Source organism: Tachysurus vachellii, chromosome 2 (assembly GCF_030014155.1).
Source record: "Tachysurus vachellii isolate PV-2020 chromosome 2, HZAU_Pvac_v1, whole genome shotgun sequence".
In the NCBI taxonomy this organism is placed as follows: domain Eukaryota; kingdom Metazoa; phylum Chordata; class Actinopteri; order Siluriformes; family Bagridae; genus Tachysurus; species Tachysurus vachellii.
Window position 1 is genome coordinate 23,375,628 of NC_083461.1, and position 71,227 is coordinate 23,446,854.

At 39.5% G+C, this 71,227-nt stretch overlaps 5 protein-coding genes across 6 annotated transcripts in view; 4 read left to right on the forward strand and 1 right to left on the reverse strand.

The window, feature by feature from the left end:
- The window catches only part of lsm12b (LSM12 homolog b), a 9,599-nt gene extending 3,226 nt beyond the window's left edge, over positions 1–6,373 (forward strand). Inside the window, exons 2-5 of the mRNA XM_060863878.1 lie at positions 2,325–2,458; positions 3,124–3,233; positions 4,581–4,707; positions 5,623–6,373. Coding sequence (XP_060719861.1) covers positions 2,325–2,458; positions 3,124–3,233; positions 4,581–4,707; positions 5,623–5,715 — 464 coding nt within the window. The 3' untranslated portion in view covers positions 5,716–6,373. The remainder of the gene's footprint in view (positions 1–2,324; positions 2,459–3,123; positions 3,234–4,580; positions 4,708–5,622) is intronic.
- Positions 6,374–9,287: 2,914 nt separating this feature from the next.
- On the reverse strand, positions 9,288–14,133 carry tmem101 (transmembrane protein 101). Its single transcript, XM_060863877.1, has 4 exons — positions 13,985–14,133; positions 10,875–11,055; positions 10,629–10,775; positions 9,288–10,282 (listed from the first exon to the last, which is right to left on the reverse strand). The coding sequence occupies exons 1-4, from the start codon at positions 14,113–14,115 to the stop codon at positions 9,974–9,976; spliced, it is 768 nt and encodes a 255-aa protein (XP_060719860.1). The 5' UTR covers positions 14,116–14,133; the 3' UTR covers positions 9,288–9,973.
- A 3,450-nt stretch (positions 14,134–17,583) lies between these two features.
- On the forward strand, positions 17,584–19,095 carry gngt2b (guanine nucleotide binding protein (G protein), gamma transducing activity polypeptide 2b). 2 transcript variants are annotated; one of them, XM_060891354.1, is made up of 3 exons: positions 17,584–17,764; positions 18,255–18,359; positions 18,699–19,095. In XM_060891354.1, the coding sequence occupies exons 2-3, from the start codon at positions 18,276–18,278 to the stop codon at positions 18,822–18,824; spliced, it is 210 nt and encodes a 69-aa protein (XP_060747337.1). In that variant the 5' UTR covers positions 17,584–17,764; positions 18,255–18,275; the 3' UTR covers positions 18,825–19,095. The 2 variants fall into 2 exon arrangements, with proteins under 2 accessions (XP_060747337.1, XP_060747329.1); XM_060891346.1 differs by having other exon boundaries at positions 17,600–17,764; positions 18,271–18,359.
- A 4,106-nt stretch (positions 19,096–23,201) lies between these two features.
- On the forward strand, positions 23,202–39,039 carry LOC132841528 (inactive all-trans-retinol 13,14-reductase-like). Its single transcript, XM_060863880.1, has 6 exons — positions 23,202–23,463; positions 23,955–24,137; positions 34,090–34,331; positions 34,429–34,624; positions 34,783–34,982; positions 38,904–39,039. The coding sequence occupies exons 1-5, from the start codon at positions 23,307–23,309 to the stop codon at positions 34,944–34,946; spliced, it is 942 nt and encodes a 313-aa protein (XP_060719863.1). The 5' UTR covers positions 23,202–23,306; the 3' UTR covers positions 34,947–34,982; positions 38,904–39,039.
- Positions 38,803–51,682, forward strand: LOC132841527 (inactive all-trans-retinol 13,14-reductase-like). The gene is made up of 11 exons (XM_060863879.1): positions 38,803–39,055; positions 39,919–40,101; positions 45,178–45,419; positions 45,518–45,713; positions 46,325–46,522; positions 46,797–46,916; positions 47,029–47,167; positions 48,165–48,274; positions 48,489–48,655; positions 50,567–50,726; positions 51,183–51,682. Exons 1-11 carry the CDS (start codon positions 38,905–38,907, stop codon positions 51,347–51,349), a joined length of 1,833 nt encoding a protein of 610 aa, XP_060719862.1. The 5' UTR covers positions 38,803–38,904; the 3' UTR covers positions 51,350–51,682.
- Positions 51,683–71,227: the final 19,545 nt, after the last annotated feature.

Here is a 71,227-nt window from a genome sequence, read left to right on the forward strand (position 1 = left end):
TTTGTGTTTGCTGCTGCTGCGCTAACGTTGCTGAGAAAGATGACAAATATACAGTGACGTCAGACTCTGCTCTGTGACGGCTCTCTAGCCGATGGAAAGGCAAACCGGTTCTTAGAAGGTTCGCCAGTGGAACCAACTTTGAACCAGCACCAGTGCTAGCTCTGAACCAGCATCCGGTACTTTTTGGTGGAAAAGGGGTATTACAAATGTCTTTTAAATCAGATGAGACAATATGACCCTTCTAACATTCTAACATTACAGCAGGTGTCCAGTTTCATCCGGAAAGTTTTGGAGTTGGTGCAGGTTTTAATTCCAACCAAGCAGAAGCCACACCTTTGTCATAAAACCACAAGATCAGCTGATTAACCTGGTGGATTCAGGTGTGGCTCCTGATGGAATTGTCTTGAATCGTGTACTGTTCTGGACTGATATTGAGTACCAAATACAACCGTGTTTCACTTTGTTACTCAAAACTGTCTCTTCTGGTTTTTAATGATCAGTAAATACTCGTTTTACAGTTTCACCAGAAACCTGATGGACCCGGGATCCGGCGACGTAGCCTCTATTTTTATTCTGTACAAACACAATGTTTGTTAGTATATAGTTTTAAATGGGTTTTCACATCTGTCAGCCTGAGTTTAGGCGATTTCTGCGGATGGCTGGGTATTACAGGCGTTTTTGTAGGAACTTCTCAGATGTTCTCAGTGTGATGCCTCTTACAACACATCATCACACTCACTCTTTTCTGTGTGGTCTTCTAGCTGTAAAGCCACACTCAAGTCTGTATAATTGCTCTTATGTAGTGCTCCTGTTCTCACTGCATCTGATTTCAAGACACCCTCTAAACCCGAAGTAGACGCTAGTGGTGCTGGTGCTGTCCTAATTCAGGAGGACGTTCACGGTGTAGCTCATCCTGTTAGCTTCTCAAGTAAGTTTAACTGTTCTCAGCTTAACTATAGCACTATTGAGAAGGAAGCCCTTGTTCTTTTGCTTGCTCGTCAACACTGAAGTTCATATCGGTTCACGCTCTGATTCAATTACTGTTTTTACAGACCACAATCCGCAACTGTTTTTACATCGTACGTCAAACAACAACCAACGTCTTAATCGGTGGTTATTAGTTCCGCAGAAATTTAGATATTTGGCATTAGAAAGGTTCTGAGAACGTGGTGAAGGTGAAAGAACCTAACGTTCAGTTTTAAGGGAGGATCGTAGCACATTAGCGTGCTTGGATTTATGCCATGTTTTGTCTGTTGCTGGTGGCTTGGGTGGCTTTTGTGTCTGTTTCCATATTGTTTCCAGCACCACCTCCGCGACTATGTCACGTTCCCGCTTTCACTGCATTGGATGATCCTCATATTACATGCGATGCCCAACACCCTCCCCCGTGCTATTGGCTATATATCTGACGGGCATTTAAACCTCATCACCTTAACTTCCTTGGTGCCGTGCCTCTATGTATAAATCCACTGCTTGTTAGAGATTGTGTTGATCTAGCCCTTTGTGTTTTTCCCTGCTCTGTTGTAGATTCTTCCCTGTAAATATTAACACACCCTGTTCGCCGTCAGCTTTGTTTATTCTGTTTGTTGTTGTTTTTGGTTAGACAGGGAGCGAGGGAAGGACGTGTATTTTTGCTTTGTGTCTTGTTGTATTATGTTGCGTCAGAGGGATTTTTATTTATTATTTTCGCTTTGCCGTCTTCTGAAACGGTCCCGAACCTTAAAACAGAATAAAACCAAGCAAGTGATACTGGGTTGTGCCACGCTTAAAGATCAGGAATACTGATGTCCTTCTCTAGGACTGGGATATGAGTTGCTTGAGTCTCTGTGCGAGAGCCTTGATCAAACCCCTTAAGTTACCCAGCTGTACGCAGGGGTTCGGTTCCGCCTCCCGTTCTAAATGTTAGAAGATATCCCAAGAAGATCCTCTCAGCTTACAGTGTATATATACAGTTGCTCTGCAGATATGTGCCTCTGAGCACATTTATCATGCAGACAGACAGCTTTCCCCGTCATGTCCAATTTAGAGTTGGACTAAATGGATTTGTCGGCGGTGGAGTCTCTTAGGGTTATGTTCAAATCCGGTATAATATTCATCTCCATGTCCCCTCAGTAATGCTCAATATTCCAGATGTCTGTGTGCCTTTCTTAATTGTCTGTTTTTTCCTTGCTTACAGTTTTCTCAGTTTGTCTGAAAGCATTAGCCCTCGCCACAAAAATCACCACATTAACCATATGTCGCCTACAGTTTTCCTAACCGAAGCGTTAGGACTTTTGGATGTTCTCTGAGTTGCTTGTACTTGTTTTCCTTAACCCTCCTGACAGAATGCGCTGCCTCCAGCGGCAAGCCCAACCTCAGCGACATCATCCTGATCAACTTAGCCTACGTCTCAGAAGTAGAAACCATTAACGACCGCACAGAGACCCCGCCTCCTCTAGCGTCTTTGAATGTCAGCAAGGTAAGTGCTGTGACCTCCATGAAGTTTTATTTTTATTTATTTATTTTCAGTTTCAATATAGGAGAGTTCAAAACATATCCATATTTCTACTCTATGAAATGTAGATTTCACAGCACTTGACAGATGTGTTGGTGATAATTGCGTAAGTGTGATCAGACAGATAGAGGCAGACTGTCACAGGCGTGACGGCACACTGACACGTCGACGATGGCTAAAATTGTGAGAGATTGCAGTTAGCATGGATTAAGCTAAACGACTTTACTGACTTCACTTCGTTGTAAATGAACGGATTTTCTGATGCATCTTAATTATTGTTAACTATTGTTAGACTGTTTAACTCTGCTTTTGTACAGGTTTGCTGTAAATCTCCGAAATGTAACAATTTTTGCAGCTTTAACCTGTTGTAAATATAATTTTTTTCATAAATAATGACATGATTACATAACTATTGAATTACTTCATATTTGTTTTGATATTTAAAAATATGCTTGTGCAATAGAAGAGCACACTGTGGACAAGTATAAACACACACACACACAACATCTTTACTGATGACAGTTTTTGAACTGCTTGTCTTTTGTGAATCATACTGGAGCTCATTTACGTGAGGTTCGTGTCTGGTGTGTGTTTCGTGACTGATGTCTGTTGATTTCTCTCTCCCACAGCTTGCCAATCGAGCAAGGACGGAAAAGGAAGACAAGTTGTCCCAAGCCTATGCAATCAGCGCTGGGGTTTCAGTCGAGGGCCAGCAACTATTCCAGACTATACACAAAACGTAAGACAACTCAGCCTTCTCATCAGCCTTACCTGCAGCTTTGGGTGTGTGAGTGACACAACGCTGTAGTGGGTGTGTGTTTTCAGCTTGGTTTTAGTGTCCAGTTCAATGATTGTTTCGTTTGCATGTTTATACATTTAGGGTATGTTGTGTAGACACAGCCAAAGCAACTGTTAACACTACAGTACTGACTACGTCCCCCGTCTTCCCCCAGACTGTTTTGTTTCTTTTCTACCACAGCAATTGGCCAAACAATTTTATTAATTAAACAAACATCAGTTTTTATCCACTTGGCTTCCTCCTGTAGTATCTGTCTGGAAAACGGACAGACCCGACTATGGACAGCTTGTGACCCATTATGATTTCTGTAGACAGAACCACTTGGAGACCATCACGCCATCTGTGAACTACTGTTGTCTTGGTCAACTTTGTGCTCAGGTCTTAATCAGTGAACATCTGAAGACTTCAGCAGGAATTAATTAGTGTTAAGTCTGTAACGATCTCAGAATTGACTCTGACCTGTTAATTCCTCAGAAGCTCTTGGTTCCACATTTCCACTGGACAATACTGTTGTAGAAAGGACCTTATTTACATTTACTTATCACTATTTCCTGTACAGTGCCACCTAAATAAGGATGAGGTTCCCTTCTGAGTCTGGTTCCTCTCAAGGTTTCTTCCTCATCATCTGAGGGAGTTTGTCCTCACCACAGTCACCACATTGGGGATAAATGTTCGAGATAAATAGTAACTTCATTTTAAACTTTACAATTTTTATATTCTGTTTCTATGCTCCTGTAAAGCTGCCTTGCGAAAATGTCCATTGTTAAAAGCTCTAAACAACTAAATTGAATAGATTTTGACAACAGACTTGTTTGTCCTGAGGACTTTCCTGTAGCAGAAAACGTACTGACTTTTAGAAAGCCCAGACACTCGAGACTCCTCCTATATATTACATCTCCTCCTATATTTATTTCTTACTTTGATAACACTATCGAATTATTGTCTTGGTTTAGGATTGGTATAAATGGTTTATAAAGAAGGACGCGTATTAAAAAATGCATATAGTTATAATTTATTCACTTTAAGCCGCACTCGGCTTGGATTGTTTGTCACTCGAAAGGTGTGTTGAATAAATGAGCTTAAAATGCAGGTTTTATAGATGTTTGTTGGGGTTTGTAGCGTTTATAATGTAAAGCTCAACAATAAGCGACCAGTAGTAAGATCACGGACTGCTTTTCTTATTTTCTTATCTTAGAGTTGTCTAGTTATTTACACAATGGCCGTTTAATTCTCTGTGGGTTATTTACAAATAGTAACTCTTTGTCTAAACCTCTTTCCCTCTTCCAGCATTAAAGACTGCAAATGGCAGGAGAAGAACATTATTGTGATGGACGACGTCGTCATCTCGCCACCGTATCAGGTGGAAAACTGCAAAGGCAAAGAGGGAAGTGCTTTAAGTCATATACGCAAAATTGTAAGTTTCTCTTTCTTCCTATCTAACAGTATAATTCTATATGAAGCTATTTATTGTATCTTTGTGTTTGCATCAAGTCTTTTGCATGTGATCCACTACATTGGTCCATACACATGTGGAAGTGATAAAAAGATTTAAAAAGATTTACAGTTCCACTCGGAAACCTGACGGACAGAAGACCATTTAGCAAAGCGTCTGAATATACGCAAGATACGCATGAGCATGAGAGCAGTATTACATGCCTTACAGCCAGTATAAACCAGCCCGCATCGCTTAGGGCTACATTATAGAATAATTTCCTATAAAAACAAAACATTTTCCCCTAGGAAGGTAACTCGGGGCATGGAAAAATTGTGGATTTTAGTCAAACACTCTGTGTACATAAAATAACGACGACCAAAACTGTAGCATGCACCTAGTCCACAATGACACACGGACACATCTCTCCACATTCTACTACAGTGTAGGTATTTTCAGGTCATGTTTTTCAGCTCTACAATATTCGTCATGCAAAAATGATTCCAACCATTTAAGGTTGTAGGCCAGAAATCCAGCATGCCCTTTTCTATCAACATGTGACAAGAAGTGACACAAAAAAAACACAGTGTGGCAAACATTAAACTGGTGTCAGACTCCGTATGTAGTCAGGAAAGGCACAAAAATAGTTTTCAGATAAGGTTTTCTTGTCTAGTGGCTTGACACATGTCTTATCCAATTCGTTTTTTAGAACGTATGCTATCCATTTTTGCTATTAAAATCTGTTATTCCTTAATCAGCTTTTTAAAATGTGTTTCTTTTTTTTTCTCTCCTTCACTCCTGTCATTTTCTTGCATAAAGAAATAAAGTGGCTCTTGCTTTTGATCATCTGACCGGTGCAGATTTTGGTTTTGACATCGTCATCTCTGTCTGCCGCAGGTCGAGAAACATTTTAGAGACGTGGAAACGCAGAAGTCGATGCAACGTACACAAGCACAGCAAACACAGAAGGAGTCGTCGTTATCATCCTGAGGTGATGGGATGTGCACGGATTGGCCAGAGAGGGCACGGTGGGCATCAGCACCCCGAAAGCTGAGCGAGAACGGCACTTCTCTCTCTCTCTCTCTCTCTCTCTCTCTCTCTCTCTCTCTCTGTCTCTGTCTCTGTCTCTCTCTGTGTGTCTCTCATCTCCTCCTCCCCCCATTCAGTGTCAGTCAGAGGGTGGGGGGGCGGTCACCATGGGCCCCCCGGGTCTACCAGATCAAATAAAATTAAAAAAAATCTTGGAGAAAAAAAAATCAGATGAAAAAGTGAGGATGGAAAGACTTGATTCTAAATTAATCTTTATAAAGATAATTTAAAATATCAACTATTAAGCACCCCATAGTTTTCCTAACTAACTCTCAGCATCTCTGTCCCTCTATCTCTGTGCCCTCCTCTTCCTCCTTCCCTCCTTTCATTTTCATCCCCCTTTATCTTCAATTCCATTTTCGCAAAAAAAAAGAAAGAAAAAAACCCAAGCAGTCAGAGAAGCGTTAGCTTTCATTCCCTGTCCCAGTTTTCCCTTTTTCTGTCTTCATGTTCTACACGTGTCTGTTTTTTCTGCATTTTAAAACAAGATGTGACTTGAAATGCCACAGTTTAAAAAGGACATTTTCTAAAATAAAAGTAACAAAAATTCTGACTGTAACGCTGTACTTTTTAACTTCTGAAATTTTTTTATTATCATTAAACAAATCACCTCAAAGAACAGAAATGAAGCCTGAGAAGGTTCTAGAGATTCATATCCTCACTCTGTTGTGTGCTGAGCAACCAACATGAAACACACAGGCTTTACACCACTCCTACTGCTGAGATCTACTGACTGCATAAACCATTGAAAAAATGTTTTATGGTAATTAATGTTTACTAAACACCTGAAGCTATCATAGGATATTAGTGTAGCTAAACAGAATATATGCATTATATGTGATGGTATAATTTACAATTAAAGGTGGGGTGCATGATGTTTGAAAGCCAATGTTGACATTTGAAATCACCAAAACAAACACGCCCCTAATCCAAATGGGTGTCACCCCTGTTTTGATAGCTCCACCCCACACATACATACGTAACCCAGACAACTATTATGGCGGAACATGCTGGGGCAGCTGGCCGAGGGGATATTTTTATCAATAAATAATCTCAATGAGTAATACTATGGTAATACAAATGTGTTTTTGTAGTACTGTGTGTTGTACATTGAAAGGTTTAGCTCTGTTTCACGCGTAAGATGTTCAGTTCTCTCCAGCGCTGGAAAGCTGATCCTATACACGGGTCCTAATTCTTGCATTATTGTAAGCCTTTTTCCGCTTTTCGTTTTTATCCGCCATGTCAATGTTTCAATCGCTTTCTGCTAATGTCAGACATGCGCACTGAACACACTCTCTGCCGCATATTGACAAGACGCCCCTTTCTGCTCATTGGCTACACGTTTGTTTTGTTTGTCGGCCCGACTCAGTTTTCTGAAGCAGTTCTCAAACTTTGTGCACCCCACCTTTAATGTTACAGTTAAATGAATGCAGACATTGATTAGGATTCCTTACGAGTGCCTCAGTGGTCTGCTGTTTCACGCACTGGGATTGTAATTAACATGCTAACATCATTTGTTTTATTTCATATTTTTACACTAGATTAGATTGTTGTCTGACCAGAACGATCCTACATGAACATAATTCTGTTATAAGATCAAGTCTCTCGAGCGACTTAAAAATTAGTTCCCTGGCTTGTTCAGTTACCTGTCACATCAATGTGCACTTTGTACGGTTTGATTAACATTTATGAGAATACCGGTTTGTTTAATGGCAGCTAAGGATCTTTATGCTCACACCACTCCTGCCTGGGGTTGATTCCCAGAGCAGGGAACCAATCCAGCCAATGAGGGGTTAACTTTCAGTGCCAGTCCCAAGCCAGGATAAATTAGGAGGGTTGTGGTATCCGGCATAAAACCTGTGCCAAATCAAAATGTGTCGATAGGATGAGTCACTGTGGTGACCTTGAACGCCTTTCTTATTGCCACATATACAGCACAGTGGAATTCCTTTCTTCACACACAACAACTGAGGACTTCAGGGGCAGCTATGATGCAGCACCCCTGGAGTAGGGAGGGTGAAGAACCTCTCTTAATTGCCCAACATTGGCAACTTGGAAGTGCTGGGGATTAAACCAAGACCCTGTGATCAACAACCCAGCACCTTAACCACTTGATTCACCACTGCCCTGAACTGCACTCTCACACTTTCCAGATGAGAAATCCACGGCAGGGACTTGAGTTCCCAGTTCATGTCATCAATGATCAAGTCTGATGTTCAGAGAAGTATTTGGAGAAGTCCTCAACAGGATCATTTTAATAGGACGTTGTTTTATAAGACGCCTTTACACTCCAAGGTACCTTGGAAACCTTACAGTTGTAAGTCAGACGTAAAAGTATACCATGTGAAAGATGTCTTTAGGGCGATATGCAAGGGTTTGAGTATAACACATAATAATAACAGGTGTTGGAATAACATGTAAGGAATGAGTCGCTCACTGAAGTGCTAATCTGACAGGTGGGGGTTGTGTTGTGACCCAATGTGACTGAGAGTACTGTTGGGTATTCAGAGTAGACAGAAGGTCTATTATTGGGGCTTTAAACAGCCATTCCTTCACTCTCTTTTCATAATACCAAGAAACCTCAATGTATCTTTCTTCCTGAAGACTTTCCTGTGGCGGAGAAAGAAAAGGCTTTATCTCTGTAATTAAGCACTGACATTAACGACTCATTCTGTAAATGTCTAGTAAACCTCTTCTTACAGAAAGCCTCACACCATCATGTAAGATTGTATATTGTTTAATAACTTAATAAGGTTACTGGGGTATCAATGTCTTCAAAGTGCTCTAGTGGGGCATATTGGAGAGGAATTTAATCTCATCAGCCAAGAATCTAAATCTGTAGATATTTACAGCATTTGACAGACACCCTTATCCAGTTACTTATATTTTTGTCTTATTTCATAGAGCTGAGGAAGGAGGTGTTAACTCAATGACCACATCAACTCTATAACCGCTGTGAGCAGAAAAGCATTTCATATAAGTTATAACGGCCGAAGAAGCTATATCATTCTACTGCCAAAATGCAAGCCAAAAATATTTCTTTATTCTGGACAGGTGATTGGAATGATGATATCTGCTCTGAGGTCAGTGAATATACAACGATCAGGCATAACGTTATGACCACTGACCGGTGAAGTGATTAACACTGATCTCATCATCACGGCACCTGTTATTGGATGGAATATATTAGGCAGCAAGTAGACATTTTGTCTTCAAAGTTGATGTTAGAAACAGGAAAAATGAGCAAGTTTGATAGATGACTGGTTCAGAGCATCTCCAGAACTGCAGCAATTGTATGCATCAATCATACAGTATCCATCAAAAGTTGTCCAAAAAAAAAGTTGAACCGTGGTGAACTGGTGACAGGGTCATGGGCTCCAGATCCACTGTGACCATGACCAAGGTAGGTAGAGGTAGGACCGGGGAGAATGGTTGGGGTAAGTAGGATGGCAACAATAAAAGCACAAGAAACATTTCAAATAGAAAACTTTAATTTAATTAAGGATGACATCAATATTTCATTTTGAAAGAATGTAGTGCTATGAGCTGCCAGGAATGGAGCAGTGTTGGGATTGCTTCAGAAAGCTGACAAAAAAACATACTATACAGCATTAGAAAGGGCAAAACAGCCTTTTAAACAGACTGGACTTAAACAAACATTTAAGACTTCTTGAAGACCGTATGTTGCAATATTTCTAAAAAAAAAAAAAAAGCTGAAATGAAATGTAAACAGACTCTTAAGGTTCAATCGCCGGTTTCAAACCAGACTTTTCTCTAAAATTAGGTGGCAAAAAATGTAGCAAAGTGAATCTGTATTGTTTAACTTGATTCATAAATCAATTACCTGCCAGTAACTATAATAAGGACAAGACTTTCTATTCAACCCTGAGATACAGGTGACAAATATGATTTGAATACAGTATTTGAAAACAGGATGTCCGTATCCAAGTTCAAACTGAATAATGGCAGATGCAAAGCCATCTCTGTGGTTCAGCCTCATAAGTTATCTCATTGGTTTGGATGCTGTAGAACTCAAGAGCTGCCCCACTAATTTGACATTTAGCACATCATTTGGAGCAACTGTTCAGTGCAGTTTTATGTAGTTGGGTGTAGCTATAGTCCACTGTTTGTGCTAAGCTAATGTTCTCTCCTCGTGTGTTTAGCCATCTGTACCGAGTATAAGCACAGCTCCGAAGATGGCCACGTTGTGTCCGATCAGCTTCATTTGGTTCCAGAACTCCACGCGGCGTGTGTTGTGCCAGTAGCCGATATTTCCGTCAACAAACAGAATGATCAATGGGAGGAGCACGGCTAATATCTGAGAGGCTAAACTCACGTAGTACCCTGAGAGGAAGGAGAGAGCGAGCACACCAAAAAGAATGATCAGGAGCTGAACGGTGATCTCACCACCGGGGATGTGGTCCAAGTACGCCAATCTGTCCTCCTGACTGTGCTGGAGGGAGTAAACCTAGTGAATGATGATAAGAGTGATTGATAAATAAATAAAAACCTGACATCAGGTGGCACATGGAAACTTTTTGATGGACTACACGTCATCATACCAAAAAACTTGAGTTTTCATATTTAATACAAACTGATTGATTGTTAATTTAATGCCATTAGAACTTTTTGATGATTTGTCATCCCTGCTACAACGTTTGTCTATAAAAACTATTTATAGATCTCCAAAACCCTTTTCTGTGAGCTGAGAACCCCAAAAGAACCCTTTTTTGTAAGCATACAAGATGCTGTCGATGCTATTAAGAGAACATTATACAGAAATGGGTGGATTTCGTAGAAGGAAAAAAGCTTACCATGCAGATTAAGTAGATTCCTAAGAAGACTTGGCCGGTGGACTGTAGCGAGCGTGTACGTGGTTTCTGCCTGTACACTTCCCCTGCGCCACTGGCCAGCACTAGGAAAGCTCCAATAACAGCCATGATCCTCGAGTACATCCTCACCTGAGGAACGTGAAATTAAACAACCAGTTTTAACATCTGATAAAACTTTAATTAGTTGATGCCCCATGTGTTGATATTGTCCCCTGACTTCATACATACTTTTAACCAGTCTCCATAAAGGACGTGCCCACCGATGTAGGATGCGTACGTGCTGAATGCCAACTGTAATGCAGCACAGAGCGCAAACCATCTCCTCTTCACCCCGAAAGACATGAAACTGGAACACAACACTGCTGCTGCCATGTCAAAGTACAAGTACGGCACCTGGATATCCGGCTTCCTGAAAAACATTTACACCACAGCTCTATTTTCTGTTAACATCAGCACTGACGGAAGATATGCAACGTTATACAAAGTTTCTGAAACTTTCCGACACGGGAATGTCTCAGGATGAACGTGTTTACGCTTTCTGGTTTCTCAATAACATGCTGCGTCTGCGTGAAGAAGAGAAGTTGCCGAGCAAACGGCCATTTATAGCTACTATAACGGAAGCGATAACGGAAACTAAGCTGTACTGCAGATGTTCCCCAAACATTAAATATGACAGATACCAGTAAACATTTAATTTATCAATAAAGCAATCAATGGTATACATTCTCGATATACATGCTTCCATTAGGGAACATCATTAGAAGACATGGGGTTAGTTTCCATTGCTATGCTGACGACACAGTTATATATCTCATCAAAACCAGATGAAATAACTAAATTGTCCAAATTAACTCAGTGCCTTAGAGAGATAAAAGACTGGATGAGCTGTAATTTTCTGTAAACCAGTACACAGAAACTCTCACAATTTAACTTCCAATTAGAGAGATGCACTGTTTCTAGTAGTTTCTAGGTTGTTTCTAGTGAAAGACCTGGGTGTTATATTAGACAGCAACTTGTCCTTTGAAAATCATGTCGCTCATACCACAAAAACAGCCTTCTTTCACCTTAGAAATATTGCCAAGCTGAGAAACATCCTGTCTGTATCTGATGCTGAGAAGCTAGTTCATGCTTTCATGACCTCTAGACTGGACTATTGTAATGCAATACTAGGTGGCTGTCCTGCATCTTTAATAATTAGGCTACAGTTAGTCCAAAATGCAGCTGCCAGAGTTCTCACTAGGACAAGAAAGTATGACCATATAACCCCAATTTTATCATCTCTACACTGGCTACCTGTTAAGTTTAGAATTGACTACAAACTGCTGCTACTAACATACAAGGCTCTTAACGGTTTAGCGCCCACGTATCTAACTAGTCTTCTAACACGTTACAATCCTTCACGCTCTCTGAGATCACAAAACTCAGGACTCCTGGTAGTTCCCAGAATATCTAAGTCTACTAAAGGCGGTAGAGCGTTTTCTTATTTAGCTCCCAAACTCTGGAATAGTCTTCCTGATAGTGTTCGGAGCTCAGACACACTTTCCCAGTTTAAATGCAGATTAAAAACTCATCTCTTTAGTCAGGCGTACACATAATACATCCCATTATATTTTGCACTATTACACTAGACTTGCACATTTTTATGAACAGCAGATATGTTAATCCCTCTGCACTGCTCTTCTCTTTTTCTACCCATGCCGAGACACCCAGACATTGTACCAGCTCCGATCGTCTTCCGTGCCATGAAGATTTTGGACCTCCGCTGAGATGAGGCCGACTCTGTGAGAATCCTGAGACATCTACAGATCTACTAGCTCCAGTTGGACTCTGTGATACTAAGAGGAGATCTGAACTCCATGTGATCCTTACACCAATACAGCACTTGTCTGACTGTATATTTGTAATCACACCCTCCAGTGTCACTCACATGAGGATGGGTTCCCCTTTGAGTCTGGTTCCTCTCAAGGTTTCTTCCTTTACCAATTAAGGGAGTTTTTCCTTGCCACTGCTGCCTGAGTCACCTCAGACTTGCTCATTGGGAATAAATACATATACATACATACATACATACTGTGAACTATATATATTTTGAATTTTTATTATATTAATTCTTTATATTACTCCTTATGTTTATCGTCTGTTCTATGTTTATGTTCTGTAAAGCTGCTTTGAGACAAAGTCCATTGTAAAAAGCGCTATACAAATAAACTTGAATTGAATTGAATTGAATTGAATTGAATTGAATTGAGGGGGGGGCACGGTGGCTTAGTGGTTAGCACGTTCTCCTCACACCTCCAGGGTCGGGGTTCGATTCCCGCCTCCACCTTGTATGTGTGGAGTTTGTATGTTCTCCCCGTGCCTTGGGGGTTTCCTCCGTGTACTCCGGTTTCCTCCCCCGGTCCAAAGACATGCATGGTAGGTTGATTGGCATCTCTGGAAAATTGTCCGTAGTGTGTGATTGCGTGAGTGAATGAGAGTGTGTGTGTGCCCTGCGATGAGTTGGCACTCTGTCCAGGGTGTATCCTGCCTTGATGCCCAATGACGCCTGAGATAGGCACAGGCTCCCCGTGACCCGAGGTAGTTCGGATAAGCGGTATAAGATGAATGAATGAATGAATTGAATGGCAATCGTCAGCAAATCCAAGAAAGGTCCTTTTTTTCGGTAAACCTAACAAGCTGCAATCCTTATTTGTAATTATCTTTCCTTTGATCTTATAGCCATGTAAAGCTTAAGATTGTCCACAATGATCATTTCCATAACGTGTTAAGGTTAAGGTGTTCGACTACTGATCGGAAGGTCATGAGTTCGAATCCCAAGTCCACCAAGTTGCCACTGCTAGGCCCCTGAGCAAGGCCCCTAACCCTCAATTGCCCTCAGGTGTATAAACTAAAATAAAAATGTAAGTCACTCTGGATAAAGGTGTCTGCTAAATGCTGTAAATGTAAATGAATGAAAGGTTTGAGGATTAAATAGGTTTGAGGATTTGATGATTAAAGACTAACGCATGGCATTGGGTTAGCCTGTATCCAGATGTGGAAGCAGATCCCGGAAGTGACGTGCCATTTATTTGGTTCTACACCAATCCGCTCCTTTACTGTCTACACAGGCGGCTGCACCCTACTTAGTGCGCCAAAGTGTTGACCAGAGCGCCGTTTGAGACCGAGCCAATAAATATATATAACCGCTGAAAACATTCGGGTTTGTACAGCTTTTAAGTCAAACTGAAACCCCAGCACGCTGTATATACTCATGCTAACAGGCTAGCGTTAGCTTCCCTTACCTTAATCTGTTCTGAGATTTCTGTAACTTATGAACAAATATATAAATATGTTTATACCTTTGTACATCGGCCCGCTCGGCAAAAAGCATAAGCATGCTGAAGCAGTTCCAGAAACCGAACCGAGTCAAAATAAATGCTCCGGACTGAGAGATAAACCTCAGCACTTGTTTTCTACTCGGAGCCGCCATGATTACTGAGGGCGGAAGTGATCTCGTCTTCTCCTGACCGACGCATGCGCAGTGAGGCGATTGAGGCTCTTTGCTGCCAACTAGTGTGACTTCATGTTTTGTTTAAGTGAATTAAACTCACGAATATTGTCGCATTTTGCATTTACAAAATCAAACAAACAAACAAACAAACAAAAAGACAGAAATAATCTTTAGGACTTTAGGACTTGAATCGCCCTAGATTTGTGAAGTGAACTACTGTTTACAGTTTACAGAATATTTAATAAAGTCCAAGTCTGTGCCTGTTTAAAGCAGATTTCTTATTAATTTAATGCAAAATATTTACCAGTGTTTAAGAAAAAAATAAAGAAATGTATTTTTTTATGTTATTAATTTTTTTTGTTTTGTTTTTTTTCCTAGAAATTCTGATTTGTAAAAATATTCAAATTTCTGAATTTTAATGACTAGGTGAATGACTGGGTCATTAAAACAACCCTTGGCCTAATCGGGATAATTTATTTTCTGATCTCGTCACTTTTGTTGATCAATAAACCCTAATCTTTTTCAGACAAATATTAATATTAATTACTTTATATAGTCAGTTGTATGTAGGCACTTGATTATCACACGAGGTTTCCTTCCCGAAACTGTTGCCCCAAAAAGATACAAGCACACAACTGTATAGTGTGTCATTGCAATTTTTCTTCACGTGAGCTAAGCGGCACAAACTTATTCCAGCATGTCCATGTCCTGTGCACACAGCAAAGTCCATAGAAACATGCTTGGCAATGATTGAGAGGAAAAACAAAAAAATGTCCTGCACACTTCTCTAATCAGATCAAAGCTTTCTGACAGTCCGTGACGCCCCTGTGCTACAGATTAACCATTGGTGGTTAGGACTACTCGACTACTTGCCCTTCAGCAAGGCCCATAATCCCCATTGGCTTAGTTGCAAGTTGCTTTGGATAAAAGTAAGCTCCAAATTCATCAGCTCTAATTGCCTTGCATTTCAATACTGTTTGTTTGAGCAGGAATTCCCATAATCATTCTCATCAACCAGAAGATTTTATCCAGAGAAAATGTCCTAGATAACGGCACAAAAATGTTAAGTGGCATTGCACATGACCGCTTGCAGGTAGTGAGTGTATAAAATGGTGCCATGTCCTCCTTTACAGGAAGTTGGCCAGGTCACCACATACTCACCCATAAGCCTGGATGCACAATTGTGATCTTGTAACCCTAATCCAGGTAGCGTGCACTTACTCATCTATGTACCTTTCTTCGAAATGTCTCTTTCCCTGACTTCTCCTATATAGATCTGTTCTCAAAGCATTAAACTCCCAGTAACATGCCACTCAGTGAAGTCCACAAAACCCTTTAACATGACAGTGCACATAAATAATTTTCTATGGTTGATTTTTACTGATTTTGATTCAGATTTTTTTATTTTTCTACCCAGTTCAAGTGAGTTAGTTCCACCACTCTGAGGTCATTGTTGCCGGATATCCATCATTAATCCTCCTACAAATGAGCCTAACCTAGATCCGAAGAAAACGGCTTAAAGGTAAGTCGAATATCACCACCTGGCTTAGCCATGGCTCAAAAAAGGAGCTAAACACAAACAAAGGGAAGTTTCAGGGGAATGTTTCAAGGGTTCAGGTTCATAGGGAAATGTATTTGGTGACTATCTTCAGTTATGGAGTGACTTGAAATGCTTTTACCATATTAAATACATCCTGAGTGTTACAAAAGAGAGGAGGCTGGTTTTCAAGCATAAAATGAAAGCATGTTAGCTGGGTTGCTATGTGTGACAGTATATTTCTAAGAATTGGGCCCATTCTGCTTAGTTAATTAAAAAAATTATTCTAAAAAGATGGCTAATTTCCTTATTGGATCTGTTTGTTAGTCTGCAGGTGGTAACCAGAGGTTAACCCCATTTCTGGTCACTCCTAGTTTGCTCATAAAGCTAGACCAAACTCGAGAGTTTAACTCAGTGTCCTGGTCATGCACAATGTCCTCTGGAATCCTGAAATATTTGAACACATATAGAATTTTTTGATGACCTGGATAATTGTGTGGCCCTGATATTTCAGAAGTCATTGCGATGTGGGACAAGGGTCTTTGTGGCTTGGGCAGGGGAAGTAGCTTCCCAAATGGAAAGTTTTATGGAAGCTTTGGCACATCGCTGTACATTTGCAAGCATATTGGGCCACCAATAATTCCCATCGCAGTCTATTCCCAGTGCATTAGCTTAATGTTCTTGGAACCGGGAAGGTAACTGGAACTGAGCAAAAAACAATGACCATCGGACCTTGACAAGGATTCAGACGTATTGACATCTGAGATTCTCAAGATTCTTGTGGTCCGTGAGTATAATGAAAGGGTGAGTAGACCCCACCAGCCAGTGCCACCACTTTTCAAAAAACAGTTTTACTGGAGGTAGCTACCAGTTCTCGATATTATAGTTTCGGTCTGCTGAATTTCTGAAGAAATAAGGCACTGGGGTGCAGGTTGTAGGTTTTTATCGTGCCAGTTTCTGGTGCTTCCACTTCTGTCACAAATGGTCACAATGGGTTGGGATGTCTGAGGATGGGTGCCATGATTAAATTAATAATAAATTATATTTAGCTGCAGGCAAATCACCTAATTTCCTTCTTGAGAAGAGTAGTCAGGGTGAGCAATCAAAATGAATCTCCGAGTGAACCCAAGGTACCTCTGCATGTCTTTGAAAGTCTGGGGCTTTAGCTGTCAGTGATTACAGATACCTTGACATACAGATACGTTGTGTTGGTTCAGAATTGGTATCATACTCCATTTCCCAGAATGCACCTCCACCTACAAACATGCCTGCCATGGACTACAATTCCCACTTTGTATGGCTGACTACCACCACCACCACCACACACATTTAAGCACTCTCAAAATACTAGGAATTTGTAAAGTAGCATTCATTCATTCCTGCTTACACATCTGACATTCCAGGCCTTTGGATTTGGATTTGGATTTGTTTGTGCTTGCCACTGTCTTTTCCTTGTGACACTTAGACTTTGGTTTTAGTAGATCACTTTCTTTTCCTGCTCAGAGAGAAGAATAGCACTTTTTATCAGATGTATTTTATCATTCAATACGCATTGCGATACATTGTGATATCACACATTGTGATATTGACTTTAAATCTTAGGGCTCAAATCCCAGAAATCCACTGATGGCCTTTTTGACATATATCCATCAACTTATCAGGTCTACGCTTTGATTATAAGTTATTTATAAAAACAAAAACAAAAAAAAAAAAAAACATATATTACCAGTCTTAACCTAGTTGAAATGCATTGTTAAATGACTGCAGAAATAATGTTTTGAGATTTCTTGATGTATTTGTCAGCTTTTTTGTGGTTGCAACAATCAGTTCCACCTTCAGACTTCCCTGCTTGCCTCACTGAGCTTTAGAGGCCATCTGACTTCCTCTGATTTGTGATAATGAGATCAACGGGGATTGATGACATCAATGGCCACCAGGCTCAAGCTAAAAACTAAAAAAAAAAAACACCAGGTGTGTGTCTTAAGAAAACAAGGGGACAGGAAAAAAGAGCTCAGTCCACCGAGTGAGATGTGGAGAAGTGCAGATGTTCTCCTAAAAGACAGTTAGAGATTTCTTTTCACCATTTAAAAGGTAAGAGGAAGTGCAGTGACTTGGATGAATGGATGCAAGCATGAGGATGTAGAAGACTATGTAGTGTTTTGACTATAAACTGATTGCTTTCACTGAGGAAAAAATACGAGTAGGATATTTAGAATTGTTAACCTCTTGAGACCCGAATGTCCTCATATGAGGACATAACATTTTCTCAAAACTTCAATGTCTGTATATATTTAATGTACCAACCTTATATGAGGATATGTTAGGTATAATTTTTTTGCCAAACTGCTTCCTTGAAAACATTGATTAAATTTATAGTTATCAACTATGACTTAAGAGAAACAGTCAGTAGAAATTGTAATGTACACAACAGTAACATACGGGTCTCAGGAGAGTAATATTCCTGCTTACAAACTGATCAATGTCAATTTTTTTTATCCATTATAGATTTATATCCATGTTTTTTCTACATACTACATTATTATTTGTATTTGCTTGAGCAAGTCTTCCATTGAGTCTGTAGTCATTTGTTTTAATAGCCGAGATGGCTCGGGACATGTCCGATAAGGACATCATGAAAATGGAGCTGGAGCAGCTGCAGAAAGAAGTAAACAACACTCGGATTGCAGTGAGTTATCTCAGCGTATTAGCCAGGCATCACAGGGGTCGTCTTGATCTGTATAAGAGCTAGTCTCTGGACCATAGTTTCAGCTACTGACAAAATGTGTAATTCTTTAATAGCAAGCTAAAAGTTAAAAGTAGTTATTATCGGATGTGTTATTGGTCACTAAACAAATTGTAAATGTGATGTAAATGTAATGACTAAATGTAATGAGTCAAGATGCCCCTGTTTTATAATATACTCGCTGTTAGATGTCTTCATTTTCACAGAAAAATAATTACTCACACATTATATTAGAGTACAAGTGAGTACAAAATCACCTATTTATTCAATTCTTCGTTACAGATTTCAACAACTGCCCCTGAGATTATCTCCTTTATTGAGTCCCAGTCTGCAGACGACCCTTTAATCAAAGGGGTTCCTGAAGACAAGAACCCATTTAAGGAAAAAGGAGGTTGTGTTATTACATAGTGATGTCTTCCTATTAAAGGCAGAAGGCTTTCTGAAGGGCTTTTCACAGGTTTTACTCATCACCTACATTCTACAGGTTTATCATTCTTTGAAATAAACAGTAGAAGCACAAGACACTCCTTCATATCCCAGTAATTTTCATGGATCTTTTTCTTTCATGTGGTGTTTTTAGAGTGGACAAATGATGGTGTAAATTTAAAATGTAGAAATCTGCTTTGACACAATACTCGTTGTTAAAATCGCTACATAAATAAAATTTTATTTAACTGATTGTCTCTTCTCGTTTAATGTAATATATTCTGTAATATCTTATTCATCTAGTTATGAGTAGAAAAAGCCATAGCTCCTCTTTGCTAGCTATAGATATAGCTATTGATTAATAATTCTATGCTTTTGGATTCCTTGCTCATTTATTGCATATATGTTTGAGCCATTCGTCTGCAATAGATTAAAAAAACATGCTATTCTGTATGTATGGAGACTCATGGATGTACCATTAGTTAATGCTAATGAAATCTGTATGTCCAGCCTTGTCTAATCCACTAAGGCACTTTTCCTCCCTGTCTGTCAAAATGGTTAATCTTATTCTCCAGCTCAGGATTAAGTTCTAAGCATTTTATCCTATTACATTACCATCCCTTCAACTCATTGCATATTCTATCTGTTGTCCTTCAGCTCTATAGGACCAAAGCAGACCAGTGTGGCAATCCTTTATATGATACGATAAGTGTGTTAGAGCACAAGATTTGAGCATTCACAGTTTAATTTAATGTTAATAATTCACAAAAAATAAATTCAAGCGATAATTAAATCTTCATTTATTCATTCAGTCATCTTCAGTCGCTGGTCATTATTTCAAATACACTGAGTGGGAATACACTCCGTCCAGGGTGTATCCTGCCTTGATGCCCGATGACGCCTGAGATAGGCACAGGCTCCCCGTGACCCGAGGTAGTTCGGATAAGCGGTAGAAGATGAATGAATGAATGAATGAATGAGTGGGAATACATGGTAATGCAGCCTATATAGGATGGCAACGCATTCATCAACTGGGATTAGTCAGTGGGGAAAAACAGGACAAACATGAGTGGAACCTGGTGTGGTTTTCTGCACTTGTAGCCCATCTGCCTCAAGGTTTGGTGTGTTGTGCATTCTGAGATCTTTTCAGCTCATTATGGTAGATAAGCGTGCTTTTTTTAAGCTACCATACCAGACACTGGTAGATATGGATATGTTATAGGTCATGTGTAGATATGTTAGGGTCACTGCAAATATACAATTTTTTTTGGATATTGTCCCCGTGTATTTCCTCTGTTTTCCATAAGTGTGTTTGCTGCCACCTGTATGTACCCCACATTCCCTTGGATTAATTTGCCCTGGTTCTTAGGTTCTTGGCTCTGTGTTTAGTTGTGCCAATTTGCCTTGAGGATCATTTGTATTTTGAGATTTTCTTTCCAATTTTTGACCACATCTTGTTTTTGCCTGGGTTCACAACCTCTCCTATGGCTCAGTGATTGGGTGACTGACTTTCCAGCTGCCAAAGCATGTTTCCCTCCTGGCCCTGACAGAAACAGACACCCAGTACTCAAGAGTTCTTCATTATTGTAGCTCAGCATGAGTTCTCGGTACTGGGTGACTTGTCTTACTGGATCAGCAGGAGACCTTGTTTCTTAGAGGGGAGAATATATTGTTCCTTCTAAATTTAAGAAGGAAAAATACACTACACTAAATTGTCATGCAAGTGTAAAAATACACTTGCATGACACTATGTCTCCATTGAACTCCCAACCCCAGCTGTAGACAAGAGCCATGCTTATAAAGCAAAGGCTCCGCTTAAACACAGCATTCGTCTACAAAAAATACATTTACAGCATCATATCAATATACACTTCAGAAATGGTCATATAATTTACATCACAAGGACATTTACATCATCTCTGAGCAGGTCATTTAGTACAACAGATTCATGCAAATGCCTCAGATCACATTTAACAGGGCTGTTTTCGTATTGGCCCTTTTGACAAGAGAAGCGAATCAGGTGGTCCTTCAACAGCCTGAGATATTACTTACTCAGTAGAGACTCTGATTTGAGACAGATCATTAAGACCTGACCTGGATCCATTAAGGGAAGGATTATAATTGGTTGACAAGGTGGTACTTGGCAATCACCAAGGAAATGTCCACACTAATCCGGATATATTTGAAAACGGAGTTTACGTCTAAAAACGCTCCGCGTCCACATTATCATTTTCAAACGTTTTCCAAAAGTTGCGCATCCACACTGAAATGTATGAAAACGCTTACATCTCCCTACTGCGCATGAGTAAATCTTCGACCTGTGTCATTTCCGCTAGGGGTTTATTTACTTTCTACTGCATCACATGACCTAAAATGCGTCATAGTATTCAAAAACCTCCGTCTTCACAGTCCACACTAAGACTGCTAGACTGGCGTTTTCAAATTTATCCGCTTTGGAGAGCGTCTTCCAACAGCTACGTTTTTGTTGACTTAAAACGCTGTCTCAGTGTGGACGAAAGGCCAAAACGGTGAGAAAAATATACGTTTTCAAACGAAAAAGTATTAGTGTGGACATGGCCCAAATCTATGCTGACTCTGAACACAGACACCACAAGTATATGTGTTAAGCCCTATTCTGTTCACGTGCTACCATTCTAAATTTCATCACCAGCAGAGAGAGACATCCTACAGGATGCTACCACTGAGTTGCTGTGCAAACAAACTCTGTCTTTATGTAAGTAAAACTAAGATGATCAGGGATTTTTGGTTTGATTTTTTGGCGGCACTGCCACCAATCTCAAGGCCCTGCAGAGAGCAGTAAAGGAAGCTGAGTGATTTGCTGGAAGCAAATTCATTAATTTAGTTTATACAAGTCATCTACCAGAAAACTGTTTGAGGAAGGCCAAACAACAGAAGAACAGAAAGCCAAGAACAGAAAGCCAAGAACAGAAAGCTGAGGTTTCAGTGGGAACACACTACAGTCCACTTCACAACACTACAGTTCACAACAGACGCAATGAGAATTTGGCTCCAACAACATGTACCATATGACCGAACCTTCCTTGTGGCAACAGTCCATGCAGGTTAAGATGGTGTGGGGAAAATTGGGCTCACTAATACGTATCAATTGCTGTCGCAAATTAGTTGCTGACCATGAGCATCACTTTGTCATCGCTTTACGATAAACATTTTATGAATACAGAACAACAAGTGTAGAGGGTTAAATGGGATTTAGAATGGGGTCTATGACAAGGTGTACATGGTGAGCCCAGGATTCAAACTCCTATCAGTTCCATTAGGAGACAAGTACTTGAGCAGAGCACCACAGAAATGGAAAAGCCAGTGTGGGCATAACAGGCAGTGAGCATGTGGACCTGGACCACAGGCTGAGACAGAAGTGTTTGAACACGAAAAATATTGCTAAAAAGCAGGAAACAAACAAAGGTAGGCTTAACAAATTACAGCGCAGGAACGATCTGATGATGATCGGGTTTATATACACTGTTGACTGGCAGGTTTATGGAGTCCAGGTGTGTTTAATGATTTCATACAAGACCAAACAGGAGAGAATTCAGGAACACAAAGAAGGTAAAAAAAAGAATATTAGGAATTAAGGGAAACAATTTGGCGATGAAACAAAGGCCAAGTTTAAAATATACTTTTTAAATAATACTCCTACAATTACAGGGTAATTAAATTCTTAACGTTATTACATTTGTTATATTGTTAAGCTTGGTTCATTATTAAGAAATGCATTCGTCACTTAAGCGTAATTCCGTAAGCGTAAGTGTAATAACGCATACTTCATATAAAATATACTTTTTTCAATAATAGACTTTTGCATTGAAAAAGTTGCATTGACCTTTAAATATATATTTGTTTAAATATACTTCAGTATTTGATGAAATACTTTAATTCAGTTGTATTTCGTTACCTTATTTGTTGCCGCTTTTTACGTCATTCTTTGCAGCACTCATGTTAAGATTTTAGAGTTTGAAATTTAGTCAGAATTGAGCTAATGTAAATAAAACACTGTGTGTGCTAATGCACCACTGCATACTAATATGCTTTAATGCTTCTTATGCTTTTAATATTCTTTGTACCCGATGTATACTATTTAGGATCTTCATTTCTGAAGGGGTGACATTTACTTTCTAACTAATCTAATAGCAATGCTCTCACTCATTATTTCTAAGAATTTGGTTTGGCCAAGCAAACATTACATATATTACATTATAGCTGATTATTTAAAATCCCCATATATCACCTCTTATCTTTACTGTTGGCCATATAAATGAATTTATCTCTCATGTCTTTAGACCTTTAGCACTCGCTGGTTATAAAATGGGTTATGAGAGAATAATTTCATCAGTGGTGCAGCAATAATCAGTTCATACAACACTGCAGCAGCAACTGTGCACCTTTACTCATTCTGTCTACAGCAGCTGTGTTGTTTTCTTCAGGATGTGGTTCCTGGTGCTGTTGGTGTGGTTTCTGGTTTGGGCCGGCGGTACTTACTGGTTCCTGTTTGGCAAACCCAGCCCTTTCTCACTTGAGTCTGTAAGACCACCTGGTCCATTAGAGATGGACCAGAAGAAGAGATCTAAAATTCTGAAGCAAGGTGAGTGTGTGGAGTGAGTGTACATGTTGCAGTCCAGGTGATGCTTGGATGTTTATGTGATGTGCATGCTTATGCTTAACATGGCATCTTATCTAATATATTTTGATCAAATTACACAAAAAAAAATGAATGTAATTAAAGAAATAATTCTTATCTTACTAACAAGATTTATATAAATAGCAGAAGCATATGATAAAAAGTAATGTTTTTTGAGATGAAGTTGCAAAAAAATATCTACATGCCATAAACAAATAATGTGATAGTGCACCTTAATCTTGTCTTATCTTAATTAGATTAACAGATTTGGGCAACTGCCCAGAGTGTGTAAAGACACTTATCTAAACTGCCCTGATGATAAAGGAAACATTATTTGTGTTAGATGAATCAATTTTTTTTTGTATTGAATAGCCATTTTTTTACTTAACCTAATCAAAATAATATTTGTTGGTTTACAAGACAGTCTCAAATTCCAGTGATTTTTTTTCCTGTAGGCTTCAGGAAAGAGAAGGTTCCAGAGAATCTGGATGCCATCTTGATTGGCAGTGGCATCGGTGGCATGACGGCAGCAGCTACACTGGCCAAACTGGGCAAGAGAGTGCTGGTGCTGGAGCAGCATGACCAGGCTGGAGGCTACTGCCACACTTTTACAGAGAAAGGGTTCGAGTTTGATGTAGGTAAGACATGATCTTATTACATTTTGGACTTTGATGTTCAGCATGTATTCCTGTCTCATCTGTATGGTCGCCGTGATAAGCTACAGATCTGCATGACCTTGACCAAGATAAAGTGATTACTGAAGATGAATGAAGTAGATTATAGTTTATAACAAACTGAAGCAGATTACTGTCTGCTTATGGATTCAGGCATATAAACCTCTATGGTTTGAAAAATGAGTAGCAGTGGTGGATCAAGAGGTTAAGGCTCTGGGGTGTTGATTGGACAAGCTGCCACTGTTGGGCTCCTGGGCAAGGCCCTTAACACTCACTGCTCCAACGTCCATAGTTGGGATATGTGAGGAAAAGGATTTCACTCTATTGTAATGTGTATATGACAAAAAGGTAATATATATAAATATATATATATATATATATATATATATATAGTAATGAAATACATTGATTTGTTTTATGGAATATACAAACACCTGTTCTAAAGAAGCTGTAGGTTTATACGTGTAGCGTAGTCACCCTTTACGATAAGAGCACTCTGGGTTCGTTAACTAGATCCAAAAACAACTTAGGCAAGTCACAAATCACAGTATATATATTGAATTTAAACAAAGAAAATTAGCAGTGCAACTAACAATACTTAAATAGTCATTAGTGAATAAAGCACATGACAAAAAGACGAATAAAACAATAAGTATTACTTTATTATTTAACAAACTACTTAGAATTCGTAATAAGTTTACTAACGTTTACCGGACTAATATTTTTCACTGAAACATGTTATGGTCATGACCAAATTAGCAAAACAAAGAGAAAAAAAAATTTAGCAGGCCTGGACGATACTTGTGAGCGTTGTGGAGATAAGCTACTTCGCCCCTTCTTTTTAATCGATAGAACAAAGGAAAAAACTTACTCACAGTCACTTCGCGGTCTCGAATCCAGGGTAAAAAAAAAACCCAAGTATAATCCACTTAGGTTACTCGGAAATAGCCTTTGTGATCCACGAATGAACGCATGAGCACTTTTTCCCTCAGTGGCAAAAGAAAGTTCGGGAACAACACCTATAATCCGCAGCAAACTTTGGCAATATGCTCCAGGAAAAAAACAGAAAAAATAGTTCCACGAAAGTCACTATTTGTTTTAAAGTGTCTATTAAACACTGTATCCTGCCACACTGACAGTATTAAATGGTGGAAAGAAACAAACAAAAAAGTCCTCTGAAAATCCTTTTAATGAGCGACACCTCCCCGTGTCTCTCCAGCACAAAAAAAACAAACATGTCCAACTCTCTCTTCTCGTCGTCAATCGCCTCACAACAAAGAACCGCCCCCATCCAATCACACATATCCAAATTAACAGACCAGGCCCTGAACCAGTGGGCTTAAGACATCCATTAACTATATTTGAGGATAGGGTGCAACTTAAAGGACCATAACAATACATTCATCCATCAATAAACAAAAAATATATATCACATACAAACAGTGTTGTGTTATAATACATAATAACGAAGCAGGCTACATCCTCCCCCTTCTAGAATGTCCTCATGTCCTCATGAGACTTAAATATAGGCCTAACATCTGTGTTAACGGCAAACTTGAATAAGAAAGGATGGCTTTGTGTCAGACTACAAGAAAATTACTATGATAAACTTAGGTGTTTCTGATTTCTTATTGATAAGAAATTTGAATTGTCATACCTCTGTGTACTATTGTAACTGGCTGATTTATTGGCTTTCCAGGCTCATCATAACTAAGCCGAATAACAGGCTTTAATTCTCTTTTCGGTCTGATATCAGGGACAGGTTCTACCTCCTCATCCGAGGCACTAAAAGAAAGGACGTCTCCCCCTTCTAGTTCAGTGTCCACCACAGGTTCCTGGACAGGTGGTAGAGGGTGTGCTGTCTCTAGTATGCCTTCATCATCTGTTACCAATTCATCTGTTTTCAGTCTCAGCTACTTTTGGGACACTAGTCTTAATCCCTAGCACCAGCATCAGTCAGCACAGTTAAGGAATCATCAACTTTATGAGAGGTCTCTAACAACTGTGGCTGAGGAAAGCTAAATTGCATCAAAGGATACCCATCCACTTCTTCAGATTCAGAACTCCACTCTTTATGCAAGTCCTCTGACTCACTTTTAGGCTTGCCCTGTTCATTAATCTCTTCCAACAGGGTAGCCCGTTGGGCTTGTGCCCTTGGTTGCCTGACATTTGGCGGTTCCTGCTTGTCCACAGGCATTCTTACCAAGTACCCAATCGGCAGAAGGTGATCACGGTGTACTGTCTTTGCAACACCAAACCCTTGTTCAGGCTTAAAATTCGGTAGACAGGTATATTAGGAAGCTTCTCCACTACAATGTAAGGGAATGGATTCCATTTATATTGCAACTTATGCTTCCAGGGGAGACCCAAGTTACGCATTAGTACTCAATCACCTTCTTCAAGAATCTGATTTCTGACTCTGGTGTCATAGAGTCTTTTGTTTCTTTCATAGAGTCTTTTGTTTTGCAGCTAGCTCATAAGCACTTTTCAGCTCATGCCTCATCGTGTCTACATACTGACGATACTTCATTTCGTTTTCACCATCAGGAGATATTCCAAAGCAAAAATCAATAGGCAATCTTGCTTCCATGCCAAACATTAGAAAATATGGAGAAAACCCAGTGGCATCATTTCTAGTACAGTTGTATGCGTGCACAAGCTGGCTCACTTGTTGACTCCATCTCGCTTTCTTTTTAGGGTCGAGAGTTCCCAGCATAGACAGCAAGGTACGATTGAATCTTTCAGATTGTGCATCTCCTTGAGGGTGATATGGAGATGTTTGTGATTTTTTGATTCCAAGTATTCCTAGCAACTCCTTAATGAGTTGACTCTCAAAGTCACGTCCTTGATCTGAATGAATCAGAGCTGGTAGACAATAATGAACAAAGAAATTCTGAAACAGTACTTTTGCAACCGTCAGTGCCTTTTGATTTAGGGTTGGGAATGCCTGGGCATATCGAGTGAAATGACCAGTCACAATCAACACATTGGCAATTCCTGTTGAGTCAGGCTCGATGGACAAAAAATCTATAACACTAAATCTAGGGGACCAGTACTAGTGATCCGATGTAGTGATGCAGACCTCTGGGGCACTGTTTTACGTGCAACACACCTGACACAATTCTTGATGTATTGAGTGATGTCAAAAGCCATTCGAGGCCCGTAAAATCTGTCCTTAATGAGCTCTATAGTGCTTTCTGTTCCAAAATGACCCATGTCATCATGCATAGCCTTTAGGACCATTAGTCAGAACTGAGCAGGCAGTATCAACTGATACACTTCTTTTCCATGCCTCTGAATAAGGCGAGACAGTAACCCTTTCTTCAAAAGGATTTTAGAATTCTCTCTTTGGAGTATCACAATTTCTCTGTCTTGCAAACTTAATTCTAGAATGGATTTTCCGTCCTCTAACTGCTTTAATACTACTCCGAGGGCTGCATCTGTTCTTTGAGCTTGAACTAATTCTATACTACTCAACCGCTCAAGAGGGCTTATTTCAAGTTTTGTAGGAAATGAGAATACATCAGGGAGGGCATCTGGAGGAACTCGCATCCACATGCAAAATGTAAGGTTTTACTGGTGTCAGCAAAGGCTAATACTGGGGCATTGGTAAGGCAATGTATGATTTTCTTAAATGAAGAGTCACATGCTTCATCCCATCTTTCAGCAAAAGGCTCACGCTCCTTAAAGTAATGCTGTTTACTATGGTTTTTTTATTTACTTTCCGATTCTTTTGAGCCGGTGGGTAGCCCTTCGTTAACTCAGTCAGTGGTCTGACAATAATGGAATAATTTGCAATGAAGCAACGGTAATATCCACAAAAGCCTAAAAATGACCAAAGGGACTTTAAATCGGTGGACTTCTTCCAGTTCAGTACAGCCCTCACTTTGTCTGGATCGGTGGCAACACCAGCAGAAGGAACAATATGTCCCACATATTTCACTTGTGGCTGACAACTGGCACTTATCAATCAAGAGTTTTAAACCACACTTCTCCAACCGATCCAATACCTTTAAGAGCCGTTCTTCGTGCTCTTCGAGTGTTTTCGCAAACACTATTAGATCATCCAAGTAAACAATCACTTGCAATAGATTCATATCTCCCACTGCAGCCTCCATCAAACGTTGAAATGTCGCCGGGGCTCCTGTTATCCCCTGTGGCATTCATTCAAATTGATAGAAACCCAGCGTGCAAATGAAAGCTGTCTCCTCTTTATCTTCCTCTGCCATTGCTATTTGGTAGTATCCACTTCTCAAATCAAGGACAGAAAACCATTTACTACCAGTCAAGCAGTCAAAAGCAAAAGCACTTCTTTCCTTATCTTTCGCATTTAAAAAAAAAAAAAAAAAAAAAAAAAAAAAACACACCTTTGACACTTTTTTATTGTAACTTTGAACAAATGTTTTAAACTCATGGTATCTTAAGTATGTAACTTAGTGAGCCAGCATTAATGTATTCAATGTTAGAGATTTAAGCACTTATGTACGTCACTCTGGATAAGGGCGTCTGCCAAATGCTGTAAATGTAAATGTAAAAAGCATCATCAATGCGTGGCATAGTGTACTGATCTGGGATGGTTCTAGAATTCAAAGTGCAATAATCAATGCACATGCGCACTCAGCCATTCTTCTTTCTAGCTATCACTATGGGAGATGCATATGGGCTACGTGATTCTTTAATAATCCCTGAAGCCAACAGTTCTTGCAAGTGGTGGCGGACGTCCTCTATATCAGCCGGAGTGATTCGTCTGGATCGTTCACGAAATGGCTTAGTATCACTGAGCCTGATGTGTTCTACCCCCTTAGCCAATCCAACATCCCATTCATCCAAGGAGAAAACTCCTGCTCTCTCTGACAACTTTTGGGCTAAACGATGTTTCCAGGCCTCTGGCATGGGTGAACTGCCAAAATCGAACAAGGAAGGATCCAAAGACTTTGCTGTATATGTAGATTTCTGAGGTACGGCTACCGTGTCCACAGTGAATACCTGAGCAAGAAGAGTACCCATTGGAATAGATATTCCTTTCTGAGATTCATTCCGCAGGGGTAAGGAGAAATTAGTTACATCGATAGATGATGAGGTCATCACTAAGGAGGGAACCAATACACTGCCCGGAGGTTTATTGACTTCAGTAGACTCCACTAGAAGTATGTTGTTTTCTAAAGGCTGATGGGGTATAACCCTACATACTGGATAGATAGTACTACAAGGTGGAAGGTTTAGCGAGCCTGGTCCCATCCATTTCACATGACCGACCACATCTTTAGTTTCTCTACAGTGTGACTTGACGGGTTGTCTTTTGACATTCCCATCAAAGGGGAGTATCTGCAATGATTGAATAGTACTGTGATCAGTAAGCTCTTCACAGCTGGCCAATAAGGTCTTAAGCTTAGGGGCATTTGTGCCCAAAATGACAGACACAGCATCAGGACTCTTGGGATCAGGACACACCAAAGTCAAAAGTGTAACTTTTTATTTAGAACTGCCTTTTATTTAGAACTTAAACGGGAATGCTAAATCTACAGAAATATAACTCCTTACAGGGGGTTATATTGTATTGTATTGTATGTATTGTGCTTCTTCGCACTGAACAGTTCTTGGTTGCTACTGCAGTCTCAGCAGAATCTCTTCCACTTTTATTTTTCCACAGAGCACTTATCAGTTTGTGGATCACTTTTGGGTTGTTTTTAAGGGAATTGCAGTGAGAGGCAATGTGGCCATCTTTCCCCCACCGGTAGCAAAATAACTCAGATGATTCGCTGTGAAACATGGGCTTCTTACGGTGAGTAGGCTGGTTTTTGCCTTCATTCCATTTAGATTCTCCATGCGCCACAGTCCATACACTGAGCAGCTCATTAAGCTGTTTCATTTGTCTCTGCAAAACTTGAACATAACCTTCTGTTCTGGACTCAGCTGATGGTTTAAGGCTTTTACTTTTTGTCTCACGTTCGATGTCTCTTTTTTGTTAACCCATAAAGCTTTGAGGTCAAAACTTTGATTTCATTTTTTAACTCCTGAATTTCAGTAGATTCTGACTTCCGTTCTGCTACAGTTTGGACCTGCCTTACAGAAGCATGTAGCTTGTAGCGAGTGGCTTCATTCTCTTCCTCCTCTCGGAGTTCATTCATCAACTGCAAGAATTTAGGAGGTTTCTGTTTTCTCTCCCTAAGACGGAGATGTACTAGCGTCAGGTCAGATTCTAAGGAGCCCCTGATGACTTGCTCTAATCTAGCTTGATCCACTCTTGAAGGTGCTATGCCACCTCTCTGCACCACTTTGCGAAGGGATATCTCCAGACTCTGCAAAAAATCTGAAATCTTTTCAAAAGCCTGTTGGTGTAAATTTCTGAAAGCATAATACAGGTCCTCACCACATACAGAAGTGCCAAATACATTTTCCAATGCCTGTAGGTAATTAGAGGGGATAGCTTCTGGATTATTCAACCTCACTGCCTGAATAATGTCTAGGGCAGGGCCTCTCAGGCTCTCAACATTTCTAGACCGTTTCTCTCTGTCTGAACAGCTACATTCTTCAACCATTAATTGTGCTTGGTCAAGCCAATGGTCATAGTTCTCTTCACCTGACGGTGTGGGAGTTTTCCCTGAGAAAGCTCTCAATCGTCTAAATGTGTTACTCTCACTGGGTGGTTTCATAGTTTTCTCCAGCAGATCTCCTACTGCCCTAATAATACTATCAGGGGAGCTACCTGAAACAGTTCCCTGAGGGAAAAGGGCTCTAATATCATCCATTGTCTTTCCCTCATCTCTCAATAATCTGCTAAGTTTATCAGAAAATTGCTCAGGAGCACTCACCAACGGAGTCAGCAATATTGTTTTCCAGGGTTCACCCTTGTCAGGTCTAATCTCAGGAGGAGTACATTCTGGGTCTACAGGGTAACGACACTCACACAGAACCAAGTGGCATTTCAGTTGAGAACTGTACTTATCACCCATAACCCTAACTCTTCCAAACACCTTCACTGTCTGGACAATATCTTCTATAACAGAGACATCTGCATCAGTTGGTACACCACAAATAATCAGAGCATATGAAGGATCAACTCCTAGTCCCTTACACCATTCAATCAACTCATGCTTTAAAAGTTCTAGGGATGTCGCCATACTATCTACACAAAGAGCGTCTTCAATGACTGCCAAAATTTAAGGGGAGAAAAAGAAGAAAATTTAACTATCCCAGCAGTGCCTCCAATTTATATGTAGCACTCCCAGGGTTTCCCGCAACACTTTGCAGTTCGGGCGGGCCGCCTAAGCTGGGAAACCCTACCGCCTTAACTAGATCGTCCAAAAAAAATTTTGAACAAAGGAAACAAAAAACTTACTCACAGTCACTTCGCAGTCTCGAATCAAGGGTCAAAAAAAGTATAATCCACTTAGGTTACTCGGAAATAGCCTTGTGAGATGCTGGCAAAAGAAAGTTCGGGAACAACACCTATAATCCGCAGCAAACTTTGGCAATATGCTCCAGGAAAAAATAGCTCCACGAAAGTCACTATTTGTTTTAAAAAAATCCTTTTAATGAGCGACACCTCCGCGTGTCTCTCTAGCACAAAAAAACAAACATGTCCGACTCTCTCTTCTCGTCGTCCGATCGTGTTGCTGTACGGATCGTGTAGCGAAACCCCTCACGACAAAGACCCACCCCCATCCAATCACCCATATCCAAATTAACAGACCAGGCCCTGAACCAATGGGCTTAAGATATCCATTAACTATATTTGAGGATAGGGTGCAACTTAAAGGACTATAACAATACATTCATCCATCAATAAACAAAAAATATATATATCACCTACAAACAATGTGTTATAAAACATAATATCAAGCAGGCTACATACACATGAAAATATTTTCATGATTTGGAACAATTATCTTGCAGTTGGCCTTGAATCATAATGATACCTATGAATCATTAAAAACATTTACTGTATAAAAGACCCCTTTAATTTACGTACCATTTGTCAGACTGTAAATCTGAATGAAAGCTGTGAAAATTAAAACTTGTGTGTATTCTAAAGAAATTAGAGATAAATATAGAGATAATGTACAACCCAGGAAAAGTCTAGAATATGTCAACAATTTTTAAGATACACAAGCGAGCACTGTTGGATCAGTTGTGAGGAAATCGAAGCTGCGTCATGACACCCAGGCACTGGTGAGAAAAGACTGTCCCCTAAAACTCAGTCAAATATTTATATACAGTATACAACTAGCTTATATGGGAGTGTGGCTAGAAGCAACAAACTCACAACAAAGCACATCTGGAGTCTGCCAGAAATCACCAAGGTGAACCAGCTAAATTGTGGCTTTGTGGAAAGATGAGAGAAAAATGTGTGGTGCAAACCGGAAAGCCACCTAAGCTTTTTGGGAATAATCAGTAGCCACAGCTAACAACTCCCCTTTTCTGAACTGACACCATCCCGATACTGAAGTGCGGCAGGGCAACATCATGCTGTGGAGATGCTTTTCCTCAGCAGGGACTGGGCATTTGTTTAAACTGATGAATGGCTTGATAGTGCAAAATACACTGAGATGCTGCAAGACCACCTGCTGAAACAATGAACTCAAACTAAGAGAAAAAAAAAGCCTGATCTTTCAGCAGGACAGTGATTCCAAGCACAAGGCCAAAGCAACACAGAAGTGGTTAAACAACCCAAAGGTAAATGTTATTCAATGGCCAAGTCAAAGTCCAGACCTTTATCAAATACAATAGACTATAACTGTTATTACTTGTTAAAGCTAGGCTAGAAATATGGTACAAATGCCAATTTCATGCTAGTTATGTCACTTGCATAGAAATATATCGCTATAAATTCATATTTTTCTCATGTAGAAAGGACTGAAGAAAGTAGAAAGGATTACAAGGAATCACAGCACAAAGTGAAGAGGGATGTGGCAAAGGCCAAACAGAAAGCATATGATAAGTTGTATGCCAGGTTAGACACGAGGGAAGGCAAAAAGGACTTGTACAGATTAGGGAGACCAAGAGATAGAGATGGTAAGGATGTGCAACAGATAAGGGTGATTAAAGACAGAGATGGAAAGGTGGTAACAGGTGAGAAGAGTGTGCAGAAAAGATTGAAGTAGTAGTTTGAGGAGCTGATGAATGAGGAAAATGAGAGGGAAAGACAGGAGGAAGAGGTGAATATTGTAGAGCAAGAAATAGGAAAGATTAGAAAGGATGAGGTGAGGAAGGATCTGAGGAAAATCCAGATGCTATACCTGTGGAGGTGTGGAGGTGTCTAGGAGAGACAGCAGTGGAGTTTCTATCTTGATTGTTCAACAGGATTTTAGAGAGTGAGAAGATGCCTGAAGAATGGAGAAGTGTTCTAGTGGCGATCTTTAAAAACAAGGGTGATGTGCAGAGTTGTAAACTACAGAGGTATAAAGTTCTGGGAAAAATATGTGGATATTTGGGCACAGCAGTATGGCTTCATGCTGAGAAAAAGCACGACTGATGTAGTTTTTGCTCTAAGAATGTTAATGGAGAACTACAGTCATGGTCAGAAGGAGCTGCACCGTCTTTGTGAATTTAGAGAAAGCGTATGTTAGGGTGCCGAGAGTGGAGCTATGGTACTGACACTGAGATGTGCTGTAGGTCAGACAGAGGAGTTCAAGGTGGACGTGGGGAAACATCAAGGATCGGCTTTGAGTCCCTTCTCGTTAGTAAAACAAGAGGAAAGAAGAGGAAATTCATCTCTCATGTTCTCCAGAGAGTAATACGTAATACAAACTGAACTACAGGGGATATAAAAAGTCTTCTGTGATATAGAAAATGAAAAACAAATAAATTAGTTCAGAACTTTTCCCACGTTTAATGTGCTATAGCAACATACTAACAGCAGTGCGCTCTAACAGCAGTGTGCTGTCATATATCTTCTGTATATCTATCTCTACAGGATTACATTACATTGGTCAGCTCCATGAGAACAGTCTGTTTAAGATCGTTATAGACCAGATCACAGAAGGACAACTACAGTTTGTGGAACTGGACAAGCACTTTGACACTTTAGTCATAGGTAGCGGAGAGAAAGTCAGGAAATACACAATTTACAGTGGCAAAACTGAGATGGAGGAGCAGCTGAAGGCGCAGTTCCCTAATGATACCAAAGCTGTTGAGGAGTTCTTCAAAATCATGAAGGTATTGTTTTCACACAGATCTCTTACCTCAGAATCATCTCTGAGCCTTTGGAGGAGCTTTGTCATTTCCCCCCAAAAATGCATTTTTTTCCCCTTAGATCTCAGCCAGGAAGACACCATTATTGGCCGCACTGAAGTTGATTCCTCAGTGGATGGCACTGTTCCTGCTTAAAAGTGGCATTGCTGATTTCTGCTCCTCCATCTTCTGCCTTGTAGGCACTGATGCCACTACAATTGCCAACAGTCTGACCTCCAACAAGGACCTCCAATTAATCTTCAATTATTTTTTCTATGGTGAGACACTGCTTGTAATTAATCTATACATTAATCAGACTCATCAGTGGTGGGACTGGTGTTTATTAGTAGCTGTCACTTTCCTTTATTTTAGGGGGCAGGTCCTCAATCATGGGAATGAATCATACATTTCTTAATTATTTTTTTTTAATTGACAGGTGTTCTAAACCTAAACAGTCCAGCAGTGTCATTAATGCTTTGCTGTTGCACCACTACAAGCGTGGAGCATACTACCCAAAAGGTGGCGCCAGTAAAATCCCATTCCACATCACTAAAGTCATTCAGAAATACGGTGGACGTGTGCTGGTCCAGGCTCCTGTAAATCGCATCCTGCTTGACAATAACGGAGCAGCATATGGTAAGTGAGAAAGAAGATTACAGCCATATTATAACATGTTTATCATGACACTGTGTCACGTGCATTTAAAGATGAGGCAGAGGATCCAAATGCAGGTAAAAGATTTTTTCATTCATCCATTCATTTTCTACCGCTTATCCGAACTACCTCCGGTCACGGGGAGCCTGTGCCTATCTCAGGCGTCATTGGGCATCAAGGCAGGATACACCCTGGACGGAGTGCCAACCCATCGTAGGGTAAAAGATTTTCATGAAACAAAAGCACAAAGTAATGCAGGCAAGGGCAATGGCAAAACAGGACAAGAATCATGAGCACACAAAACAGCCATTACGGACAAAAACATAGCACTCAGGGTCAAATAAAGGGAACAGATGACAGCGAGATCCAAAGAACACATGACAACAACCAATCACAACATGAGACATGTACAAGTGCAAGATAAGTGCAAGGAAAGAAAGACAAAAGACAAGAAACGGGTTACAAAATAAAAACTGAAGCTGAATCATCATGCAATGGTGGGCCTAGGCCATGCAGTAGTGTTATTCCTAGATGACGAGCAGTGGTGGACCTGGACAATAGGGCAATAGTAGATCTGGGATGTTGAACCGTCTCTGTCCTGGACCGGGGCCATGGGGCATTGACAGACCTGGGCAGTGGAGAAGAAGGTCCTGGTGCAGAGGTGGTCCCAGATTACGGAGAACTGGAGGAGCTGGGCAATGAAGCATTTGCATCAATCTCTTGAGATGATGAACAATATACGGCACAAACGCACCAGATGGCTATAGCATGTGGAATTTAGTCGTTAGTAAAACCACCTCTGAGACCCCTTGGCTTGCGACAACAGGGATACGTATGGACGCAAACAAGGAATGGTCCAGACTGGACACAAGTCTCTTGCACCTATGGGAAACCTTGACTTCTTTATAAGCAACACTCATGACTCAAATATCACATGGTCATAAGTATTCAGACCCTTTGCTCAGTATTGAGTAGAAGCACCCTTTTGAGCTAGAACAGCCATGAGTCTTCTTGAAAATGATGCAACAGGTTTTTCCACACCTGGATTTGTGGATCCTCTGCCATTCTTCCTTGCGGATCCTTTCCAGTTTCGTCAGGTTCGATGGTGAACGTTGGTGGACAGCCATTTTCAGGTCTCTCCAGAGATGCTCGATTGGGTTTAGGTCAGGGCTCTGGCTGGGCCAGTCAAGAATGGTCACAGAGTTGTTCCAAAGCCACTCCTTTGTTATTTTAGCTGTGTGCTTAGGGTCATTGTCTTATTGGAAGGTGAACCTTCGGCCTAGTCTGAGGTCCTGAGCACACTGGAAGAGGTTTTCTTCCAGGATATCTCTGTACTTTGGGATTGTATTGGGCAGGTGATGAGCAGTGCCTGGTTTTCTCTACACATACCACTTAGAATTAACGCCAAAAAGTTCTTGGTCTCATCAGACCAGAGGATCTTATTTCTCATAGTCTGGGGGTCCTTCATGTGTTTTTTTTTGCAAACTCTATACGGGCTTTCATATGTCTTGCACTGAGGAGAGGCTTCCGTCAGGCCACTCTGCCATAGACCCCCGACTGGTGGAGGGCTGCAGTGATAGCTAACTTTCTGGAACTTTCTCCCATCTTCCTACTGCATCTCTGGAGCTCAGCCACAGTGATCTTTGGGTTCTTCTTTACCTCTCTCACCATGGCTCTTCTCTCACGATTGCTCAGTTTGGCTAGATGGCCAGGTCTAGGAAGAGTTCTGGTCATCCCAAACTTCTTCCATTTAAGGATTATAGAGGCCACTGTGCTCTTAGGAACCTTGAGTGCTGTAGAAATTCTTTGTGCCTTGCCACAATTCTGTCTCTGAGCTCCTTGGGCAGTTCCTTCGACCTCATGATTCTCATTTCCCGTCAGTTTAATTAAACACAGTTGGACTCCAATGAAGGAGTAGTTCATAGCATGTGAGTTAAATATGAGTGTCACAGCAAAGGGTCTGAATACTTATGACCATGTGATATTTCAGTTTTTCTTTTTTAATGTTTGTAAAAAATTCTACATGTAAGTTTTTGAAAAAATTATACTTCTAGGAGTAGTTTTAAATCACTATACTTTTTACTTTTACTTGACTAGATTTGTGAAGAAGAAACTGTACTCTTACTCCGCTACATTAGGCTACAATGATCTCGTTACTTTTCTTTTTACCTCTTTGGTATTCTACGCATCAATTTTAATGTTTTATTTTGACAGATAGAGAAACTTCCGCTAAGGCTCTACCACGTGACTGTGTTTCACCAATCAAACGTAGTTGTGCAGTCTCGTCACGTTACCATACTCAATCTTAGAGGCGGGACGCGTTAGTTAGCAACACAAACATGTCAAAATCAACCGTCCTCAATGCAGACACAAATGAGGAGGAAAACCCGCACCCCTGGCCTCATATTGAAAGCATGTTTACCTTAGTAAAAGTGCGAGAGAGCAGCTACTTTATGAGATGTCTTCTGTGTCTGCCAAAGCAGATAGGCGCATGTTTGTCTTTTAGGTTACATATGACAGAGCTCAAGTCTTCACCGTGAGACACGCATTTCAGTCAGTTCACACCTTGTATTTCTTTCGCTGAGAAGTAAGGGAGAACTTTTTCTGCTATATACTAATATACTAATTAATGGACGAGGCGCAGGCATACAGTACACAGAGCAGTTTTGTCGAGTTCAGCTGTTTCGAGTTTTTTTATGTGCTCAACTTTACTCAGCGCCGCAAGAGCCGACAAACAGATGACATCAGTCGTGTCGTTTCTTACAGCGCCGAACACACATATTTAAAGGGATAGTTCACTCAAAATGAAAATTCTGTCATTATTTACTCTCTCATGTTGTTACAAACCTGTATAAATTTCTTTGTTCTGATGAACATGAAGGAAGATATTTTGAGAAACAAAAACAGCTTTGCAACCAGAAGCTTTAGCTTACCTGAAACTAAGGAAAGTACTAGAGGCTTCCTGAAATTAATTAAAGGAGTAGAGATGTATTTCATTATTATTGCCCTTTCATCAAGGCATCAAATGTGCAACAATCACAACACAAAAGAAATGAAGTGTGTGTGTGTGTGTTTCCTTCTGTTGTTCTGTCACTGCAGACACAGAGTTTATGAGAATTTATGGGCTTCCTCGTTCTAGTTCTGCCTGGTAAAAAAGTATAAAGGTTTGGAAATTTGTGTTACTTGTGCATATTTATTATTATTTTATTTATTAAGTACTTGAATTTACCTGAATTATTTTAATTTAAACTATTTTGTAATTAATTAATTTTAATTTATTTTATTGATTGGATGAGCCATAATTTTCCTAAAGATTATTTTGTATTTTTGTCTGTCTGATTGTTGTCGTGTTAAAAAATAAATCAGACATTACTCAACAGTTACTCAGTACTTGAGTAGTTTTTTCACCAAGTACTTTTTTACTCTTATTCAAGTAATTATTTGAATGTCTACTTTTCACTTTTATTATTCTGAAGTAACAGTACTATTACTTGAGTACAATTTTTGGCTACTCTACCCACCTCTGTATATATATATATATATAGCTTCATTTTTGACAGGATGGCATTTACTCTGTATCTAAATAACAGTGCCCTATAATCTAAACCTAATAGCAATGCTCTCACTCGTTATTTCTAAGAATTTGATTTGGCCAAACATTACATATATTACATTATAGCTGATTATTTTCTATCCCCATATATCACCTCTTATCTTTACTGTTGGCCATATAAATGAATTTATCTCTCATGTCTTTAGACCTTTAGCACTTGCTGGTTATAAAATGGGTTATGAGAGAATAATTTCATCAGTGGTGCAACAATAATCAGTTCATACAACACTGCAGCAGCAACTGTGCACCTTTACTCATTCTGTCTACAGCAGCTGTGTCGTTTTCTTCAGGATGTGGTTCCTGGTGCTGTTGGTGTGGTTTCTGGTTTGGGCCGGCGGTACTTACTGGTTCCTGTTTGGCAAACCCAGCCCTTTCTCACTGGAGTCCGTTAGACCACCTTTAGAGATGGACCAGAAGGAGAGATCTAAAATTCTGAAGCAAGGTGAGTGTTTGAGGATTCTGTACATGTTGGTTTGAAAAAGAAAAACAAAAAACAATAACAGGGAGAATTGGATTATGTTTATTAGGGTCATTGCATGCTAAAAGCATAAATTGGCATCTAAATTACACATATTTTGCTTAAATAAAACACAAAAACTTAAATTACATTAATGAAATAATAATTTAAATCAAAGTAGCATAAGGTCTTTGAATTCTAGAGACACTTTTCTGTTGTCATGCTCATTTCTTATACATGTGGTATATAAAGCACATGGTTATTCTCAGTCACAGAGATCATTGTGTCTGACCCTGGCATGATTATGGATATTATTGTTAATAGACCTCCAGCACATGAAGCCTAACAACTTCTCTGAGTCGTGTCCTCAGTTTGCAAAGCCAGTTGTTACACAGCCTCTCACTCCGTTTTGTATTTTAAAAAATGCAGACAGTTAATTTGAATGCAGGACCGAGTTATCACTTGTGAAAACAAACAAAAACAAACAGCGTCTATAAATGTGCTCTTTAAATTTTGGAGCAATTTATTTATTTGTATTAAATTGTACATACGCTTTGTATTAAATATATTGTGCATGGATCTATTTGCACTCAAGTAGTGTCACAGTTAGAGCATAAGGTTCACAAGATATTTTGAGATGACGTTGCAAAAGAAATATCTACATGTCACCTTTATCTTGTCTTATCTTAATTAGATTAACAAATTTTGCCCACTGCCTATAGTGTGTAAAGACGCTTGTCTAAACCTTTTTATGATCATTTTACCATTTTTATTAAATAGAAATGATATATTTTACAATAACCTAATCAAAATAATATCTCTCTTACTTCTGTGATTTCTTCCTGTAGGCTTCAGGAAAGAGAAGGTTCCAGAGAATCTGGACGCCATCGTGATAGGGAGTGGCATCGGTGGCATGACGGCAGCAGCTACACTGGCCAAACTGGGCAAGAGAGTGCTGGTGCTGGAGCAGCATGACCAGGCTGGAGGCTGCTGCCACACTTTTACAGAGAAAGGGTTTGAGTTTGATGTAGGTAAGACATGTTCAACATGTATATTCCAGCCTTATCTGTAGGGTCGCTGTGATAAACTACAGACCTGCATGTCACTGACCGGGATAAAGTGAACTCGACTCAGTGTTATTATTTGTAACATATTATAGTATTTTTGATTGCTAATGAATTCAGGCATTTATGCCTCTATTTAAAAGATGCTTATGCAATGTGGCTAGCTGGGTAGCCCAGCATCTTGATTAGCCGTTAAGTTGTGCCTAGTAATAAATATGTACAGTGCCTTGCAAACATATTCAACCTCTTAAAAGTAATCAGAGGTAATTGCGAAGTCTATGGAGGTTCATAGACATAGGAAGACAACACAGAAAATGACTACAAAATAATATTCAAAAGATTAGATATCTAAGTACGCACTGTTGGATCAATTGTGAGGAAATCAAATCTGCATCATATCACAGGTGCTAAAACCCAGCGTCAAAGCATGAAGGAATTTTATGAGTCTGGAGTTTGCCAGAAAGTGTTTTATGTGCAGTTCAGTCTATTAATTATGTATTCACCCTTAAATAAAAGAGTCTCACACACGCATGTTCTTCTGTGCTTTCTTTACTTCACTTCACGTGTTGGCGCATTCTAATGACGTAACATACACAACTTATAATCCTTATACTACATGGTATGTCACTTCTTGCAGACCTTATATAACATATTGTAACATCTTTCTCTTTTTTTTTCTTTTTTCTTTTTTTTTCCCAATAATAAACAGAAGCATAACAATTCAACAACTGCAAACTTCAAATTATGTAAATAATGTAATGTAATAATAATTATATAAATAATAACATGCACAAAATAGCATGTTTGTGTCTTAAGAACAATAAAACACATTTAAACAAAATCTTTCAAGTGTGACGGTCTCATGACCATTCTGCCACTTCTAGTTGTCATGACTCTATTGCTAGCATCTGAAAGGTGTGTGTGTGTGTTGTGCTTGACTCTGGTACTGCTTTTGAATGTCCCTTATTGGTAAGAATCTTCTGATTGGTCTGATCAAATTTGACACTTGTGTTTGTTGAGACAGCTCTCTGCAGTCCTCCAGGCACAGTCCTGAGATGTTTCCAATTTCTCTGTACAACCGTTCCATTTTCCCGCTTCACCGTGTATGATCTGTTGTTGGCCATTCTTTCAACCTTTGCCGGCAAACCAATGTGCTCTGTGTTTCGTGTCCAACTGAACTCTTACTTGTTCACCTTCATGCAGAGGTCTAAGATCTTTCGCTCCTCTGTTGTAGTAGAAGGCCTGTTTGCATTGGTTGTCTTTCACAGCCTGCTCCGTGTTTACAACATCTGGCTTCAGAAGACTGTTATGTGTTGGCAGTAATGTTTTAGTTCTCCTGCTCATGAGTCTTTGGGCAGGACTGGCATTGAATCCCTGAGATGGGGTGTTCCTGTGTTCTAGAATAGCCAGGTATGGGTCAGTCTTTGCTCTCTTTGCCTTTCCCATGAGCTGTTTGGCCATCTTTACTGCAGACTTGGCTTTGCCGTTGCTTTGCGGATATGCCGGAAATGACGTCACATGTCTAAATTCCCAAGCAGTGCTGAACTGTCTGAATTCCTGAGAGCCGTACTGTGGCCCGTTATCAGAGACTACTGTGTCTGGGATGCCGTGTCGTGCAAAATGAGCCTTTAACTTGTGTATCACTGCTCCTCAGCTTGTATCAGGGAGACAATCAATTTCCCAGAAGTTGGAGAAATAGTCAACTGTGATGAGATATGCTCTGTTGTTAAATGAGAATAAATCTGTTCCCACTTTTGCCCAAGGCCTCATAGGAATGTCATGTGCACACCTAGTCTCTTTTTGCTGTCGTACATCCATAGTTCTGCAAACAGCACATTTCCTGATGTATGCTCTGATAGCAGCACTCATCCCAGGCCAGTATACACAGTCTCTTGCAAGCAGCTTTCAATGCCTAGGTGTGATGCATGAATTCTCTCCACAATCTCGGTCCTCAGCTTTGCTGGTATTAGAGCTCTCTCTCCTCTAAAAATCACTCTATCTTGCACACTGAGCTCTCCTCTTACAGAAAAGAATTGTCTTGCCTCTTCTTCCAGCTGAATTTTCTCCTCTGGCCATCCCTGGACTATCACTTTCTGCAACAACTGAAATGTCTCATCCTTAGCAATTTCTCTCTGTATCTTTTCTAGAATCCCTTTGATATGGACAGGTAGTGCAACATGTTTATTGTCTCAATTTCTGTCTCTACTGATCTGAGCTGGGAGTGTCTGCTAAATGCATTAGTCGACCGGTACATAGACAACATTAATGTCATATCGCTGTAGTCTCAAAAGCATTCTCTGCAATCTCTTAGGTGCATTGAGCAATGGCTTTCTTACAATTGTCTCTAGGGGTTTGTGGTCTGAATGCACTTCTACTTTCCTGCCGTAGGTATACTGGTGGAATTTCTCCATTCCAAAAAGGATTGCCAGGCATTCTTTTTCTATTTGAGCATATCCTTTTTCTGTCGGTGTAAGGGCCCTGCTGCTATAAGCAACTGGTTGTCCTGCCTGCAAAAGTGCAGCACCCAGTCCTGACTCCGAGGAGTCACACTGAAGAACAAGGTTGTCATCTGGGTTGTAGTACTTCAAAACAGGTGCTGAGGCAATCATTTGTTTCAATTTGTTGAATGCTACTTCCTGTCTCCCAAACAGTGTCTTTATGTGTCAGTTGTCACTATGGCTCTCACCTTCTCTGGATCAATCTTTAGTCCTTCAGAAGTCAGTCTGTGTCCAATGTATGGCACCTCTTTCTGTCTCAGCTTGAGTTTGTTGAAGTTTAGTTTGATGAACGGTCCAGCAGCTGTCTTAGTTTTGCGTCATGATCTTTCTCAGCTGCTTCTTCATCATTGTCACCTTCTCCACAGACAAGGATGTCATCTGCTATTATCTGGATTCCTGGGAGCCCCTCCAGTGCCCCATGGGCACTCTAATCCATCTATACCTGCCACATGGTGTTGCGAAGGTAGTGAGATAGCTTGACTCTTCTGAAAGCCTTATGTGCCAGAACCCGTCCTTCACATCACAAACAGTAAAGACTCTCGCTTTGGTCAGATCAGGAAGAACATCATCTATGGTGGGCAAGGAAAAGTGTTGACGCTTTAGTGCTTTGTTAAGTGTTCTTGGGTCAATGCAAATTCTTAGCTTTCCCGATGGTTTCTTCACCACCACCATGCTGCTAATCCAATCTGTGCTCTTTTCTACATGAGCTATGATGCCTCTCTCCACCAGGCTTCCCAGCTCATCTTTTAGATGTTTCATCAGAGCCACTGGAACTCTTTGCTTTGGAAGCCTCACCAGTTTAACTGTAGGATCCATTTCTAGGTTATATTCTCCTTCCAGGCATCCATCTCCTTCAAATACATCAGCATACTCTCTATACATGTCACTCTTGTCCCACTGATCCTTTCCTTTGCGACTCACCATTGTAACAATATCATCAATCGCCATGATATTTTCATGCACGGTCTTGTTTCCTAGCAGGGGCATTGACGAGCTTCCCTGCACTACTATAAATTCCAGCCGGTAGAGTTTTCTGTTTCTGGGGTTTCTTATTTTTATTCTGCATTTTCCTACAGGTTTCAGGGTGCTCTTATTGTACATGACCAGGATCTGTTCAGTCTTTTCCATCACTGTATCCGGGTGTAACAGCCGAATGGGAATTACTTTACAACTGGCTCCACAGTCTAGTTGAAATCTTACTGGTCTTTCTCCTATCAGCATGGTTGCAAACAATTTACACTTAGTCCCAGGAGTTTGTTTGACTCTCTGTACTGCATGCACTTCTTCAGCTTTCTGTTTCTCGATTGTCATCATATTCTCTTTTGACAGTTCTGATGCTCTACATATCCTCATGCATTTCTCAAGTGTCAGGTCCGACTCTCTTAATAGACGTTCTCTCACATGTGAGTTTAGTATGCCACATACAATTCTGTCTCTAATCAAAGAGTCTCTAGCCGACCCGAAATTACACGTGTCTGCCAGCACTTTCAAATCCGTAACGTATTTATCAATCATTTCGCTTGAATTCTGATTTCTGGAGAAAAATTTGTACCTTTCCACCGTCTCGTTCGGTGCCGGATTGCAGTGGTTTCTGAACGCGGTTAACAGCCATTCCAATGTCCATTCTCTATCAGCTGGGTGAGCGCATAGCGTCTTACTCAGTTCTCTCCCTGTTTCTCCGATTAGATATTGGAAAAAATCCAAGTGCAAGGAAAAACCAAGTACAAGGAAAACTCCTCTTCCCATGCTTTCCAAGCTTTGGGTATGCACGTTATATTCCAGTCAAAATTCGCTGGCGGCTTCAATCCGAATGCACCCTCCATGTTCGGCACTCAATTGCTTTCTCCGTGGTAACAACTCAGTCTCTCTGTTCCGTTAGTTTACCGCTGCCACCATGTTTTATGCGCAGTTCACTCTATTAATTATGTATTCACCCTTAAATAAAAGAGTCTCACACACGCATATTCTTCTGTGCTTTATTTACTTCACTTCATGTGTTGGCGCATTCTAATGACGTCACATACACAACTTGTAATCCTTATACTACATGGTATGTCACTTCTTGCAGACCTTATATAACATATTGTAACAGAAAGCAGTAGAGTGACCCAGCTAAATAATGGGATATGGTTTTCTGGACCCATAATATATGGTTGTATATATCATGCTTTGGTGATGCATTTCCTCAGAAGTAATTGGGCATTTTAAGATCCATGGATACTCCAAGACTAAAAAAACATTTAGTAGGACAGTGATGCCAAAGCAACACAGGAGTTGTTGATCAAACCCAAGGTAAATGTTCTTCCAAAGGTAAAGGGCCAAGTCAAAGTCCAGGTCTCAATCCAAGTACTAGTCTGAAGAGTTTTAGTTGTAACTTGAACAAATAAGAAATAAATTAGAACCAATTTTGTTGAATTTTTAGGGTTCTTTAAAGGACTTTTAATTCAGATCTTTTCCCATGTATAATGTGCTATAGCAACCAACAAAATTCAAGTTAAAACAATTAGAAAAATGCTCTATATCTTCTGTATATCTATCTCTACAGGATTACATTACATTGGTCAGCTCCATGAGAATAGTCTGTTTAAGATCGTTATGGACCAGATTACAGAAGGACAACTACAGTTTGTGGAACTAGACAAACACTTTGACACTTTAGTGATAGGTGGCGGAGAGAAAATCAGGAAATACACAATTTACAGTGGCAAAACTGAGATGGAGGAGCATCTGAAGGCGCAGTTCCCTGATGATACCAAAGCTGTTCAGGAGTTCTTCAAAATCATGAAGGTATTGTATTCACACAGATCTCTTACCTCAGAATCATCTCTCAGCTTTTGGGGGAGCTTTGTCATTTCCCCCAATAACATACACATATTTTTCCTCAGATCTCAGCCAGGAAGACACCATTATTGGCTGCACTGAAGTTGATTCCTCAGTGGATGGCACTGTTCCTGCTTAAAAGTGGCATTGCTGATTTCTGCTCCTCCATCTTCCGCCTTGTAGGCACTGATGCCACTACACTTGCCAACAGTTTGACCTCCAACAAGGACCTCCAATTAATCTTCAATTATGTTTTCTATGGTGAGACACTGCTTGTAATCAGTTTTACCTAGCAGTGGTGGCATGGTTGTGCAACAGGTTGCGTTGATGCCTAAGCGCTCCGGGGTTCATCCTGAGCTTGTGTTACTGTTTGTGTGGAGTTTAGCATGTTCTTTTTTTGTTTGGGTGGGTTTCCTACATGTTCTCTAGTTTCATCACACTGTCCAAAAAATGTTTGGTAGGTGGATTGGCGACACAAAGCTACGATGAGTGTGTGCAGCTGTCCTGTGGTAGTGTGTCATCCCATTTAGGGTATGTTCCTGGAATAGGCTTTGGACTTTTTTGTTATAACCTATATATGGAAATGTGGTAGCTCAGTGGTTAAGGTGTTAGAAAACTGCTTGGAAGGTTGTGAGCTCAAATCCCAGTACCAACAAGCTGGAACTTCTGGGCCCCTGAACAAGGCCCTTAACCCTCTAGTGCTCATTTTTATAAATTAGATGTAAATACATACATTCATATTGAATTACATACAAATACATAGTCATATTTCCTTGATATTAGGAGGAGAGTCTGCAAGTGTGGAAATAACTTCTGTGAGAATATTCAATAAAACTCCTTAGAATTTAGCTACTAATTTTTTTAATCGACAGGTGTTCCACCGAAAGAGTGCAGCAGTGTCATTAATGCTTTGCTGTTGCACCACTACAAGCGTGGAGCATACTACCCAAAAGGTGGCGCCAGTGAAATCCCATTCCACATCACTAAAGTCATTCAGAAATTCGGAGGACGTGTGCTGGTCCGGGCTCCTGTAAATCGCATCCTGCTTGATAATAATGGGACTGCGTATGGTGAGTAAGAGAGATGATTACAGCCATATTATAATATGTTCACTATGACACAATACTTCTATAGTTTTATTAATAATCACTGAAGTCTCACAGATGAATGGGGTTCAGTTCAGTAAAATTAGATTTTAGCTTAATTTTCCTTCTTTGAACTTAAATATACAATGATTGATGATATGAAAATGATACAAAACAGTATGACTGTTTATGAGTTATGTGTTAGGTATTATTTCTATTGAACCTATTGAACACTATAGTATATTTTGCTTTGTTTTAGGCGTCAGTGTGAGAAAAAACCAAGAGGACGTGGAAGTGCGGGCTCCTGTTATCATCTCCAACTGTGGAGTCTTCAACACTTTTCAGAAACTTCTTCCACCACATATACAAACCAAACCAGGTCGTCACTTTATTTCGTTATTAGGTGGATTCTCAGGTGTTAAAATGTTAATATATGTTAAATCCAGCACTAAACATGAGCTATGTTTTCATGATATGAGTTAATGTTGCAGAGATTCAGAAGAGACTGAATGTGATGAGACCTGGACGAGGATGTCTTTTAGTGTTCTCGGGTTTCGATGCCACACAGGAGGAGCTGGGCATCAAATCCAACAACACGTGGCTCTTTAAGTCTAACGACATGGATGCCATGTTAGTACTATTATGTACTGAATATGACACAATGTGGTGTTTTGTAATAGTTAAAAAAATTGATGGGGCAGATCAGTGCAGCAAGTAGCCATTACTACCAGATGTGAAATATTTTCCTTTTATTAACAGCATATTATGGAGTGTTTTATTCCCCTTATACCACAGCAGTTTATTATTTTAATTATCAATTATTTTAATAAGGGGGGCACGGTGGCTTAGTGGTTAGCACGTTCGCCTCACTCCTCCAGGGTCAGGGTTCGATTCCCGCCTCCACCTTGTGTGTGTGGAGTTTGCATGTTCTCCCCGTGCCTCGGGGGTTTCCTCCGGGTACTCCGTTTTCCTCCCCCGGTCCAAAGACATGCATGGTAGGTTGATTGGCATCTCTGGAAAATTGTCCCTAGTGTGTGATTGCGTGAGTGAATGAGAGTGTGTGTGCCCTGCGATGGGTTGGCACTCCGTCCAGGGTGTATCCTGCCTTGATGCCCAATGACGCCTGAGATAGGCACAGGTTCCCCGTGACCCGAGGTAGTTCGGATAAGCGGTAGAAGATGAATGAATTATTTTAATAATTAAGAAAACTGGTTTGTTGTTACATCGAATGTTGTTTATTATCTGCTGTGTAAAAGGAAGATATGATAGTTTATTGGATCTGTAATCTTTGCAATTTTATTGGTTGTTAGTTTTCCTTTAGAAGTTTTCCTTTACATTTCACTTTCGTAAATGTTTGGCCTAGTTTTCTCATCAGACTTGTTCTCATATAAAGCCCACTAGGTTGTGCTGTTGTCTAATCCTTGAGAGAAATTTAACCACAGCACAATCCCAGAACTCAGAACCCAGAACACTTTTTTCACTTAGACATAGTTTTATTTTTAATTATATTACAGGCTGTGGGAAGAACATGGTCAAACCCAGCATGCTTCTGCACGGCTATTCCTGTTAAGCACATGTGGCACTGCACTGAGGTTTTACACTTCTAATGTTGTGTTTATATATTAAGGATGGATGAGTACTTCAGTCTGGAGAAGGAGGAAGCTCCAGATAACATTCCTATGACGTATTTTACGTTTCCATCTGCCAAAGATCCCACGTCAAAGATCCGTCACCCAGGTATAACCTCAGTATTCATCAGAAAATGTTTGGATTTTAAAACTACCAGATGCAGGTCAATGATGTGGCAAGTATCCGATGCCAAATGCAGTACTGATTTCAAGTTCGAACCACACAACAGTTACTGTCCATTCAAAGAATATGACTTTCTATTCATTTTTGAATGTTTGAGTATTGAGTCCAATATTATTACCATCTCCTGTTCATTTTTCAGGTAAATCTTGTATGACCATGCTGATAATGGTCAAGTATGAATGGTTTGAAGAGTGGAAGGACACTCCAGTAAGGAAAAGAGGGGATGACTATTTAGCATACAAGATGAGATTTGCCAACAATGTCTTTGACTGGGCCTGCAGCCAGTTCCCCAAACTGATTGACAAGGTAGCTGTCGTTTCATCAATGCACCAGCGCTAATAATTTGAATGAAGCCACAGACGATGAAAGTTAGAGCACAGATAAAGGCAGAGCAGTTTCTAAATGTATTCATTGTGAAAAATGCTACACCAGCCTACACTGGGTTTCAGTTCTGTCGGTAAAGTACAACAGTCTGGGACTACAATGGGTTCAGAATAGAATAGAAGCCTTTATTAGCCTTTATTCTTTAAACTTACCCCAAATGAACAAGCCAGAGGTGATGTTGGAAAGGAAAAACTCCTTGAGACAAACCATGAGAGGAATCATTTGAGGTATAACAGTCATGTCTTGTTGAAGAATGTCCATGTGGGTCCATTCACACTTGGACTGGTCTCCAAGTGAGGAGATTCTAACCAGAAGTAGTGCATCAGAATGGATCAGGCAGGTCAGAAGAGCAGATGTTTTCAGACCCACTGGTATCTCAGGAGTAGCTTGACAGAGATGCAGAGAATGACAGGATATTAGTGACCCATACTCAGAATTCGTTCTCTGCATTTAACCCATACAAAGTGCACACACACAGCAGTGAACAGACACACACCGTGAACACATACCCGGAGCAGCGGGCAGCCATTTATGCTGCGGCACCCGGGGAGCAGTTGGGGGGTTCGGTGCCTTGTGGTATTGCCCGCCCGAGACTCAAACCCACAACCTTAGGGTTAGGAGTCAAACTCTCTAACCATTAGGTCACAACTTCAACGGTAGATATTAGATATGCTTCTGATAACCTAATAGCTTTTTGAACACCAAGATCATAAAAAAATAGCTTACACAGGTACTGCACCTCCAGACCTTTTGGTGCTTTATAAGTAATGGAAAATGTGATATGGAGCTAATATAGTGTGGATAAGATATGAGGGATGTGTTCATATCTTCTGATTTTAGTAACATCTCTACCCCTAGCATTCTAGGCTAACTGGAGCTTGTTTATGCACCTACTGGAACATCCAGACAGTAAGGCATTGCAATAATCATCCCTATAGGTAACAAAAGCATGAGCTAGTTTTTCAGTGTCACGTCGTTGACATTATATTTCTAAGCAATAGATCTGAGATGAAAAAGGGCAATCCTAGTAATATTATCTACATGAGCCTCAAGCTCAATCACAAGAAGGTATTTTACTGCTGCACAGGATGAAACAAAGTCCATCCAGAGTTACGCTGTAATCAGACTTTTCTAGCTTTCTAGTTCAACAAGGTGTATAGTATGGTCAGTATTGTCAAAAGCTGCACTAAGGTCAAGTAAGACCAGCAGGGAGACTCAACCCTGATCAGTATCCAATAGTAGGTCATTTACAGTACCACTTGAACTAGTGCTGTCTCTGTGCTAGGATGTGCCCTAGATCCTGACTGGTACATTTCATGAATGTTGGTCTTGTGTAGATATAAGCATAACTGCTGTTTTACAACCTTTTATATGATGTTGGAGATAAAGGGGAGATTGGAAAGTCGTAGATTGGAAAGACTGCTGATTACCTGAGATTTCATGCACAGCAGTTACACAATTGTGCAAAACAACAAAAAAGTCCAGTGAGCTGCAGCCCCGTGTGTCGGAGAGATCAGAGGCCAGGCTCTTTCACACTAACAAAAAGGCTGAACCAAGCATGCTTTATAACTGTGTTGAGAAGAAAAACATCACAGAATGCACACCATGTCAAACCTTGAGATGGATGGTCTACAGAAGCAGAAGACTACATCAGGTTCTACTGTTAGCCAGGATTGGGTATAGGCTTGTCCAGTTTTTGTGAACCTTCTGTGGCTTGAAGCTCGCATGTTTTCATGCTTTCCGCTGCTGAAACATAACTTGTATGAATTCACTTGAAAACCATTGCTTTAATTCATGAACTTTGTCATGTTTTTCTACCTTTTTCTCCCCTAGTTGGTATTTCAGGAGGTCTCCAGTCCGTTATCCAACACATACTATCTTGGTTCTTACCTCGGAGCCATGTACTCAGCTGAGCACAACTTGGAGCGCTTCCAAGCAGAAGCATTGGCCAGAAACCGTTGTGATACCCCTGTCAAAAATCTCTTCATTTCAGGTACAACAAGCCCTGTGTGATTTACCATAGCTAAGTGAGTCTGGTATGTGAAGGATGTGGGAACATAGTGGTTAAGGCCACTGATCGGAAGGTTGTGAGTTTGAATCCAAGGTCCACCAACATCACTGATGGGCCCTTGAGCAAGACCCTTAACCCACAGTTGCTCAGTTCTATAAAAAACAAAGAAGAGATAAGTCACTCCGGATATGGTTGTCTGCTAAATGGTGGAAATGTTTCTATGGTTCTTAGTTATGCTATGGAAAGGATGGTCACTCGGTTACTGTTGGTGTGAGGGTTGGTCAATAGAATCTTTATGAAATTTGCTTTTCATAGTCAGTTTGGTCTTCATTGTTATATCTATGAGTGCCTGTTCATGTTGAGCTCCAGCACAGTGAGCTTGTATTCCAGGGTTTGTTCACTCATTATGTTACTCTGTGTGTTTTTTCGGGTTTGCAGGTCAGGACGTGTTTAGCTGTGGTATCGCAGGTGCATTACATGGTGGCCTTCTATGTGCCTCCACGGTGCTCAAACAGATTGTGTACATCGACCTAATGATGCTAAAGAAGAAGCTGAAAAGGAAGAAGGCGAGAGGAACTGCTGAAAACCTCAAAAAGCTGCAGTGAATCAGAGGGAAAAGCTATATCCACTGACGGAAGCAATGAGCGGCTAATTAGTGGTCAATTAGCATTTTATCTTGATTACAAAATGTTATATAAATAAATACATTTTGGTCCTCTCCTCTTCTATAAATGTCATAATATTCATGGTAAAATGACATCCTACAGTAAATATTTTTTTTCGTTTTTAAACTACATCATGCAGTTACACACTTTCATTCCTCTAGATCGCTTTCTAGATTTACTTGAATTCATACATGTAATGCTATAATAACAAAGAAATTAGACAAACACAAAATAAACAATAATTAAGAATTGGAGAATTGAAGGAAAACACAATTGAAGGAATATTTGTTGTTAATTTCTTACAGAAAATGACTAAAAAAAGTCCATAAAAGGGTGAATGTATCCAATATGTGTAAATCATCGATCACTTGAATCTATATATGGAATTTATGCATAGATTTAATTATTTATTTTTTTTAAATAACCTTGCAAAGAAAGACCAAACCACTTCATTTCCACCCATAACTATCAATTAGAGCTGTAACCTTGCACTCTGAATCTGCACATTATATATTTTTTGCAACCCTGACCAGGGTAAGATGGATGGATGGATGGATGGATGGATGGATGGATGGTTGCCATTGGTTTAAATCTGCAATTACATCATAGTGTTTGGGAATTTCTTCACTCTTAATAGACCTGTATTTGTATTTCAGTACGCAGTTTGACAGAATGTCACTCTAGAGAGGGAAGTGTGTCCCTGTGTGCTGACATGATAAATAACCCAGAAAAACACCTGATATTAAGCCTTTAACTGTTTAAGAAGAATCCTCATGCCAGTGTTGTTCTGACCTGTGTGTGGTTCGCTCCTGATCGGGAATCAAAGGCGTTACAGGAAACCTCACACCTTGTCAACTAAGTGGACATTTCCACTGGGAATAGCGTGCAGATTGGTTGGTATAACATGAGCCCTGATGAATGACTAGTGCTGTGGTGGAGACACGGTTAGGAGGTGAGAGGGATGAATGCTTTCACTGTGTGTAGCTGCAGCGGGATGCAAACTCTCATCCAGCTCTCTGCTCTTCTCTATTCGCTGTGAACACAGACCTGTACAGTGAGATACAGAGATGTCATGTGGTCACTTAGAGATGATCTGATTTATTGATTTTTTATCTAAATTACCACTGGATTTGGGTAGAATGCTGGAGTATCCATCTGTGTATTGATCATTTCTGTGTATTAGTTATCAGTTAAGTGACTAATGGTATTTGTATTTAAACCTAAATTTGGTATTGCATATTTGACTGTTCATTATCTAATTGATGAAAACATGCAAGTCAAGTCAAGAAGCTTTTATTGTCATTTCAACCATATATAGCTGTTGCAGTACACAGTGAAATGAGACAACGTTTCTCCAGGATCAGGGTGCTACATAAAACAGAGACAGGGCTAAGGACATGTAAGTAGTCTTTGCCACATAAAGTGCAACTGTGAATCCTCGTGCAAACAGTGCATGACAAGACAAACAAGACAGACAAGACAGTGCAGGACAAAAGACAGTGCAGACACAAAGTTACAAGACAATACAAAAAGCACAAAAAATGCAATACACAAAAGACAAACAGTAAACAGAAACAGCGCCGACCGACCAGTGTATTTACTGTATGTGAATACTGAATGTTCAAACAATATTTCGGGCAGTAACATTAGAATGAACACAGTTTCTTAGCAGCAGGTCCTTGCGATAATATATAGAATTGTGCAAAAACAGCAAATGACAAATATTGTATCATATGTGCGAAATGGCTGAGATATTGTACAATATGTCCGAAAACGGCGGAAATGCTGGACAGTTTGTGCAAAAGCAGCAGAAAAGTGTGCAAAGCAGCATGTAAACAGTATGATGTGTTGGTGTGTGTGTTTTGTGAGGGTCTATGCAGTCCATACAGATGATGTGTGTGTATGTTGTGCTCAGTACAGTTCAGTTCAGTTATTGAGAAGTCTGATGGCTTGTGGGAAGAAACTATTATAAACTATTACTATTATATGCACAGGTACCGTTAGCGTCTCACAGATCTTAGATAAGCTTTTAGTCTGTGTGGGATTCCTCTGCGTTCTCTGGTTTCCTCTCATCTCACATGTAGTTAGCTGGATTACTGACATTAGGAGACATGTTACAGTAATGCAGTTCAGTGTGCAATCTCCTGAAGACTGCCACTGTGCCGAACTAGCAGGTGGCGGTCAGAAGGCAGACGGAGAAAAATCTGATTCTTGGTAAAATAACATTTTGTAAAACATAGCATGCAATTAGAGGCTGTTACATTCTCTGGTTCGCTATATGTTGAAGCTAGGATTTCCTTTATTTTATACTTATAATGTTGTTCCCGTGACAAAAAGGTTGAGAATAAAGGAAAAGACATAGTGGTAAAAAAAAAAATAATAATTAAGAGGAAAAAAAGTTCTGCAGAAGAAGTTCCACACTAGATGTTCCTCCAGACAATAAAATAAATGCTTACGGGTTCTAAATGTGGCATTTTTTTCAAATTATTTAGGTAAGGTATTCTGTGAAAAATGAAGAGCAAGATGAAAAAACTAAAGCAAGATGAAAAAGCCATTTGAATGAGAGGGAGAAACCGGTAGACTTTGACCGTAGTGCTCTGATGAACACCAAACTAATAGAATTTTTTAAATTTAATATATATATATATATATATATATATATATATATATATATATATATATATATATATATATTTATTTTTTTTTTTTTTTTGTGAATATCACCTTCACAGAAATTGGTCTCTCCTTGGTGTCTTTTCCGCTACGTATTTGTCTTCCACATGTCCCTCCTACAAGCAGGGCTTGGCCAGGCTTCCTTTGTTTCTGACTTTCCCAGCTGTGTTGAGGCCAAAAGAGGCAGCTGGTTTTAATCATCAGACAAACACGCACACACACACAGAGAGAACTTGAAAAGGGTGGGGAAGAAAAACATACTAACACACTGTAAGGTCACCTAAACACCAGGAGAAGCTCGAGTAGCCCACTGTCCAGTGTTTCTTCTCAGTTCAGACATCTTTTCATGTCACTCAATCCAAATTTGGAAAAATTTACATAAGGCAGTTCATATGAAAAGTTCCTATGAGGTAATTTCCTTCCCTAAAATGACTCTTTCTAGTCATAAAGTCTATCATTTATAGAATTGAGGTGAGTAAAGCTTTAATAAATATTAATTTGATTCCTTCATATTGTCTGAATGTCCCTGCTAGAGAATAAGTGGGATCTCAGAAATCCTACATTTGTTGTGTGTGTGTGTGTTTGAGAGAGAGAGATAAAGAGAGAGAGAGAGAGAGAGAGAGAGAGAGAGAGAGAGAGAGAGAGCTTTATAACTGATGTGAAGCAAAGGGGAGGAGAAATCGTTCCAGACAAGAACAGAACAGCAAAATGACTGCAGCGTTGGCCAGGACGACTCATGCAGCCATTTCTGTAATTAATGAAACACGAAGAAGTTTCAGCAAATGATGACTGACAGAAAGCTAAATTGTTATCTTTTATTAGCTCTCTGGTTTCTGTTATATGCAGGATTAATGAGACAGATTTATAAAACTAGAAGATAAAAGAACAATAATAAGGTAGTCTTAAATCCGAGCTGGTTAAGAATAAAATATAATAAAATTAATAAAAATATAGTGTCAGTTTAATGATTGTAAATTTCTATGATGGCGGGTGCACGTTAATATCTTCTTGCTTTATTATTTGCTATCATATATCTAGCCTTTCTGGAGTGTTTCATCACTGGAGATGTGCCGGTCGGTCGACTCATAACGCTGGAATTCCTCTTGGCAGCCGGTCCACTTTTTTCCATTTCAGATGTGCGGATTGTGCAGATCGTCAGGTTATAACTTATGTTACATGCACTTCAGAGAAGGAAAAAAAAAAACAGAGAGAGACAGAGGGAGGGAGGCCATTTTGGAAGGTTTACAAAGTGCAGAACAAAGACAGAAATTGGGAAAAGAGTAACATGGAGCAAATGTATCAGAGAGAGAGAAGAAGAATGGAAAGATTTGTAACAAGGCTTTATGGATTAGATTAAAGAAGAGCACTGAATGGAAATCTACATTAGCTAGAATAACATATTTTGCAGAGAATCTGTGAAGCATGGGTTTAATTTTTTTTTTTTGCTTTGCTTATATGTTGCTATGCTATGTTAACAGCAACAGCACACATTGATTCATTCCAGAGATTTGGCTGAACTCTTGGCTTTAAACACCAGAGATCATCTTTCCTCTTTTCATCCGCCTCTCCATCTCCCCCTGTTGTTTATAAGGTGCCATAATCAATAGGGCATTAAAACGATCACAGGAATAGATCTGAAACTGAAAGGGTTCGTTCAGGAAGAAAACCAAAAAGTAACTAGTCTGATCTTCCATTAAATCCTTCACGCTGTGAAAAGTTAAAAATATTAGGTGTTATATGATTAGGATTGGGAATATGGTAATGCTCGTGCTATTTGAAGTCTGTCTGGCCGTACATTCAGAACTTCAGCCTTTAACTGATCCTTAAAGTGATATTTACATCAGAGTCATTTCATCCCCAATGTTCAGCCAATTATATTTCTTATAAAAACAAGTCAGCTAGTCCAATTCAGTTGTCACAAAGCAGCTTTACAGGAATAAAGAAGACAAAGTTAAAAGTTTTCATTTATATTTATCCCTAATGAGCAAGAAAAAGGCAACGATGGCAAGGAAAAATCCAAACTATCTTGGGTCACGGGGAGCCTGTGCCTATCTCAGGCGTCATTGGGCATCAAGGCAGGATACACCCTGGACGGAGTGCCAGCAAATCACAGGGCACACACATACACACACACTCTCATTCACTCACGCAATCACACTCTACGGACAATTTTCCAGAGATGCCAGTCAACCTACCATGCATGTCTTTGGACCGGGGGAGGAAACCGGAGTACACGGAGGAAACCCCCGAGGCACGGGGAGAACATGCAAACTCCACACACACAAGGCGGAGGCGGGAATCGAATTGAAGCATGCTGAAAAGATATCACAGGCAACATGCAGTGGAGTGTAATAAATAGTGTAAATTTGCCGTACTTAATAGTAAGGATGAAAGAGCAGGAAACCATTTCCATCAGCAATGTTATTGCAGGGTAAGCCAGAGATATTCATCACTGGTAGAGTTGCACTGTTTCGATAATACTTATTTTGGCAGATTAGAGGCTTAAGAGAAGAGAGTAAAGGAAAAATCATTTAGGAGTGATGATTATGTGCAGAGGGATAATATTAGATATGATCGGATGCTCTTCTTCACATATATAAACACATACAGGCCCAGAATAAACATGTTGGCTGATACAGCACATTGTAAGAGCTGTAAGTCCTACAGGCATCTGAAGTGTGGCCAGGGAAAACTCCTCACACACACAGATGCTGGTGAAAGAAAGAAAGAAAGAAAGAAAGAAAGAAAGAAAGAAAGAAAGAAAGAAAGAAAGAAAGAAAGAAAGAAAGACAGGCAGACAGGCAGACAGTCAGAGAAAGAAAGAGAGAAAAACAGACAGACAGACACAGAAAGAAAGAGAGAAAGACAGACAGACAGACAGACAGACAGACAGAGAGACAGACAAAGAAAGAAAGAAACGCAGGCAGACAGTTTTTTGCTGTTGCCATCTAAATTTCCCGCCTTTAATGCTTGGAAAGGGAGGAGTTTCCCTGAGCTGAACTCTCTGCCACTTTCCTCTGCCTTCACAAAGCATAATACTGTAAGGGACAATAAAGGCTTTACTGGTTCATGCATGCCTACATAACTGCCTTGTTAATGCTTACAGTGGAGACTGGGTGATATTCTCATATTCTGTGTAAACGGGGGTAGAGAAAGAAAGAAAGAAAGAAAGAAAGAAAGAAAGAAAGAAAGAAAGAAAGAAAGAAAGAAAGAAAGTGAAAGACAGACAGACAGGCAGAGAAAGAGTAAAAGACAGACAGGCAGACATACAGAGAAAGAAAGAGTGACAGACAGACAGACAAACAGAAAGAGAAAGACAGACAGACAGAGAAAGAAAGAGTGAATGAAAGAAAGAAAGGCAGACAGACAAAGACAGACAGAGACGGAGAAAGAAAGAGTGAAAGACAGACAGACAGACAGAGAATGTAATATGCGGAAAAGTAAAGCCCACTTTTTGATCAGTTTAGACTTAATACAAAATGAAGAGTTTAACATGTTCATGTCTCCTCAGGTGCTGCTCAACATGTCTGAACATAGAATCCCTTCTACCGTGTACTCTAGTTAAATCATTTAATGTATAAAGCACAGAGAGAGAGAGAGAGAGAGAGAGAGAGAGAGAGAGAGAGAGAGGAAGAGAGAGAGAGAGAGAGAGAAAGATAGGGACAGACAAAGAGGAAGAGAGAGAGAGCGAGAGAGAGAAAAACAGAGAGAGAGAGCGAGAGAGAGAAAAATACAGAGAGAGAGCGAGAGAGAGAATGAGAGAGAGAGAGATACCATAGCAATGATTCAAGGGATTTTACATTCATTGTCTACCACTTTTTTCACTGTCACCAAAAAAACAACTGATTAGTTAAATTTTTCAAATTCCAAAACTATCGATTTCTGCTACTTAACCCTACTCCTCTAATTCACTCCATAACAGTCATGTTACGACGGGCAAACAACATTTAAAGGCTATTTTCTGCTGTATGGTTTGTTACCGACATTGCCTTCACACTGCAAAATAGTGAATTCCAGCTGCTTAAACAATTCCAGATGCCTGAAACAGAGAACACGTGTGCTGAAGCTTTAGAAAGTGGTGCTGCTTATGATGAGATAGAACAATGCAAAACCACCCAGATGTGGAAAAAACAACGGAACCGTAAATCTCTATTAATTAACAATTTATAATTAATTCAAAAACATCACACACTGTTCAATGCTTCATTCGGACTGCTGTTGATTCATTTCCCATGAGCTCTGACAAAACATTATCTAAGACTAATAAGAAATAAATAAGTAAATATAAAAAACATAAGTTCCAATCTCAGAGAAACTTTGAGCAAGGAAAATGCAAAAACTTTTATCTTAGAGAGGAGGCGGGGCTAAATCCTGTTACTACAGTAGGCGACACATTCTTCTATAGACTGTGATTGGTTGTTTGATTGGTCTGTTATAAACCTTTACTTTGTCTCTATGTTAAGATAGTTGAGTATATTTTCTGCCTCTACGGCAATTCAGCTCTGTTTCAGAGATGTTAGAGTGTCTCTAAATATCTAAATATATATATATATATATATATATATATATATATATATATATATATATATATATATATATATATATAGTCACTAAAATAATCCCTACACAATCTAATTTGTATCATTTTATATTGTATACCACACATTTCTTCTCCTTCTTCACCTTTCAGTCATTTTCTCCTCTGATAAAAAAACCTCTTAAACCTCTTAAAAGTCCTCCTCACTTCTCCTCTCCTCACTACATTTTCTCTCTTTGTTGATGATGAACTTTATAGTATAGTTTCTAATAGTTTGAATATTCTTTTAAACCCCTCTGCTGATCGATGACTTTTTCCTGTTTTTTCCTAAAATCTCTCTGAATCGGTTTCACAGATTTCAAAGTGAGGAGAAAGTTTTTAACAGGAGTGTGTAGACTTTTTTTAATATCTATTTTATATATCTATACTGCTGACTGAAAGACAAACAGACAAAGAGAAAGAGTGAAAGACGGAAGGAAAGAAAGAAAGAAAGAAAGAAAGAAAGAAAGAAAGAAAGAAAGAAAGAAAGAAAGAAAGAAAGACAGACAGAGAAAGGCAGACAGACAGAGAAAGGAAGAATGACAGACTGACAGACAGAGAAAGACAGGCAGACAGACAGAGAAAGAGTGAAAGACAGACAGAGAAAGAAAGAAAGAAAGAAAGAAAGAAAGAAAGAAAGAAAGAAAGAAAGAGAAAGGCAGACAGAGAAAGAAAGAGTGACAAACAGACTGACAGACAGAGAAAGAGTGAAAGACAGACAGAGAAAGACAGAAAGACATACAAGAGAAAGAAAAAGAATGAAAGACAGACAGAGCAATTCAAACAGGTATACAGATAACAACAAATGAACAAGCAAAATAAGCTGGAAATTGGCTTTGTAAACAAAAAAAGGAAAAGGCTCTGTTTAAAAAGCAAAGAAAATGAAATGGAAACTTTTCTGACTGAAAATTGAGAAAATGGAAAGAATCAGACAAAATGAGACAAGACATGAGACAAGAGTATTTAAATCAACAGTATGATTTTTGTGTGTATTTCTTTTTTTGATAAACTAATAAGAAATTTATAATCCTCTCTAATATTTGGATTATAGAAGTATTTACATCCATTTTTCAGTGACAATAACCTGCTAGCCTGAGCATCTGCACTAAACTGTTACACTAAATGTTTTTCAACTTTATTTTTTTATATTATATTTTCTGTAAATCTTGAAGAGAAATAAGAGAAAATGAAGAAAAACGGTATTTAGGGAATAGTGGGATTTTTCCCCTGACAGCAGGCAGGTACAGACAAGCACAATGTCATAGAGTCAGAGTCAGAGTCAAAAGTCAGTCAAAGCACTGAGTATAGCATAACTCTTAGGTGTTAAAGTGTCAGGAAAGGTCACAAGGCTCTATAGATATCTAAACCACACCTTAGTCAATAAACGACATGCAACAGCGGATTAGAGGTATTCCATCATTTAGTCACCAGCCACTGTAATGCATGATGGGATGTAATAAATATGTATTATATTAATGCGCTCAATCTAATTATTTCTATAGAGTTTCTATAGAAACTGCTAATTCTAAATACTGGGATTTATTACCTCCAAGGCAGGCTGGTATGGAGTGACTGTTTATAGCTGATATATTTTCTTTATTTATTTAAAGACCATCATTAGAAGACCAGTAATTTATCTAATGTACACTTTATTTAATGTTAATTGTTATGAAATTCTGTTCCTACTATTAATTATTTAGTTAATTAACTTTATGCCAGTTTAATAACAGCAACTTTAAACTGAGAATATAAAGCAACATGCAGCCCATATGTTTATCCATTCATCTTACAAAGTCTAGCTCTGGGCCCTCTCTCTCTCATTCTCTCTCTCTCTCTCTCTCTCTCTCTCTCTCTCTCATTCTCTCTCTCTCTCCCTCTCATTCTCTCTCTCTCGCTCGCTCCCTTTCTCTTTCTCTCTCATTCTCTTTCTCCTTCTCTCTCTCTCTCTCTCTCTCTCTCTCTCTCTCTCTCTCTCACTCACACACACACACACACACATACTCTCATTCTCTCTCTCTCTCTCTCTTTCTCTCTCTCTCTCTCTCTCTCTCTCTCTCTCTCTCTCTCTCACACACACACACACACACACACATACTCTCAATCTCTCTCTCTCTCTCTCTCTCTCTCTCTCTCTCTCTCTCTCTCTCTCTCTCTCTCTCTCTCTCTCTCTCTCTCTCTCTCTCTCTCTCTCTCTCTCTCTCTCTCTTCCTTTACCTAAAGCTGACATGCTATATACATTAGGCTGTAATCTAAACTGAAAGCTCACACTTCTACAGCTTGAAAGATAAACCAGAACAAAGGAATTTAATACTTTTTTATCTTATACATTTTCTTCTCCGTCTTCTTGACATGAGCAACTGAACCCTGTCTTAAATGTAGACAGATATCTGTAGGAATATTTGCAAACAGTGTGTTTGGGTGGGTTTTCTATAATGTTAAGGGGGGAAAAAAATTATAGCTTCTGGGCTGAGAATTTAGCCAACTAAACATGGGCATTGGGCTTCAGCCAATCAGAAGAGAGAACATTTGCATGGCTCCAGCCACTATGTAATAACATGCATGAGCTAAAACATGGCTCCACCCCTCTCTCTCTCTCTCTCTCTCTCTCTCTCTCTCTCTCTCTCTCTCTCTCTCTCTGTCTCTCCCTCTCTCTTTTTTTTCTCTTATTTTTTTTTTATATTTGGGTTCCATCTTGAAGCATAAAACATCTAACCATAAGCAAACACTTTCAAAGCTACAACATCTAAAAAATTAATTCTGGGATTTTGGTGCATGTATTATATCAGTAAATATTTTTTTCTTATTTGTATTTATTTTTTTATTATTTTTTAAAAAAGTTGAATTTCTATTGTAAAGAATTACTGGCATGTCTGATTGTTCCCACTTTTAACCCACGCTCCTTCTTTCTGTTGTTTAAGCTCACACGACTTCTCTACAGACTTTGTCTTGGTATTTCCTGCAATGATACAAACTTCTGCTTCCCATCTGGACATACAGCAATGAGGGTGGAGTCTGAGATCAGTGAAACATGAAGGCATAGCACTTTATCACCGTCTCACCAAAGATTTTATTAATTAATTAATTTATTTATTGTTTCTGTCTGATGTTTTGTAGCTTGGCATGGTGTCTTTAAAGATGCCATCGGTCTATACATGAACTCGACATGGATTTTTAAGAATGGATCAAGACTAAGAACCAGATGCTGAAAAAAAAAAATGATGCAACATTTAAACGTGTAAAAAACATCTTTTCTTCCCTGCATCACAAAAAGTACAATCCAAAAGCTTTTATCATAATCCAAACCAATGCATTCCACGTACACTCTCTGCAGATCGCTCTAATCTGCTCCATTCATTCACGAGCATCAGGGCAGGGCTGTGGTTCCTTCCCTGACCAACAGAAGGCATCTCTGAAACATGACGAACTGCTCCTTTGACCTGAAGTTCTGGTGTAAAAGTGCTTTATTTTATTTAGCATTTTCAATGTTACGAGTTTCTTCCAACAGGACCAGAGTTTCTGCGTGTTTAGGAATCAAGAAGTCAAGAAAATCAATTTTATTCCAATATTTAAAGAGAAAGCATTTAATTCGCTTATCAAGCGACTTTATTTTTAACCTATTCCACAGCTTACAGACAAGGAATAAAAAGTGCGATTTAGTTTAACTGCAGGTTCTCCACAGGACTCCTTATCTCCTGTGAGGTCCTGATTACTTACCAATTTACCCAGGCATCTTTATAGACTCCTGTCTCCAGGGGTTACAGTTAACCCAAGGGAAATTAACCTTGGCAGATTTTCAGCATTTACTGTGTGCATTAACTTTGCTACCCCCCCCTTTTTTTTTTACTATGCTATAGGAGTTTTACGAGAGCTACTCTGTGTGTGTAATTTACAATGTTTAGCTCTGCATGACAGGCTCATAATGAGGCCGTGTCTTTACCTTCCTAAACGTCTTCACGTGTTTGATGTTAGTGGTGGTTCTGGATTAATGCAACACTCGCCTTTTCTCTCCGACAATTGACTTAAGTAGTAACCGCAGGCACTTTAACGTTTGTACATCCAAAGTCATTATTTACATGCCCAGTGTGGGGTTTCTCTAATACACAGAGATCTGTCTTTAATACTTCCCAATTCATTAAATTCAATCTTTTACGCCATGGTCTTTAGAACTGTCGACTCCAATATATGACAAAAACTTCCAGTTTACAGTCTAAAGATTCAAATCTGTGAGATTGTGGATTAAAGTTCTCATTAAAGGCCTTTCTGGAAGTCTTAAGACTTTCTGGATATTTCTGGACTTTCTGGATACTATATCTAAAAAAACGTACGTTGTATGTTACTACTGGATACTTAAATTTCCTCCAGGATCAATAAAGTATCTATCTATCTACAGTATCTATCTATCTATCTATCTATCTATCTATCTATCTATCTATCTGGATAGGATATAAAAGGATAAATATATATGCATATGCATATTTGCATAACTGAATATCATTCCTATTTGAATAGATGTTTAGACAAGTTCAAAGTTCAAAGTGTAAATGTAAAAAGAGTAAAAAAAATTGTTTTCTTTTTTCAAGATTGTAAAGCAATATGGTGGAAGATAGGATTTTATTTTAAATATATGAATTAAGGAAGAAGTGTAAAATCTATCAAGACATAAGCGGTGTGAGTGAAGGATTTCATACCAACCAATCAAAAGACACCTGAGTCTACTGAAAGCTGAGATCAGCAGATAGGTGGAGTCACGTGTCGCTCCTGACTGATTGGACTAAAAACATGCACTGTGCAAGATGGAAAATAATAAGCAGCTTGTCATCATCATCATGAATATTATTAAATTTATTCATTTGATTTATGGTTTATTATTAAACCAAATGGAGATTTTTTTTATTTGCAAAATCTTCATCATTATAATCATAAAAACTAGTTCACCATAGACGTAGTACCAAAAGTGAGTAAATGAACAAGTCCATTAGTTCAATTCAGTTCAGTTTTATTTGTATAGTGATTTTAACAACAGACATTGTCTCAGAAGAGCTTTAAAGAACATAAGAAATATAGTACAAAAAGTTGAAGATTTGTATTAGTCTTGTATTGCTTGTATTGATCTCTAATGAACAAGCCTGTGGAGACTGTGGTGAGAAACAACTCCCTTAGATGGAAGAGGAAGAAACCTTGAGAGGAACCAGACTCAAAAGGGAACCTCATCCTCATATGGGTGACACTGTAGGGTGTGATTATAAACTGTTATAAACACCAGATAGTGATATTATGAATAATGTCCTTTTTACAGTCAGATGCAGTCTGAAATTTGTGTATTGATGAGGAGGTTGTTGTGCTCAAAGACCACATGGATTTGGCATCTTCTCACTGACGGTCAGAAATCTTCATGAAGCAGAACACAACTGGAGCTGGTACAATCTCTGGATGCCTCAGGATGGGTAGCAACTACAGGAGAATTAGCATAGCTGCCATTCATAATATTAATAAGCACTAGCTGATAATGTGCATGTGATCAGATGTACTGGAGCACAAGTACTACGCTAACAAATTAATGCTGTTTCAAATAAGTGGCTAAAAATACTAGTTTGCTTCAGTTCGAATTCTCCGTAGACAATTTTCATGCTAGTTATATCTTGCTGAAGCATCTGCTTTAGTCACCATGTTTTAACAGCCCCAAGAGTTCAGTCAACGATTACAGCTTGCAGAAAAGAAGCCTGCTAAAAGCATTTGCCGGAAAATGTGGACGCTTTAAGCACAGAAGACGTTCGAGTCTGAAATCTGTGTTCTGTAGTAGACATGTTTATCACGTGTTAGGGTTCATCACGTGTTGGGGTTCATCACGTGTTACGGTTCATCACATGTTAGGGTTCAGCACATGTTAGGGATCATCTCATGTTAGGGTTCATCATGTGTTAGAGTTCATCACGTGTTAGGGTTCATCACTTGTTAGGGTTCATCACGTGTTAGGGTTCATCACATCTTAAGGCTCATCACATCTTAATGTTTATCATGTTTAAAGGCTTGTTTGAGATACAGATGAATGAATCCTGCCAAATATTATCAGTAAAATAATTTAGTTCAGTTTGTTTATAGACTTCATTCTAACTTTTACCAATAAATGCATGTCTCTCTCTCTCTCTCTCTCTCTCTCTCTCTCTCTCTCTCTCTCTCTCTCTCTCTCTTTCCAATCACCTCCCTTTTGCTGCCTGAAAGTACAACATTCTTTGTCGTCTTTTCCTCAGTAAAAAACTTAAATCATCCCACAGATATATTCATCATTAATAGTCATTATTATGAACTCATTGGGATTTTTCATTGTTTTGTCTCCACCATGATGCCCTTCGAGCAAATTTGATCAAAAACCGTCTTCAATATCATCATTTCTTCTTTATCTTTAATAGATAAAATGATCAACGGTAGAAATGTCAATCTATCTGTTTGAGTTTGAAAAATCTGTTTGTTTGAGTTTGAGAAATGTCATAAATTTTGGTAAAGATCGATGACTGATTTTTCCTGTTAAAGACTTCACAATTTTTGTAGCTAGTTGTTTAAATCTGACTTTTCACTTCAAAGTCATTTGTCTACACAGGCTGGATGGAGCAAAATTGTGTGTGCAGGATGGACGGATGCGAGCTGCCTTGCCTGGTTTTACACTCTTTAATTTCAGATGTTTATTTCAGGAAGGTTTTATTGTCCCTGTTCCCATTCTAAATGCCTGGAGAGAAAAAACAAGGTCTCAGTGGTGATATTTTGGGAGCTCCGTTGTGTCTCAGTAACACTGGGTCTGTATGTATGAGAGTGATTGTGTGTAAGTGTATGTGTGTGTGTGTGTGTGTGTGTGTGTGTGTGTGTGTGTGTGTGTTGTGTGCTCTACGTTTGTGACTCACATTAACCATGTCCACTCTATAATTTCAGCCAGTGGTATTATATTATATGGTATCATGGCATTCTCTCTGTATTATAGTGATCTTGTGCACTTCGGCTCAGATGTACACGTTCACAGTGCTGTAGAATCCTCGATTCATTTTCTGAATCTGTGGTTTCATCATAGGAGAGATTTCAGGTGGAAAAAAAATACTTCTTTTGTTGATTTTTAGTGTTAACAGCAAAAGAATAAAAAGTAGTTAATGGTAATAGAAAGAGAGAGAGAGAGAGAGAGAGAGAGAGAGAGAGAGATGCTAAGAAGGGAAAGGATGCTAACTTCTCTCTATGTTCCACATCACTGAATATAATTCTAGACTACAACTGCACAAAATCCCAAAGTGTTCCTCATATACAGTATATACTGGGACTTGATTATGATCTGTGTTTTTGTTATATATTATAACAATGACAAGGTGTTCATTGTCAGATTTGAAGGATTGAAGATTTGAAGATTTTACGTCGGTTGCCATCTGGAAGCCGTTGGTGTGGGGGAAAAAAAATCTCCATGACGACAAGTAAAAATGACCTCCGTCTCTTTCTCTGTCTCTGAGACGTCTGAACAGGTCTGACCTCGAAGAGAGATGGATAGTGTGGGCATCGTGGTCTGAGCAAATGATTGGTTGTGCTTTCCAAAAGAAAACATAAAACAGGTTTCTTTTCTAGACATAGAAATCAACCAAAGTGCACTTTTTTCTGTACAAAACCGGAACAAACATTTTTAACATTATTAACATATTCACTAAACTGTGCCAACATCTTATCAGCTTCCTTTTACAAGGCCGTTTATTTCCTTACATGTACACCATCGTACGTGGCGGCACATGACATTTGGTCCAACGAGAAAGAGAAAGGAATGGAGAGATAGAGGGAACGTTAAAGTAGAACTTTAGTTTGTTTAATTAACTCTTAATTCAGTCTCATCTATGGGTAGGAGAGAGCAAGAACAGGAGAAGGAGCATGAGTTTCAGAGTTAGGGAGGGAGAATAGACCACTGTGCATTCTTTTCTGTTTAAGTCACTGTTTCTGCTCGGTTCTCAAGTGCACTGGGAGGCCAGGGCAGATGCAGGGAGAGAGAGTCTACAGAGAGTCTACAACACTTTAGAAACATTCTGGAGCTTTGCAGAAATATGGACAAGCATATAGTAGTCTGCTTAGTTGTAGATGAATCCTATCTCATTGTGTTTAGTGATAAACTGAAGTAGATGTTAAAGAACCGACAGTGTTGCACATAGAGATTAAGAAATGAGACACGCAGAATTCAGCAAATCCCACACGGCTGAGTAAAGTACCACCTCTGGTGTTTGTTGCATAAACACAACTGCCTACTGTTTAGTACACACCAGTGATTTTATTTGAAGTGCTACCATACCGCTGTCCTCATCAGTCCCATTTTTCTCCCAGTGGAGGAAGGAATGAAACTGAAGATGTTAAACTCACCATGGTTTGGTGGATGGTGGTGGGGTTGAGAAGGGTGGTGATAATCCCTACAACCCAAACCTGGCTGGCTTTCTTTTTTGGGGTGGATATTTGATTGACTTGATTGTCAAACGTGATTGGACACTTGATTCTACTGAACCCTGTACCATCTTACATCATGTCAAAGGCACATGGAGAACACAACCATATTGAAATTTTGACTCACCATATATATTTGTTTTTATTTTGGTGCAATTTTCATTCTTAGGTTTCCCAAACTGTTCCCCTGCGTCACGTGCTACACGTGTGTTGTGAAAACTAATGACGTCGTCATTGGCACTTCCTGAACAAGTGTAGACCCGAGTATACAACCAAACTCACACCACCTCCTGGAGATTCAGTCCAGTTCTCCGGTTACAGCATTTACATTACAGCTGTGAGCTTCGTGGTCCAACTTCATGGTCCACTCTTTAGGTAAAAACTGCTCCAGATTACAAGAGAATTTTATTTTAATATGAAATATTCTATAGATACAAAATGTATACAAAAGTACAAAAAGCTGCTAAAACACACTGCACATACTGATATTGGTTTCACATATTATGATTGTTGTGAAATTGGGATAGTGTATATAATGGAACAGTGATACAGTCAGTGTTCATTGTGTCAGCTTTGTTCCCTACTAGAGAGGAAGGAGTTATAGAGTTTGGTGGCCACTGGTAGGAAAGACCTCCTGTGGACTTCTGTCTCGGTTGTCTTCGGTAGTCTCGGTCTACGGCTCTGGTACGACTCCAGCTGCTTACCTTTCCCCAGAAAATAACCTGTTTTCTGTTAACCAATTCCTAAACCAAAGCACTGCTGAATCATCAAATCGGATTGGTCAGAAGGTGCTCAGGTTTATGGCACAAATTTATGTTAACGTCCTTGTTGTAGTATGTCATCCTTTCCATAGTCACTTGTACACTGTATGGAGCCTCTTTATAATGGAAACATACTAATAAATAAGTTTTAAGGGTGTTCTGTTCTGGTATTTGCTTGCTAAAATGTAGAATCCTTGAGATGGTAAGCCTTTGGTAAGAAGATGTTTTTTTGACAATTACATTTTGTCTTTCAATTCTCCTATTTTCAGACAATAGATTTCATCGAGTACAGGCTTGGTATCTTGCTGGAAAATAGATTCATTCATTCATTCATTTTCTACCGCTTATCCGAACTTCCTCGGGTCATGGGGAGCCTGTGCCTATCTCAGGCGTCATCTGGCATCAAGGACGGAGTGCCAACCCATCACAGGGCACACACACACTCTCATTCACTCACACAATCACACACTACGGACAATTTTCCAGAGATGCCAATCAACCTACTTGTCTTTGGACTGGGGGAGGAAACCAGAGTACCCGGAGGAAACCCCCGAGGCACAGGGAGAACATGCAAACTCCACACACACTGGAGGTGTGAGGCGAACGTGCTAACCACTAAGCCACCGTGCCCTGGAAAATAGATCTAAAAGATATTCTAGACCACCTGACAGAAGCAAACAAAATTTGAGGTCAAATGTCCTGGAATGGACTCTTATACTCTTTTTCCCCAGAGGCCAAAAAAAATGGAATTTGTGCATGTTTTGGTTGTGTTCATGTTCAGCACTGAATTTCTTTGTCATCTCACTCTATAGTGTTGAATATTATGAAGCTCACATGACAGTAGATACTCAGGGATTTGTCATTTTTAGATAGTAGGGTTAGCTTTTACTGCTCTCTGAGATGCCCCAAGTGATTGTTCAAAAGCTGCTCAAATGTATCTTCAACCACTAAAATTCAATAGAGGGATAAACACACGTCTCACACTGAAAACCAACTGACTCACTTCAGATCAGATTTTATCAGAAGTGATTAAATAGTTCACTTCCTCTCAGAGAAGACGATTAACAAACAGTTAAACTCAAGTGGTGTATCAACAATTTTTGAAATACTCAAACCCTCATCTGGCATCAATAACAATGCGAGGGTCAAAGTCTCAGAGATCACATTTCCCTCTCTCTGATGTTTAACATAAACATTAACTGAGGCTCCTGACTTGTATCTGTGTGACTTCATGGCTAATGCTGCTGCCACAGATGAAGGTCTGTTTGGATAAGTGCATGGATGAGCATGGGTACAGGTGTTTCTAGTTTACGGAGGCAGGTATGTGTTTAGTTCCTCAAATTGTTTCTCGTTAAGAGTGCCAATCATTTTGGAGTTGCATATAACAGATAGTGTTTATCCTATCCTATCCTATCCTATCCTATCCTATCTAATCCTACAACAACAATTCTCTGTAGATTACCAAGCTGTCTCTGTGGACGGGATGTTTCTGGTTTGCCTCAAATTTTGATTGGCTGTCTCTCAGCATCCGCACTATACTCTTTGGTTCAGCAACACTGTCGAGCAGAGCGTGGGGCTGCCAGAGGTTCAGATGAACCTACCTGATGTGCTCAACAGAACAAAACATGAGCACAACCTGGGATGGTGACAGAAGTGAAGGAATCGAATCCGACTTGCTGTTAATGATGTTCTCTGGCAGGCCTCGTGCATCTTGAGGGATGGGGATTCCTTCGGAGGATCTGGCTGTGCAATGTGATATTTTTCTCTCTGTGTAAAGAATTACTAACAGAGTTACACGGTGACTGATGCCAAAGCTCTTTGGCCCACCAGGTTCTCAGTGTTGATGACTATTGATACTTATCACAGGCATCTGAAATACAGAAAGTATACACCAGAACCTGCTGAGTCAAGATAACTATCAGGATGCAGAAAACTGGTAGAATGTTGTTGTTGGGGTTTTTTTAAGACAATCAGTAAGCTCAGAGTCGCTACCATATGATGCTAGCATACTGATATTTTAACTGTCTCATTAAATTCATTTATAAACTAAAATATGGTGACATAAATCAGTTAATTCAGCTTCTGTGGTAACTTAACTAGATTAGCTAGCTTATTGTTTTTCATGCATATTACAGTATGCATTTTTTTGGCAGGAAGTTAGCTGGGATCTGGTGAGGCTTTAAGGTAGGAAGGCAACATTTTCTAGTTGCTATTGTCATAAATTGTTATCATGTGCTTCTGCAAATGAAAGTAATGTTTAAAAAAAATGTAAATATTCATGCTAATAGCTAGAAGTTCTTGGCAGCAGGCTAATGCTCAGCTAGAGAGCTAGCAACCTTAAAGTATCTTATGAACAGTAGGCTAACTCAGAGCTAATGTAAAGCTATCTTTTGATTAGTTTTTTAATTTAAAATTTTTTTTTTTTTTTACACATAATCAATTTATTTCTACATAAATATTGCATTTTGATTTTTTCTGTTTTTCTCTTCTATCTTTTTTTCACATAAACAATTTATTTCTAAATAAATGTTACATTTTCTTATTTTTTTCTGTAAAATTCTTCACATACAGTAACATGCTGAAATGTACTTTCACCCATTCTTCACGTGGTCATGTGTTAATGACATACTCATATGTGGAAAAACATACGATCACTCTATCGTCTTTTTTTTTTTTTTTCCGTAAAGCTGTCCTAACTGGAGATTTCTGCAGCTCTGCAATCTGAAGAGTGTCTGAGTCAGACCGAAACTATTCAGGTCAGCTTTCTCCTTAAGCTTTGTCCAGTCTCTTTCTTTATTTTTCTTTCGGCATATAAGCAAGTACAAACTCTCATTCTCTTTTATCTGTTCTCGGAACGGCTCCATACTTTAGCCACCACATTTTCGTACCACCTGATCTCTTGTTCTTAGTTGTTCCTTCCACTCTGCTCCACTTTTTCCATCCCTGTCTCTCTCTCTCTCTCTCTCTCTTTCTCTCTCTGTCCTTATAGTCCATGCACAGGCCTGCAGCAGTATTTATGAGTGCCTGTGTGGTGGCGTCAGGAGATGACTGATGAGATTTCCAGACCTTTATGCTGAGCTAAGTTCCCCCACTGTGCTCTCTCACACACCTCACAGATTTTAAACTTTTAACAATTAAAAATATTACACTTGGTCATGAAGTTTATTAAGAATTGATTCTGACATAATAAGAGTACAACCATAAAAACAACACGTTTTTATAATTGCAATCTTTGTCAGTTCTTACATGTCAGTGACCAGCTGTATATCCAGCAGATTCAGGAATAAAAATGGACAGAAAGCAAAAATAATTTAAAAGAAAACTACAAAATAAAACAAGTGAAGAGAGACCGTACATATAACC

What these genes read in the sequence shown, in the direction of transcription:
- tmem101 (XM_060863877.1), bottom strand. Translation starts at nt 14,115, where the DNA reads ATGGCGGCTCCGAGTAGAAAACAAGTGCTGAGGTTTATCTCTCAGTCC. An exon ending in TTTATGGAGACTGGTTAAAA is followed by an intron (nt 10,776 to 10,874) that starts GTATGTATGAAG and finishes CACGTTCCTCAG; the next exon opens with GTGAGGATGTACTCGAGGAT. An exon ending in GAATCTACTTAATCTGCATG is followed by an intron (nt 10,283 to 10,628) that starts GTAAGCTTTTTT and finishes ATCATTCACTAG; the next exon opens with GTTTACTCCCTCCAGCACAG.
- gngt2b (XM_060891354.1), top strand. Translation starts at nt 18,276, where the DNA reads ATGGCTCGGGACATGTCCGATAAGGACATCATGAAAATGGAGCTGGAG. An exon ending in TAAACAACACTCGGATTGCA is followed by an intron (nt 18,360 to 18,698) that starts GTGAGTTATCTC and finishes TCTTCGTTACAG; the next exon opens with ATTTCAACAACTGCCCCTGA.
- LOC132841528 (XM_060863880.1), top strand. Translation starts at nt 23,307, where the DNA reads ATGTGGTTCCTGGTGCTGTTGGTGTGGTTTCTGGTTTGGGCCGGCGGT. An exon ending in ATCTAAAATTCTGAAGCAAG is followed by an intron (nt 23,464 to 23,954) that starts GTGAGTGTGTGG and finishes TTTTTCCTGTAG; the next exon opens with GCTTCAGGAAAGAGAAGGTT. An exon ending in AGTTCTTCAAAATCATGAAG is followed by an intron (nt 34,332 to 34,428) that starts GTATTGTTTTCA and finishes TTTTCCCCTTAG; the next exon opens with ATCTCAGCCAGGAAGACACC.
- LOC132841527 (XM_060863879.1), top strand. Translation starts at nt 38,905, where the DNA reads ATGTGGTTCCTGGTGCTGTTGGTGTGGTTTCTGGTTTGGGCCGGCGGT. An exon ending in ATCTAAAATTCTGAAGCAAG is followed by an intron (nt 39,056 to 39,918) that starts GTGAGTGTTTGA and finishes TTCTTCCTGTAG; the next exon opens with GCTTCAGGAAAGAGAAGGTT. An exon ending in TAATAATGGGACTGCGTATG is followed by an intron (nt 46,523 to 46,796) that starts GTGAGTAAGAGA and finishes GCTTTGTTTTAG; the next exon opens with GCGTCAGTGTGAGAAAAAAC.